General features: G+C 39.9%; 1 protein-coding gene across 2 annotated transcripts; it reads right to left on the bottom strand.

Annotated features, from left to right (window-relative positions):
* Positions 1-36,285: 36,285 nt before the first annotated feature.
* Positions 36,286-62,017, bottom strand: LOC137959560 (T-complex protein 1 subunit zeta 1-like). Of its 2 annotated transcripts, none has more exons than XM_068806926.1 (16): positions 61,918-62,017; positions 61,214-61,363; positions 61,069-61,132; positions 59,740-59,875; positions 59,398-59,549; positions 59,250-59,297; positions 58,805-58,897; positions 46,712-46,818; positions 38,463-38,577; positions 38,283-38,369; positions 37,995-38,199; positions 37,460-37,554; positions 37,273-37,341; positions 37,077-37,184; positions 36,849-36,967; positions 36,286-36,758 (listed from the first exon to the last, which is right to left on the bottom strand). In XM_068806926.1, the coding sequence occupies exons 2-16, from the start codon at positions 61,345-61,347 to the stop codon at positions 36,683-36,685; spliced, it is 1,608 nt and encodes a 535-aa protein (XP_068663027.1). In that variant the 5' UTR covers positions 61,348-61,363; positions 61,918-62,017; the 3' UTR covers positions 36,286-36,682. The 2 variants fall into 2 exon arrangements, with proteins under 2 accessions (XP_068663027.1, XP_068663032.1); XM_068806931.1 differs by lacking the exon at positions 61,918-62,017 and adding an exon at positions 61,583-61,828.
* Positions 62,018-72,089: the final 10,072 nt, after the last annotated feature.

Genomic DNA, 72,089 nt, shown 5'->3' with positions numbered 1-72,089 from the left:
CTCGTCCTTTTGAAGGTGTGGGTAACGGTATGGTCAGTTATGCACGCAAAAATATTATTATTTTAGTATTTTATTTAATTTACTTTATTTTATTTCAGTTTTAGGCTATAGGGGTATTTTTGGAAAATTTTATTTATAGGGGTATTTTTGGAATATTATATTTATAGGGGTATTTTTAGAATATTTTATTGTAAACCCTAACAGGGTGAACCCTATTTAAGGGGTAAGAGTAATGAGAAATGGAAGCATTGAAGTATTAAGAATTAGGTTAAATCTAGCGTAAAGAGGCTTAGAGTTCTCCTCAACGAGCTCTAGGGTTTTTAAGCTTCCCTGAGGCTTGATCTTCATTTTCGTCTTCCCCATGTCTTTCTACTACCCCTACGGTAATGCTTGGAATACCCGTAACCCGTGGTAGACCCCAGATCCTCCCAAAGAATCCTTGTGTCAGATCCGGGAGAGTAACAATTGGTAATCAGAGCAGGAACACGATGCCCATCGAAGACCCATATTTGGCAATGCACAGACAAATCCGTGAAATGGCTGAATATGGTGAGATGCCGGAAAGTGTACATATGTGGCGTGCTGGCTGGGTGCAATATTGGCTGACAACGGAGTACAGAGAGGCCTTCCTCGGAGAAGATATCTCCGATAGAGTAAAATTATGGCGAATGATGAGGTATAAAGAGGCATCCCGTGGAAAAACTATCTCTGAAGGAAAAAAGGGTAATGCCGAGGCTTCGGCTTCATTCCGTCTATAGACCGAGACTCTTGCGGAGGATTTGGGGGAAACCACAAATCCAGATTCACCCCAAACGCCTCAGCACCACCATCCACCCTCACCTCCACCAGCGCCGACCACCAATGTCAATTTCGCGATGACGACCTCCAAAATTGGGGACTCAACATGTCCCAAATCAGAAGGATATAAGGAAATCCCTTCGGCGACACCCACAGAACATCATTTATAGGTCCCCCCTCAAGTTCGAAATCTCGCCCTTTCGGAAGAGATTTTTGAAATCCCGGCCTTTTGGAAGAGATTTTCGAAATCCCAAAATCAAACGACGAGGACCCAGATTTTGGGAAATTGGCAGAAATTTCTGCCCCAATCCCATCGATGGGTTCGACCTCCCAAATCACCTTCTCACGGCCAGTTGTACCTCTTCCAGCACTGCAGACGGCAGTCTTCTCATCTTCCTCGGTCAAGGCGAAGCCTCCAAGGGCTGTCTTCACCGCCGGAGCAACAGGAGACTCCGTCGGCGAAATTTCCGCACTATGTGGTGCCGTGAGGATGGCATTCAACCGTCGCCTGCCTTTATCGGTGCCGTGAGGGAAGGAGTCGAGGTTCCCACAATGTCCAACGGCCGCTCTGTTCGGGATAGGTATGAGGATGAGGAAGATTTCCGCCGAATGAGGAAGATGACTCCCGATTCGAATTTTCCTAAGTTAGGAAAATTTGATCAACGTAGGAAGCTGACTCACGTGTGGGACTGGGCTTCTAGAACCAGGTCAACTCGGGCCAACTCAGGAAAAAAAAATCTTTAGCTAGCTTGAGGCCCTCCAAATACCGCGGTTGACACTTGCGCAGACACTACTTTCGAGCTTGAGGACAAGCTCGTCTTCCAGGGGGTGTAATGTTATGCACGCAATAAAATTATTATTTTAGTTGTTTTATTTAATTTATTTTATTTTATTTCAGTTTTAGATCATAAGGGTATTTTTGGAATATTTTATTTATAGGGGTATTTTTAGAATATTTTATTGTAAACCCTAACAGGGTGAACCCTATTTAAGGGGTAAGAGTAATGAGAAATGGAAGCATTGAAGTATTAAGAATTAGGTTAAATCTAGCGTAAAGAGGCTTAGAGTTTTCCTCAATGAGCTCTAGGGTTTTCAAGCTTCAGGCTTGATCTTTGTTTTCGTCTTCCCCATGTCTTCCTACTACCCCTACGGTAATGCTTGGAATACCCGTAACCTGTGGCAGACCCCAGATCCTCCCAAAGAATCCTTGTGTCAGATCCAGGACCGTAACAACTGGTATCAGAGCCGGAACACAATGGGTTATTCTATATCCCAAGAAAGATGGATTGCTATGGGTAAAGAATTGGAGAAAATACGAGCACGGTTAGATGCTTCCATTGAACGTTATGGAAGGGAGAAACTCGTTGCTGCAGTAAAACAGGACATATGACCTCAAATCTCTAACTTGGACGGGCTGAACACCCCATGGCTGGAAAAATCAAAAATTTTGTCTCGAGAGGCGGACGCAGAAAAGCAACACAAATCAGTCCTCCCCTGCTCATGGCAAGCCAATGTTATGCACGCAGCCATAGTTCATTCCGCACGGGAGGGGAAAAATTTCCCGGCCATTCTGACTGGGAACTATTTTCGAGAGTCTATCTCGGAAAAATTCCAATCGGCGAAGCTTCCAAGGGCTGCTAGTCACCACAGGAGCAGCACGAGACTCCGTCGGTGACATTTTCGTCCTATTCGACGACATTCCAATAGAAGAACCGTCGACATTCCAGTAGAAGAGCATCGACGATATTTCCATAGAAGACCGTCGGCGAAAATTTAGCAGAAGACCTGTCGGCGACATTCCAGCAGAACCGTCGGCGATATTCCGAGAGCCCTCTATCTTGGCAACTCTCCCAGCGGCGAAGCGAAGCCCCCATGGGCTGCTCTTCATCACAGGAGATGCAGGAGATTCCGTAGGAGACATTTCCGCAGAAGACTGTCAGCGACAATTAAGCAGAAGACCCATCGGCGACAATTCAGTAGCAGATCCGTCGGCGACATTCCAATAGAAGATCGTCGGTGACATTTCCATAGAAGACCGTCGAAGAAATTTCTGTAGAAGTCCGTCAGCGACATTCTAGCGAAGAAGACCCGTCGGCGCCATTCCAACAGATGACCAATCGGCGACGCTTCCGCCATTATCGGCTCCCGCCTTGTTCGGGATTTGCTGCAGGAGGAAGAAGGAGTCCGATTAAATTTTCCTAACTTAGGAAAATTTAATCTGCGCGGTCGGCTGAGTCACACGCCGATTAACAGATGACCAATCGGCGACGCTTCCGCCATTACCGGCTCCTGCCCTGTTCGGGAGTTGTTGCAGGAGGAAGAAGGAGTCTGATTAAATTTTCCTCACTTAGGAAAATTTAATCGGCGCGGTCCGCTGAGTCGCACGCCGGACCGGGGTTCCTGAACCGAGTGAACCCAGGTTAACTCGGATCGGCCCAAAAAAAAAAAGGGCAAATGTGGGGTGGTTATAGCTATCGCAGATGCTACTTCGGCATCGGTGGAGAAGTCGGCATACAGATACTACTTCCGAGCTTGAGGACGAGCTCTTCTTCCAGGGGGTGTAATGTTATGCACGCAACAACATTATTATTTTATTTTTTCTTTAATTTACTTTATTTTATTTCAGTTTTAGGTCATGGGGGTATTTTTGGAATATTTTATTAATAGGGGTATTTTTGGAATATTATATTTATAGGGGTATTTTTAGAATATTTTATTGTAAACCCTAACAGGGTGAACCCTATTTAAGGGGTAAGAGTAATGAGAAATGGAAGCATTGAAGTATTAAGAATTAGGTTAAATCTAGTGTAAAGAGGCTTAGAGTTCTCCTCAACAAGCTCTAGGATTTTCAAGCTTCCCTTAGGCTTGATCTTCATTTTCGTCTTCCCCATGTCTTCCTACTGCCCCTACGGTAATATTTGGAATACCCGTAACCCGTGGTAGACCCTAGATCCTCCCAAAGAATCCTTGTGTCAGATCCGGGACCGTAACATGGTCGCACGTCCACTACCTCAGAACCTGGTTTCAGATAGATCATGTGGTCATAGTGCCTCATGGGACGCAACCCCAAAGGCTCCTAGAAGAGTTCAGAGAACTCCTCAACCAGACCATCACTAGTACTGTCAGGTTGATCCTATGTCTACAAAATGTGCATGCGGTGGGTCCAGTCCACTTGACAGCCCTGTAAGAGGACCCGACTTCTGGCCAAATCAAAGCTCATGGTTAAAGTCGAAAAGTCCCACATAATGGGCCCCAACGTTTGTAACCATTTAATGCCTAATACCATATCAAATCCCACCTGGGGAATTACAAAAAATTCTGCATTAAATGAAGTAAATCCAATGGAAAAAGTTACCGCCTTACTAATCCCATAACTAGGGACCTTCTCGCCATTGGCCACTGAGACGGTGGTTGTTGGATGAGTGTGTATCTGGTGCAAGAGATGTTGTGTGGCTGTCAAACTCAGAAAATTGTGTGTACTCCCTGAGTCGGCTAGTCCCTCCAGTTCTCGGTCGATGACATGAGCTCGGACTTGCATTATAGTAGGCGATTTCTACCCAGTAATAGCATGCAAGGATATCTCTGGTGGTTCCTCCTCGATAATATCCTCTGGCTCCTCTGAATCCTTCACCTCGAGCCAAAACAATCGTTTACATTGGTGTCCGACCCGATACTGCTCATTGCAATTATAACATTGATTTCTGGACCGCCTTTCCGCCATCTCAGTACTCGTCAATTTTTTTATAAAGCTCGGTAGGGAATTACCAGGGCGGGGATTGGCTACCTAAGTTGTAGTCAGAGTGTGCCTGGATGGTGCTACTGTAGATGCTCCCTGAGAAGAATTATAGCGGTGCCCTTTCCACGTGGAGGAAGTGTTCCTCTCACTCGACCAAGCCGGCTTATGTTGTTGCAGTTGTTGTCGTTTTTCTATTGCTCGGGCCATATTCATGGCATGAGCTAGATCCGTGGGCATAAGAAGTTCTACCTCTAGCCGTAAATACTCATTGAGACCTATTGTGAATAAGGAGACTTGCTGGTCAACCAATACCCTCTCACCAGCACGAGCCAACTTTTCCTGGAATAGTTTTTGATATTGTTCCACCGAACCCGTTTGTCTCAATAGGACTAACTCCCCCAGGGGGTTGCTGTTGGCGGGAGGCCCAAATCTAACTGTGCATGGATTTTTAAATTCTCCCCAAGTCATTCCCGGTGTCTCTTTCTCTACTTGAGTAACGCATAACATGGCTTCATCTGTCATATGGACAGAGGCTAGTTGCACCTTATCCCATTCAGTAGTCCCTTGGTTAAAAAAAAAAAATCACTTCTATGCAACCAAATTAAGGGATCCACAAAACCATTGAAAGAGGGAAACTCTAACTTGGTGTACCTTGGGACTGTGCCTCCATGCTGAGGTCCTTGGACAGCAGTGCACCCAGGCCATTGCTTCCCTCTTCTGTGATATGGTTGAGCAACCTCTCTCACCTCTGGACTCTGATGTCTCTCTGTCCTCAACTCTTGTAGCATGTTGATGACTTGGCTCATCTCTTCTTCCAAACCACAAACCTTTCCCAACACTGGTTGTGCTATTTCAAGGCTATCTTCTATCTTTTGTATCCTGATTTGGATTTCATCATTGCTGATATTATCCCCCATGTTACCCTGCTCTGATACCAAGTTGTTACGGTCCCGGGTCATGGATCGAGTAACATGGAGTGGGAGTTGTGAATCCAGCACTGGTACTGAGTTGCTGGACTCGGTAAGGAGGGTTAAAGATCCCTTATTTGGGTACTCTTCCACCAGTGATCAATCTCCTTTTTTATGATCTCATTCTAGTGCTAAAGTTATAGCTAGAATGGAAGTAATTCAGGTGGAGAGAGAATGGAGGAATACCTGTTCTTGCTCACGTTAATCAGTGTTTCAACCCTATTTCATTCATACTTTTCTCTTAAATAGGTCACGTCAAGGAGTTTTAGGGCTAGGGTTACAATAATTCCCCATAATGCCCTTACATATAAAGTAATTAGAAATAACTCCTACTTAAAACAATATAAGAAATAAATCCTACTCAAAGAAATATAAGAATTAAATCTTATTGAGTGAGTTGTTGTCGTCTTCTTCGTTGTGTGACGCGGTGTGCTATTGAGTCCACAACACAAACATGGACATTGGCATCACTCCCAAAAGGGAAAAGATCGGTTGGTTGAAGATGGGTTTTCTCAGTGAAACACAACCCAGATGGGTCAGTTGCTCACCTTAAAGCATGTCTGGTTGCGAAACGTTATACTCAGTGCTATGAGATAGATTATGAAGAGATTTTCTCTCCGGTTTCAAAATTGAACTCTGTATGTATCATCCTCTCTATTGCTGCTAACTCATCCTGGCCAGTATATCAACTCGATGTAAAAAATACATTTTTAAATGGTAATATACCTGAAGAAATTTATATGGTCCAAACACCAGGATATGTGGTTGAGGGGGAGTCTGTATGCCGATTAAAAAAATCTTTATATGGGCTTAAACTGTCCCCTCGGGCCTGGTTTGATAAATTCATTCAAGCGCTTTTACGATTTGGCTTTCATAGGTGCTCGGTTGATCACTCAGCATATCTTAAAGATACTATCAAAGGGAAGATATAATTGGTCATGTATGTTGATGATATTATCTTGAATTGGAATGATACTCATAGTATACAAGAAGTGAAGAATATGATATGTCAAGAGTTCAAGACTAAAGATTTAGGTAAGCTCAAATATTTTCTGGGTATAGAAGTCCTTCAGTCAAACCATGGAATAGTATTGTCTCAAAGAAAATACGTCTTTGATCTTCTTGAAGAAACTGGAATGAAGGGTTGTAGACCAATTGATACACCTATGGATGCGAATGAAAAATTGTGTGCCACAATTGGAGAAGATGTTGACCCCCAAAAATATTAAAGACTTGTGGAAAAATTGATCTATCTCACGGTAACCAGGCTAGATATATCATATGCGGTGAGCATGGTAAGTCAATTCATGCACAAACCACAAATTACTCATTAGCAAGCGTTCAAGAGAATACTACGATAGTTAAAAGGTGCTCCAAGAAGAGGATTGCTATATAAACAATATGGTCACTTTAATATAGAAGGTTTCTCAGATGCAGATTGGACTGGATCACCCGATGATAGAAAATCTACATCTGGATATTGTACCCTTGTTGGGGGGAACTTGGGCACATGGAAAAGCAAAAAGAAAAATGTGGTTTCAAGATCTAATGCTGAAGCAGAATACCAAGCAATGGCCCACACTGTAAGTGAACTTTTATGGATAAAGACTTTTCTTACCGAATTGGGATTTTATAAAGGAGGCTCTATGGGCCTACATTGTGATAATCAATCAGCTATTCATATTAAGACAAATCTAGTCTTCCATGAAAGAACTAAACATATTGAAGTGGATTGTCATTTTATACGGGAAAAGTTTCAAGCAGGAATAATTTCTCTTAAGTATGTTTCATCACAAGATTAAGGGCATTGTAACCCTAAGGGCATTGTAACACTATAAATAAGAGCATTGGCTAAGAGGTAAGACATTCAAGCCTTCTCCTCTCTTTTAGAAAATGTCCAGCCACCCTCACTTCTCCCTTGTCACATTCTCTCCTTCCCTTAATCCAAACTCTCCTCTTTAACGTCCTTCTCCTTTCTCCCTCTTCTCTCTCTTCTCTCGTTCTTCTTCCACGTTAACCTAGAGTCATTCTCATGGGGTTCTAACTTCTACATAAATAAAACTTAAGCGGAAGGGTTTGGATCAGTTCATTACCCTAGTACTCCTCCTCTTTTCTCAAAATCCATCACTCTTCCTCTTCTCCTCCTTAAAGCTTCTCTCCACAACTCGTCTTAATCTTGTCACCCATTAATCCTCTTCTATTGTGATTATACATCATCGAATCCTAAGTTTCAATATGGTATCAGAGCGGACAATGATTTGAGATATAAATTGAGAAGAAGATGGAGAAAAATATGGAGAAGAAAGGGAGGAAGAAGAAGAAAAAGAAAAAGAAAAAGAAAAAGAAAAAGAAAAAAAAGAGTTTCTCATTTTTCCTCAAGTCATATTTCGTAATTTCTTTATTTCATTGGAAGTTTCACTCTCTTGACGTATTTTTCATCTAGAAAATTATACACCATTGAATATATATTTGAGACCTATTTCCAACAAAAAAATAATCGCTGAAATCATATTTTTCTAAAAAGAGAAATCAACATTTGACGCAAAAAAGGTATTACAACATAAAAGTTTCGTGCAGCAGAAGAAAGCTCTAACTTTTTAGCCATTTTATGCCATCAAGAATGAGACTTTATACGGTTATTAATAAATTAAAATAAATATATGTAAGTCTATTTCCTTATCTATTTGACCAATTCTCATTCTGAGTTTTTTAAATGGAGATATTAATCTCAAAAGAGTCAATGGTCATGTTGGCCAAAGAAGAAAGAGTAATCGGTTAAGAAAAATTACAGAGTCAGAAATCTATCAGATTATTTATCTCAAAATAAGTTTATTTTATAAGGAGAATTTATACTTGGTTGAAATTTATTTAAGTCTAGTTTCAAAAGGAGAAAATTTCATGTCAATCTGATCTAGATTTAAGGAGACATTCACATTAGAAGAATCAAAAGTCATGTTGATATACTGTTGCATGCGAAGCTCCGAATTTAAGCCAAATTTTTTTTTTTAACTTTTTGAGTTGTTATTATCGATTAAAAAAATATCAAGAAAGTATCTCATGATCTACCCTTGGAAATTTTTGGTTTGTTAACTAACAATATTTTGAAATAATCTTTAGAAGATCATCTTATTTTTCAAAAACATTTCTTGATATATTTGTCAAAGATTGCCTTGCCTAAATATTTCAAGAGAAAAAGGCAAGGAAACATGTCTTCTTTTATTCATAAGTTGGCACCAATTGAAGGAGGAAACTTCCATATTTAGAAGATTTTTCCAGCCACGAATTTTGTGATATTTTGTTGGTATTTTGAAAGATTACAAAAAATTTGATTTAGTATCCTTGCCTAAAAAATTAAGGTAAGAAAAGATTGAAATATTTGGCTTGCCTTGAGTTACTTGGTTTACAATATTTGATCTAGTGAAGTTGTTGATACTATCCTTCATTTACTTGATCATACAAGTGGTGGATTAGCACTTGAGGTTGCAAAATATTTGTTGACTTCAAGCTGGGATCATTGACATTATCTCCCAGCTTGAGGGGGAGAATAGAAGGAGAAGTATGAAGGATGGCACATTGCAGATTGTTTGATTTATTGATTATCAAACATCACTTGGTTGAACTTATCATTGGTAGTCTATTACTCGTCTTAAATCACTCACTCAATGTCAAAGCTATTATCTGCTACTGACCTGACTCTGGCTTAATTATTACCCTGGATTATTACCCTGGATTATCCTCAGCTTATTACTAGGTGCATAGCTTCCTTATTCAAGGATGGACTTATTGTAGATTATCTTATGTTTCCTTATTGTTCTTAAAGACTTTTACTAACTATTGGTTATCCATTGCTATATAACTACCTATTTGATACGTGTTATATGGGCCCAGGGCAATTTCAGCCGTTGCTATTGTGTCTCTCTGATTGATACATTACAATATAAGGAGGACATCTCGGTCACTGATTGTTGTCAATATTGGTTATTTTGATGAAGAAGAAATCATATGGCGGCCCCATAATATTATCTTCTTGTGATTACCCTTTACCTCCTTATTTGGCATTTTTATTGCTACCATTTGAGAGTGGGTGCCCTGTGGAGGGACACTGTGATGGAGGAGCGTATCACTACACTTCAGAATAATGCATATAGACCCACTACCTACAGAAGATAGGAGTGAACCCAACATCCAACATGACTCAAGTCTATTATTCACCCCAGAGATCGTTTTTTAGCTACCTTGAGAAAGTGGGTAGACTCTATGCCCCACTGTAGGACTACTTTTTCACTTGTGAAATAGATAGAAAAGTATTTTTGACTATGACCATTTGACTGGAGTATGGAACGATGTCTTACAACTAGGAATGATTTTACTCTCTCTTATATTATGCCAGTTGGGTCTCTTAGAAAAAAAACAAAAGGACCACCAACTTGAGGGGGAGTGTTGGAAGATATGATGGACTGCCTTTTTATACTGGAAGACAATATGCACCATTTGCAGTAACCTAGTCATTTATGATGATCTCTCATCCCCAACTTGAGGGGGAGTGTTGGAAGATGGGCCCAAGTCCACACAACCAAGGAAGGCCCACACGTCCAAGTGTATGGAAGATGGGCTCAAGCCCACAGATCAAGAAGATTGCCCACATGCCCACACAATGGTGGCATGACGGTAAATAAATAGTTATCTCATAAAGATGGCACTAAATGTAATTAGTTCATGACTTGTGTATCTTATTCAGTTTTACTAGGGGGAAGAGTATTCTTGTAATATTAGTATTTTTTATATCTATAAATACAACTTAAGGGGGAGAGTTCAGATAAGTCCATTACCCTTTTCTTCCTCCTCTTTTCTTCAAATTCGTCACTCTTCCTCTTTTCCTCATAAAACCTTCTCTTTACAACTCTTCTTCTTCTTCTCACCCCTTAATCCTCTTCTGTTGTGATTAGGGGTGGCACCAAACCGAGCTGATTCACAAATAGATCAATTTTGGCTTGGATCCCACTCGGTTCGACTCAATTTGAAGACCTTTCAAATCAAGTTTGAGCACTGGTTCGTGGTCGTTTAAGTTACCAAGCCAACATTGAGTAAGCCACAGTTTGGTTAGCGACCTCACGAACTAGCTCGGTTACTAAATGAAACCCATTTCAGCTTTTGCTTTTCTGGACTCGTCAGCAATAGGAGGGGGGAGCTTCATTTCAATTTCGAAGTTTTTCAAAATCGAATTGAAAAATCTTAGAAACTCTCTTCCAAAACTTTCAAGAGAAAAATTAGTGATTTGCCAGCGATGACGCCCATTTTTTTCCTTGCCAGACCTCATTCTACCACATCCCTTAGCCTCTTCATCTCTCAACCGGCTGTAACCGATTTCTGGTGTTGCTTATGGAAGAAATTTGACCTAAAAGGTAAGTTTGTCCAGTTTTTTCTTATGATTTTGAGCTCCTCTAGGTTAGGTTTTGTGAAAATTGTAGTTTTTTAATTGTATCCTCTATTTTGTTTTGTTTCCAATGCTTGTTAAAAATTGGTAAGTCAACTAGCGTTTGCTCTTTTGTGGTTATTTCTTGTCGTGTTTGCTTTTCGATTTGTTATCGATGAGCTATGTGAGCTCTTCTGTGGTTACTGTTGAACTCTTGTTTAATTTTTTATGATAATTTTGTCAGAGACGGATGAAATGTTGGTGTATAGATTTGTCAATAGTACTCTCTTTTTTATCAATTTCAGATGTTATCAAATGCTTAAACATGTTGAACAAGCAAGATCCTGCTTGGTATGTGTTCTGTATAGTGGAAGGCCAGATGGGTTATGATATTGAATGATATTTTGATTAAATTTTCTCTCTTCATGTGTGTTTTCAACTTTCAAATGCCCACTAACCATTTCATAATGAGAAGAAGTATAAAAAATTATAGCATAAAAATAAATACATTTAGAGAGGTGGGCACACCTGAGAGCAAAACAAAGTGTGAAGGTTTCAGAAGTGGAAAGGAAAAGAGCATAACAGGAGATGGTCCTCTTTTTAGGGTGTGATCTCTTGAAGAATCTCATTCGAAAATTGATGTTGGCATACTAAGAAATCATGGATTAGTACAATCATAACTAAACCATCAACCTCTTCAAAATGAGCAGCTCACAGATACAAGGACAATTGGGAAAATGGCTAGGAAAAACTAGGTCAACTAAACATACAAAAGGCCCTTGTCCCAGTTATACCTAAAGTCAAAAGCATAAGTTTAGAAAAAAAGGCATTATTTACAATTAAATTATCCTTGTCCCAATTACATGTTACGGTCCCTGGTCATGGATCGTGTAACACGATGTGGGAAGAGGGAATCCAGATCTGAGGATGAGTTCTGAGCACTGTCGTGGTGTTGTGTTGGAGCTCTGGTTAACCGTGACAAAAGAACACAAGTCCAGCTCTGTTGTAAGTTCTGAGCACTGTCATGGGGTTCTGTTGGGGCTGTAGTTAACCATGACAATTGAGCACACATCTAGCTCTATTGTACATGGGTTGGACTCAGCAAAATGAGAAAGAGAAAGGGAAGAAGATTGGAAGAAGGGGAAGAGGAATGGAAGAAGAGGGAAGTCCTTGAGGAGAACTCCCAAACCCTAGAGCTCATGAGGGGAAATCTCTACCCATAGCTCGTCAAGGAGAACTCTACACCCTTCTTTGGCTAAAATGAGACTTGCCCTTTCATATTCCATCTCCCCTCCTGTTGGAAGATAGGGCCCAAGCCCACATGACCAAGGAAGGCCTACATATCCAAGTGTATTAGAAGATGGCCCCAAGCCCATAAGACCAAGGAAGACCCATGCATCCAAGATATATAGAAGACGGGCTCAAGGCTCACATATCAAAGAGAAGGCCCATATGCCCACATACAATTATGGCAGTGTGGTAAATAAAGAGTCATCTCATAGAGATCGTATTGATGTAATTAAGTTAAATTTCTAGAGTTAAAACCCAAAACTCTAAACCCTAAGTTCAGGGATATTATTATAATACAGTAGTTTCATAAATCTATAAATAGAGCTTTAGGGGGAGGGTTAGGAAATCAAGTCCATAACCTCTTCTTCCTCTAGTTTTCCCCCAATGGGTTTCTCTCCCTTTTTTTCCATGAGCTAAATCCATGGAGTCCTAAAAATCAATGTGGTATCAGAGCTTTGATTTTCAGGACTCCAACTATGGTTTTTCAGGTTTCATTCTCCTCCATGTAGGGTTAGAAAATAATTTTTTTCTCTTCTTTTATATCTTAGTCTCGTGCATTATTTTATTTTATTTTGCTTTCTTATTTTGATTAAATCATATTGCCTTAGAGTCTTGAGTTTAGTATTCTTGCTTGTCGTTATTTTTCGTCCGTCATCTTCGTCCTCATCCAGTCCACCTCAATCATATTACTGAAAGGACGGCAAAATGACGAAAATGAAAGCACGGTTGCTGGTTTTTGCTCCGTTGCTCACAGTGCTCTCATCCTGCTCTATTACTGTTTATCTAACTATCTGATCGCTGCTGATTGCTCATCCCTGTTGATCGTCTAGCAGCTTCATTGACTTCTAAGCTAATAGTCCCTACTTTCCTTTCTGTTGCAAAGTCGACAACTCTGGTGAAAGTTGCTAAGATTAGCAGAAGCAATATTCTCACATTAGCGTCATTCTAGCAATCTCTTAGCAGCAATCAAGGATCATTTCTTGCAGTTTTTGATCTTAGCTCCTTGTTGTACATTGCCAACCAGTTCGTATCCATTTTTTAGCAGTGGATTTTCTCTGTTGGAAAGATTGCCTCCAGGAACGAATTTGGTATTCTTGCAGCTGTATATTGTCAACCAGATTGCTTTTATAGCAACAAAATTTTGTTGTTGTTTCTAGCATGAGATATTATAACATGTTTCTTTAAACTTCTTGGAAGGTCTCCTTCTGCTACTGGCTATCGTTGGAAAGATTTTCCATAAACTCCTCTCACTGTTGTTGCTGATTAATTTGTTGGATTGCTATTATTTGGAAAGTTCCCTCTTTGTTTCCGCTCTGTTTGGAAGTCGGGAAGAAGATGACACTATTCAAATATTTCATGTTTCCTAAGTTAGGGAAGATGAAATAATCAGCGTCATTTCAGCGCAGCCCGGGCCCGTTCCAGCCCAACTTGAACCGGACCGAGTTCCCAACCCACCCGAGGGTACACTATTTCTGCACCAGCCAGACTGAGTCAACTTGGACCTACTCGGTCCGGGTCAACTTGACTCAGACCACTTATTTTCTACCTTGGTATACATGCCCAAGTTTATACATATTTTGGCGCATGTTAAATGGGCGTAAACCCATTTCAGTTGTTGTTATTGTGTCTCTTTTGATGAGATATTATTATTGAAGAAAAGGTAGCCTCATACCATTATTTATTTGTCCCCATAAAAAATATAAAAAATATTTGCGATTGGGAGTCCATAAATATCAAAACTATTTGCGGTTGGGATTCCATGACGGAGGAATATAATACCCCGTCAAAAATATTTGCGGTTGGGAATTCATGACGGAGGAACTTAGTACCCAGTCAAAAATATAAAAAATATTTGCGGTTGGGAGACTATGATCGAGGAGCTTATTATTATATTTATGTTACTTCCTCCGATTAATGTCATTTATTACTCTCCCACTTGAGAGTTGTTGTCATGTGGAAGGACACAGTGGTGGAGGGGGACACTTCAGCGCAATGCCGATAGACACACTACCTATAGAAGACGAAGTGTGCCCGATATCCAGCATGAGTTAAGACTAGAGTATGTGCAATGTCTCAGCGGTTAGGAGTGATTTGTTCTCACTGATATTATGCCAGATCACTAGCATGAGGGAGAGTGTTGGAAGATGAAGGCATATTGGAAAATGTGCAATTTTATACAAAAAATATTTTATACATCATTTGCAGAAAGCTGGGAGTTCAAATTGTTCTCTCACCCCCAGTTTGAGGGGGAGTGTTGGAATATAGGGCCCAAGCCCACACGCCCAAGGAAGGCCCACATATCCAAGTATATTAGAATATGGTCCCAAACCCATAAGACCAAGGAAGACCCATGCATCCAAGAGATATTGAAGACGAGTTCAAGTCCCACAAATCAAAGAGAAGGCCCATAGGCCCACATACAATGATAAAGAGTCATCTCATAGAGATGGCATTGATATAATTAAGTTAAAGTTCCAGGGTTAAAACCCTAAACCCTAAACCTGAAGTTCAGGGTTATTATTGTAATATAGTAGTTTCATAAATCTATAAATAGAGCTTCAGAAGGAGGGTTAGGAAATCAAGTCCATAACCTCTTCTTCATTTGGTTTTCTTCCAATGGGTATCTCTCCCTTTTTCTCCATGAGCTAAATCCATGGAGTCCTAAAAATCAACACCTCCTACATAAGCCTGGCGCCAACATGAGTTCAAGCCAAAAATAACAAAAATGCCCCTATGGCATATTTACTTTTAAACTGAGATAAAAGTGCAGTAATTTAAAACTAAAAAAAACTTAATCCTTAGTGGCTCAGCTACGGTGCCTCTGGATGACTCGGCTCGCTATCGAGTTCATAACATCACTCCCCCCTAGAGAACGACCTTGTCCTCAACCTCGAAGGCAAGATAGGCCTGGTGGAATGTCTCCATGTCTTCCCATGTTGCCGTTGATGCATCTATGTCTGCCCACTGGATGAGAACCTCCCACCTGTTATGAAGTTATCGGGCCTGCAATGTTGTGGCAGAAGAGAGAATAACAACCCCCCCCCCCCCCCCTCACTAGGGGTAAGAAAGGAGGTGGAGGTAGTGTTGTACCTTGAAGGGTTTGAGGCGGGACACATGAAAGACAATGCGCAATTGAGCGTCATAGGTGGATTTGCAGCTTGTACGTGACCTGGCCAACCAATGTATTGTAAAATCAAGAAGGGCCCAAAGAATTTGGGGGACAGCTTGTGGCGGGGTCCAACAAGAGACTGTTGACGTTAGGGTTGGAGGTGAAGCCACACATACTCACCGGGTGTGTAAGTAACATCTTTGTGTCCCTTGTCATAATATTATTGCATCTTGGTTTGAGCTTGGTTGAGATGCTGGGTAGCTGCTTGAAGAACCTAATCATGGTCCAGCAGTGCCTGGTCAAGAGTGTCAATTCTGGTGGAACCGGCCATATAAGATAGCAACCTCAGTGGATCCCTGTCGTAGATGACCCAGAATGGAGTATCTTGCAATGTTGAGTGGAATGACATATTATAAAAATATTCGGCCCAAGGAAGCCACTAAATCCACCAGTGAAGGCGGTCGCCCACAAAACATCGTAAGTACATTTCTACTACGTGGTTAACAACCTCAATCTGGCCATCGGATTGCAGATGATAAGAAGATGAAAAATTCAGCTTGGTATCGCATAATCTAAAGAACTCTCTCCAAAAGTGGTTGGTAAATATTGCATCTCGATCGCTCACTTTGAACTCCGGAATGCCGTGTAAATGAACAATATTTTCTAAAAACACATGATCAACTCATGAGGCCGTATACGGATGAGCCAATGGGATAAAGTGAGCACACTTTGAAAATTTGTCGACCACCACCACCATGACAGATTTTCCGGAAGTTTTGGGAAGGCCATCAATGAAATCCATGGAAGGATCAGCCCAAACCTGTGTGGGAAGAGCCAGTGGTTGGAGGATGCCCGCTGGTGATAAATGGTCTACCTTGTTGCGTTGGTATGCCTGACACGAGGCTACGTACTTAGCAATTGCAGACTTCAATCCTTGCCAGTAAAAATCGGCCTTGATCCGATGCAACGTCTTCTAAACGTCCTCATGAGTGTTATCATGGTAGGTGGATAGAATTTCGATAATTAATGGAGAGGAGTGTTGTAGATAGATGTGATTACCATACATAATAGTGTTGTCCCGGATAGCCCACTTTGAGTCCGTTGTTCATGTCGTGATCTTCTGAGACCACTCCCAGAGTGCTAGATCAGTCCATTGGTCCTCTTTTATGGAGTCTAGTAGAAGAGGCTTTGGCTGGCTAATCGCATAGACTTGGTGTTGTTCATCCCAACGTCGGGATAAAGCATCAGCCGCCATGTTCAATCTGCTCGGCTTATGTTCCACTGTGCAATCAAACCCCATTATGCTGAGCCAGTGCTGCTATGGAGATGTTGAGATGCGTTGTTCCAAGAGAAATTTGAGGTTATAATGATCCGTGCGGAAGAGGAAGGTGTGTCCACGCAAGTAGGGCCAGCAATGTTGCACAACCTTGGCCAACCCAATCAGCTCTCGCTCATAAGCCGGTAATTTTTGGTGATGTGCTGCTAGCTGTCGGCAAAAATATGCAAGGGGATATTGTGTTTGTTGTAGCACCGCCTCAATACCTCCCCCGGAAGCGTCACATTCGACCACAAATAGGGCCTCAAAGTCTGGCAATTGCAGGACTGGGGTGGAAGCTAGAGCCTTCTTGAGCGCCTTGAAGGATTCTGCTGCTGCATCGCTCCAATGGAAGGCATTGCACTTGAGAAGACTGGTCAATGGCATGGCCAGCGGTCCGTAATTTTGTATGAACTTCCAGTAATATCCGGCTAGCCCTAAAAATCTGCATAAGGCTGAAATGTTGTGCGGTTGAGGCCAGTTGGTAACTACTGTAATTTTTTTTGGGTCCACTGTGACGCCCTCTACTAAGATTATGTGGCCAAGGTATGCGACCTGGGGCTTCCTAATTGAGCATTTGAAGCTTTTCAAGAATAAATGATGTGCTCAAAGGAGTTGGAAAACAAGTCGTAAGTCTTCTAAATGATTTTCTCTTGATGTGTTGTATATCAAAATGTCATAAAAAACTAACACAAACTTGCGGAGATAGTCACGAAATACCTCATTCATCAAGGCTTGAAATGTTGAAGGTGTGTTGGATAACCCGAACGGCATCACCACAAATTTTAAGTGTCCATGGTGCATGCAGAATGTTGTTTTCTCAATATCGGGAGGATGCATTCTTACTTGGTGATAACCCGATCGTAAATCTAGCTTGGTAAAAATTTGCGACCCATGCAATTAATCCAATAGCTCATCCACCAATGGTATAGGAAACTTGTCTTTGACGGTTTTTGCATTTAGCTCCTTGTAGTCCACACAGAACCTCCATGTGCCATCCTGTTTCTTGACTAATAGGACTGGTGAAGAAAATGGGGAATGACTGCTATGGATGAGGCCCTGTTCCAGCATGGTTTGGCACTGACATTCTATTTTCATCTTTCTGGAGGTGGGGATACCTGTGTGGTCTAACAACCACCACTTCTAATCTGGCTTTTAAACAAATTTTGTGGTCACAGTGCCTCAATGGGGGCAACCCTGAAGGCCGAAACAAGTCGGTGAACTCCTCAAATACCTTGTCCATATTGCTGCCTGGTGGTGTCTACTCATGTAGTAGGTGGACGTGGAGGGCTGCTGCAGTTTGACTGCCCCTTAACATCACTGGTCTACCTTCCGACACAAAACTCATCGTTAAGGCTGAGAAATCCCACAAAATTCGACCAAAGGTTTGCAACCATTTTGTTGGAAGATAAGATCAAGATCACAAAACCAAGGAAGGCCCACATATCTAAGATTATTATAATATGGGTCACACGACCAAGGAAGGCCCACAATATGGGTCCAAGCCCATAAGAAGTAGAACCCACAATGATTACCATGAGCTGGCATCCTTATCACATCAGTTGGAAGATCAAGAAGAACTCACAAAAGTATCTTATCTTATGGTCACGTCAAAGAAGAGTTTTAGTTTGAGTTATGTTTTTTCTTTTATCTATATTGAGTTATTTAAGTATGTTAGGACTTATCTTTAAGTGTTTGAGTTTGGGTGTAATTGGGACAAGGGTAGTTTTATTGTAATTGGACTCTACTACCTTCCTCTATTATAAATAGAAGTTCATGTACTTTGATTACAACAAGTTATTTATGTCAATGAAGTTTTTCTCTTTCCCATAAATTCAACATGGTAACAGAGCAGGTTCTGTGAATTGACTTGGTCAACTCACGGAGGTAATGTGACCCTTTTCTCTAAACCCTAAACCCAAAGTCTAGGTTCATAGTTATTTTTTTCATCCCTATACCCGTAGATTTCTTTATGTTTTTTACCTCTATAAGGAGTTTTAATATTTCAAATTATATATTGAAGGAAAGATATTTGAGTTTAATTTCCAAATAAAATTGATTTGTTCCTCTCTGAGTTATCTACAGAGAGATGTCGATGTTTGAATGAGAGAAGGTCAGATTGAAAAAAGGTTCGAGCAACAACAACAATCTTCAGATTCTGAGGTTTTTTTTGCTATCAAGAACTTGACTTAATATGGATAAATATATATCAAAATAAATATTTTTAAATCTATTTTTACCTATTCAACCAATTTTTTATCCGAGTTATCTACAAAGAGAAATCAATATTTGAAGCAGCAAAGGTTAGATTGAAAAAGAGGTTCGAGCAGCAGCAGAAAGCCTCAACTTCTGAGGTATTTTATGTTATCAAAAAAGAGACTTTATAAGGAGAATTATATATAAAAATAAATATGCGTAAGTCTATTTTCTTACATATTCAACCAATTCTCGGTATGATGTTTTTATAATGAGATATTGTTCTTGGAAGAGTCAATGGCCATTCTGGAAAAAAAGGAGAAACAGTACTTAGTTCGGCCAAATGACAGAGACAGAAATCTATTAGATTATTTATCTTCTGATAATTATATTTTATGAAGAGATGTTATACTTGGATGAAATGTATTTAAGTCTAATTTTATATTCAAAAAATTTCACGTTAATCTGATCTATATTTAAACAAATATTTGCATTGGAAGAATCAAAGGTTATGCTAGTATTCTGTTACATTGAAAATCCGAATTTAAGTTGATTTTTTGTGTCACTTTTGAGTTGATATATGAGGAAAATATCTCACTTATCCATGGTTTGAGGGCTTATTTTTACATCTCTGTTATTCGGGCCTATGGCTACATCTATGATATTTGGTTCAAGCTGGGATCACTGCCATTACCTCCCAGCTTGAGGGGCAGAAGTAGAAGAAGTACAAGAAAGAGGTATTTTATTTCATATGTTGTAAATAAGTTTATGTGACCAACATATTCAAGAAAGGAGGAACACAAAAGATGAAGTTTGTGCATCTAAGAAGAAATTTTTATATCGGATTATTTCATGGGTTCTTTTACAAAGTTTATTATTTGGTTCGTGTTATATGTGTTGGAAGATGGTCATGTTATATACAGCTACTGATATTATGTCTCTTTGGGGACATTATTATTGTAGAAGAGGTGGCCTCATATCATCATTTATTTTAGCCCCTAAAAAAATATCACGGTTGGGAAACCATGATAGGCCTTGTTAAAAAATATCACAGTTGGGAAACCATGACGAAGGAACTTATTATTACATCTATGTTATCCCCCCCCCCCCCCCCCCCCCCTATAATGGATTTTATTATTGTCATGTGGAGAGACACGGTGGTGGACACTTCAGAGCAATGCCAATAGACACACTACTGATAGAAGACGAAGTGTGCCCTACATCCAGCATTAGGAATGGAGTTTGATGCAATGACTTACCGGCTAGGAGTGATTTTTACTCTCACTTATATTATGCTAACAGGGCCTCATGGAAAGATGCAACAGCGTGAGGGAGAATGTTGGAAGATCTAGGCATATTGGAAGATGTGTCCTTTTATACAAAAATAATCTATACATCATTTGCAGCAAGTTGAGAGCTCATGTTGTTCTCACACCTCCAACTTGAGGGGGAGTGTTGGAAGATAAGTTCAAGCCCACACGACTAAGGAAGGCCCACATATCTAAGATTATTATAAGATGGACCACATGACCAAGGAAGGCCCACAAGATGGGCCCAGGCCCATAAGAAGTAGAACCCACAATGATTACCATGAGCTGGCATCCTTATCACATCAGTTGGAAGATCAAGAAGGACTCACAAAAGTATCTTATCTTATGGTCTCGTCAAAGAAAAGTTTTAGTTTTAGTTATGTTTGTCTTTTATCTATATTGAGTTATTTAATTATGTTAGGACTTATCTTTAAGTGTTAGAGTTTGGGTGTAATTGGGACAAGGGTAGTTTTATTTTAATTAAACTCTACTACCTTCCTCTATTATAAATAGAGGTTCATGTACTCTGATTACAACAAGTTATTGATGTCAATGAAGTTTTTCTCTTTCCCATAAATTCAACACATTTTATCCTAAGCAACATATCAAACCCAGTTAAGGGAATGACAAAAAAGATTGTGGTGAAGTAGGTGTTTCAAATGAAAAATTTTACCACCTTGTTGACCCTGTAGCTAGGGACTTTCTCATCATTGGCAACTGAAATCGTGGCAATTGGGTGAGGCTGGATCCCTAGGTGAAGATATTTTTCCGTTGTTATGCTTAGGAAATTGTGTGTACTCCCCGAGTCTACTAGCCCAACAAGTTCATGTTCTTGAACCCTTGCTCTTACCTACATGGTTTTGGCCCTTTTGTTTGGTAATGGCATTTAAAGAAATTTCTGGTTTCGCCTCTTCAGAGGGAGCCTCGGTTGGTTCTTCTTCCTCGTCAACTGCATCTAACTCCAACCAAAACAACTTTTTACATTGGTGACCTGCCCAGTACGGTTCATCGCAATTATAACAAAGGTTTTTTGCCCTATGGTCTGCCATTTGCACTCCGGTTAATTTTCTGATATATGGGCTTGGTGAGTTTCTAGTTGGAGTGTCTGCTGCCACCGTATTTACTGGACTCTCTTTGGATGTCTACTGCCACCGTATTCACTGGACTCTCTTTGGGTGTCTGCATTGTGGGCACGGTCACTTGAGGCGAGTAGTTCCTCCCCCCTGCCAACCTGGCAAAGTGGTCCTTCCCCTTACCAACCAGTCCTCTGAGTTCACATTTTCTGTCTAACTTCCATAGCTCAGGCCAAATTCATTGCTCGGCCCAGATCAGCAGAAGCGTGGAGCTCTACTTTTAACTTCAGCAAGTCATTGAGGCCAGCTGTGAAGAGATTGACATGCTGGTTTGGTCTGACCATGTGGTTGGATCGGGCTAATTTTTCATGGAATTTTTTTTTATAAAATTTCCACTTAATTGGTCTGCCTTAATAGAACCAAGTCCGCCAACGGGTTGTTGTATGCTGGAGGTCCAAACCTTATAGTGCAAAGCTTTATAAATTCCTCCCAATCGAGGACCAGTCTCTCCAATTCCACTTGGTGAAACCAAAGTTGTGCTTCATCCAACAAGTGGAAGGAGGCTAAACCCACTTTATCAAATTCTGTTGGCCCTTGGCTGGCAAAAAAAAAAAAAAAAATTCACATCTATGTTGCCAGATTAAGGGGTCGACAGACCCATTGAAGGAGGGAAAGTCAAGTTTTGTGTACATGGGTACTGACCCTCCACTCTGCGCTAGTAACCCAATGCGTCCAAAGTGCTGCTCTCCCCCTTTGCTGTAAGAGTTGTCTTCCATCCTTCGTGTGATATATGGGGGTCTGTTTAGTCCAGCCACAATTTTAGAAACTCTGCTCGTAATCTGCTCCATTTGTTGTTCGAACTTCTACTCCAACTCTTTCTCTCTTGCTGCCATTCGTTCCTCGTGTGCATCTCTCTAGCTATTGTTCTCAGCTCTTCACTGTTTGACACCTCCCCATGATACCCTACTCGTATACCAAGATGTTACAATCCCTAGTCATGGATCGTGTAACACAACGTGGGAAGAGGGAATCCAGATTTGAGGGTGAGTTATGAGCAATGTTGTAGTGTTGTGTTGGAGCTCTGGTTAACCATGATATTTGAACAAACGTCCAGCTCTGCTGTGAGTTCTGAGCACTACTGTGGGGTTGTGTTGGGGCTCTAGTTAACCGAGCCAACATAGCACACTTCCAGCTCTTCTGCACTCGGGTTGGACTCAGCAAAATGGGAAGAGAAAGGGAAGAAGATGGGAAGAGGAATGGAAGAAGAGGGGGCTCGTTGAGGAGAACTCCCAAACCCTAGAGCTTGTGAGGGGAACTCTCTACTCAGAGCTCGTCAAGGAGAACCCTACACCCTTCTTTGGCTAAAATGAGACTTGCCCTTTCATATTCCATCTTCCCTATGGCATATTTACTCTTAAACTAAGATAAAAGTGCAGTAATTTAAAACTAAAAGAAACTTAATCCTCAGTGGCTCAGCCATGGTGCCTCTAGATGACTCGGCTCGCTATCGAGTTCATAATATTACACCTAAAATCAAACACTTAAAAATAAGTCCTATAACTGTTGATTTTCAGGACTCCATGAATTTAGGTCATGGAGAAAAATGAAAGAGACCATTGGGAGAAACCTGGAGGAGAAGAGGTTATGGACTCGATTCCTAACCCTCCCCCCTGATGCTCTATTTATAGATTTATGAAACTATTGTACTACAATAATATACCTGAACTTAGGGTTTAGGATTTAGGATTTTAATCGTAAAACTTTAACTTAATTACATCAATGTCATCTCTATGAGATGACTCTTTATTTATCATCCTGCCATCTTGTATGTGGGCATATGGGCCTTGAGCCCATCTTCTATATCTCTTGGATGCATGGGTCTTCCTTGGTCTTATGGGCTTGGGCCCATCTTCTAATACACTTGGATATGAGAGTCTTCCTAGGTCGTGTGGGCTTGGGCCCTATCTTCCAACACTCCCCCTCAAACTAGGGGTGAGAGACCAACAAGAACTCCCAGCTTGCTACAAATGATGTTTAAAATCTTTGTATAAAATGGCACATCTTCCAATATGCTTTTATCTTCCAACACTCCCCCTAGAGTTGGGGATGAGAGAACAACATGAACTCCCAGCTTGCTGCAAATGATGTATAGAATCTTTTTGTATAAAATGGCACATCTTCCAACTCTCCCCCTCATGTTGTTGCGTCCCATGAGGCCCTCCTGGCATAATATAAGTGAGAGTAAAAATCACTCCTAGTCGGTAAGTCATTGCTCCACACTTCGGTCCTAATCCTAGATGTAGGGCACACTCCATCTTCTGTAGGTAGTGTGTCGATCGGAATTGCTCTAAAGTGTCAACCACTGTGTCCCTCCACAGGACAATGACTCTACAGTGGTAGGTGTAATAAAAGCCATTACAGGGGGGAAGTGGGTTTATTTATAATGATGTCCCAATCCAGACACCGACTCTCATGGTATCCCAACCGTGATATTTTTTAGAGTTACATTTATCATGGTGTTCCAATCCGGGCACCGACTCTCATGGTGTCCCATCTGTGATATTTTTTAGAGTCAAATAAATTATAGTATGAGAAAAGGTAATGAGGCCACCTCTCCTTCAAAAATAATATCTCATCAAAAGAGACACAATAGCAGCAGTTGTAATGGGCTTGGGCCCATAAAACACAAATCAAAAATAATCTTTGTAAAATTGACCCATGAAATAATCCAATGCAAGTATCAATTCCAAATAATATGCTAACCAAGGAATAATTTGTCAATTCTTCAAAGTAATAATCCAGCAAAAGAAAAAATTTACTGAGTCATGCCCAATCAAATAATAGATCAATATATCCGAGTCATGGCAGAAATATGTATAAGCTTTGGTCCAAACACGTATACCGAGGCAAAAAAACATAAGTGGCCATGGCTGAGTTGACTCACTGACTTGAACCAGACCGGGTTGTCTCGGTCCGAGTTGACTCGATCAGGAACAGAACTAGTAACTGCCCTCAAGTTGCTGGGTTGCTAGGTTTTCTCGCCCAGTCTGGGTTGCGTTAGGTGCTGAACTGGCACAAAATTAATTTTTTCCTAACTTAGGAAAAATGTATGAACAGTGGCTTCGTCTTTGTCTTCTCGACGCCAAACGCAGTGGTTGTTCAAAAAAAAAATCCAGATTCTATCAAACTGAATGCAGTGATCTGAAGATAAGTATGCATGTCTGGAATCATCAATAAGTTCCTGAATGATTGGAGAATTTCCTGATATCATCGGCAATGGAAAAATCGGGAAACATCTCCTTCTGTGATGGTCCCGGATTTGACACATGGATTCATAGGGAGGAAGAAGAGAAAGATGAAAATCAAGCCAAAGGGAAGCTTGAAAACCCTAGGTTCGCTAAGGAGAACGCACACCCTTAATCTCATTGAGGAGAACTCAAAACCCTGTTTAACCTAAATCAATGTTTGCCTTTCTCATTACTCTTACCCCTTAAATAGGGTTCACTCTTACAGGGTTTAAGATAAAATATTACAAAAATACCCCTATAAATAAAATATTCTAAAAATGCCCGTGTCCCCTAAAACTGAAATAAAATAAAGTAAATTAAATAAAAAATTAAAATAATAATGTTATTGTGTGCATAACATTACACCACCCCCCCCCCGGGAGAAAAAGCTTGTCCTCAAGATCGAAGGTAGGGTCTACTTGCCCGTGCCGACGTCTCCACCTGTTCTCAAGTATCAACCGTGGTATCTGTGTCAGCCCTCTGGACTACAAAACATGAGCAACCAACCAGAGAAGCAATTTTTTTTTGCCAGCATCACTTGCTATAGTGTACCCCAATACGAATAAGCAATCGAACAACAAGTTGAACTATCACCTGCACCAAACTGGTAGCTTCTACTTCGACATTAACAGCATTTGTGAGATCTACCCCAACGGTTGTCTCATTGGCAAAATGCACCATGTCCTTGGTAACCCCAATTTTTGGACCCACCCAGTCCATGTTTAGCAAATTACCCAACATGCTCAATGAAAGTACCATGGCCGTAAGCACTGAGCATGATATCAAGATATCATCATGGTCTACTACTTTGTCAAGATCCATGACGCCTCCCCTCCAGTTGCTCCATAGAGAGCAACATTACCAATGACTATATTTTCCTTTGGATCAAACTGGCTCTTTTTGGGAGGATACACTACAATCTTCCCCCTAGATAATCCCTTGCCTACATAGTCATTGTTGTCCCTTTCTAGTTCAAGAGTGATCCCTAGATAGAAGAATGCACCAAGGCTTTGTCCAGCACTTCCTCTTAGCTTCACATGGATGGTATCTTTAGGTAGCCCATTCATGTGGTATCTCTTCGTCACTTCATGACTTAGCATTGTGCCAATAGCACAATTCACATTGCGAATAGGCATATCAATGTAGACCAGCAGTCCACTTTCCAAGGCAAGTGTGCATGAAGCTATCAATTTTTTATCCAATGCCATGTCCAATCCATGGTCCTGTCTCAATACACAATATTGAGCTGCATCAGGTTGAATACTGACAACATCTTGTCGAAGTCCTTTACATACAGCATCTATCAAAATTTCATATGTAGCAACAGAGGGAAGAACATTAATTTTCTCTAATGAATCAAACAGCCTAAATGCTTGCACCAGACATCCCACATGGCACAAACCATTAAGCACTGCATTACAAGTAACTAGATAGGGATGGACACCCTTGGCTCTCATGCTCTCACAGAGAACCAAAGTCTCTTTAAGACATCCTTCTTGACAAAACCCATCAACCATAATAGAAATAAAAAGCAACCCCCACCCCCCCCCCCCCCCCCCCCCCATCATATTTTGTACCAATTCCAGAAAACCCAAACTGCTAAGCAGTAAAGTGTAGTATTCCCCTTGTCTGCCAAGCATTTCATCATACCACTGCCCGTCCTCTTCCAATTTTTTTATCACCTCTGAATTAGCTCCAACCTAACTATCTACTAGAGCCCATTTCCTCAATGTAATAGCAGCAACTAGTGGACACTTCGGTCTTTTCCATATCACCTCAACAACTTCCTGTATGACAACCTTCCCATGTTCCACAAGACTGTCCACTGTGTAGCTCCCTGGCCACAAGCATGTTGTGTCTTGCAATAATTGCAAGCACCTAAACAACCAACATTAATTGGAAGAATCTCAATAAATTTTTTCTTTCTCATCTTGGGAAAATCAAGTGCTGGCAATGTCTTCGTAGTCAAGAGTCTTACTGCTTGACCCTTGAATGTCTCCTCAATTACTTCAACAACATGGTCGATTTGTTGCACTCCAATTATACTAATCCCTTCAAGCACCTTCAAGTCTCTACTGCCTTGAGACACACACCCAGGCACAACAAGGGACTTACCATCATTTTTGCAATTAGACTTTAAAGTATCCATGGCTGATTGAGTAGGAGATTTCGCAGTACACGTATTCATGAACCAAAGGTCACAGTAAAATTTTTGGGTTGAAAAATTGTGTTGGTTGTTGAGCTCCCATGCTGTCCAGGTACTCAGATAATTATGTGCACCATACATGTCTCCCGTTTCAGCCTCTTCACGAATTGATTGTATGTTGAACAAAGCAGCAACAATGAAGGGAACCTCCACGTCTAAAGGTTTAGATTGATCAATGGTCTTATCAGCACCCACCAGCATATCCTTGTGAAAACTACAAGCAACCTCAACAGCAAGGTACCCTTCATCCTCTATATCTAATCTTACCTCTGATGTGTTAGGAACAAAACCTTCCAACTTTATCCTCTTAAGCATTTCTTCAATAGTATCATATATGTCTTTGGACAGAGAATGGTCACTATCTTCAACAAAGAACTCGTAAATCATGGAATTCCACTATACTAAATCTTGCATAACCAGTCCATACATGGGACCCAAAAATTTCAGCACAACTTTGTCAATTTGACCAAGAACAAACTCATTGTTGCTGGTCTCATCAATAGAAAAATGATTCATCCACATAATTATCTCAACCCTGCCCTGAATACCCAACAAAATTTCATCACCAACATTCACACCTGGTTGAAGAATTTTGACAAACAGTGGTCGAGCAGCATACAAATCATCCAAAAAATTAAACACAAAGTTGCCAAATTGATACGGGACTCGCACACTGCTGCTGTTCTCGTCAATAAACAAATAAAACAGCCCCCCATAAAAAAAATTTCTATCAATCCCAGCATCCCCAAAAAAAAAATTCCTTCTCGGAATTCAAACACAAGTTGGACTTCTAGCAATTGTGCATTGTTTCTCTACTTCACGGAACAAAGAACCTTCGTCCCCAATTTTTTAGCAGGGTTGGAGCTACTCAGGCCCTTGGAGCCCCATCAACCCCATGGAACAACTGATTTGACCTAAAAATCGATGGCATTTCAGAAGCTTAGCCTCAGATGCATTGAAGTTAGTGCCCAACTGGACTGCCAAGAGCAAGATTGAGACTGAGAGTGAGAATCCGGACGCCAAAGCCCCCCGGATTTGTTTCTGTTGGTGCCTCCTCATTTTCCAGTGGCAAATAGTAGCCCTTTGGGGATTCACTGCTTGTAGATTTTTTGAGACAGAGGAGGGATGGTCTTCTGTTCTGGGAGACGTGTTGCTTCCAATGAGAAGGGATTTTTTGAGGTCTAACCCAAATCAGCCATTACCGACGAGGTTTTGGCAGAATACCCTTCCGATTGCTCAACATTTGGGCCCCGCCGTCTGATTTCGGAAGTATTTAGGCCGATTTCGAATTTGATGTCTTAGACTCTGATTTCTGAAGTGCAGGGTCCCCGCTATTCGGCCTTGAATTTCCCTGCGCAGAAATTGGTAATTTTTCTGGCCCTTTGTCTTGCTTCTAGTCCGAGACAGCGCCTGTTGTCTTTCGTTCTGTGAAATTTTCGTGCTCGGTGATTTTAGGTCATATGACCTTTTTTCTGCAGCAACGAGATGCCTTTCAATTGCATATCATTCCTCCGACATTTTAATGGAAGATTGACGTATCTCATATACTAGGGTGTGCACATCTTGATACATCTTACCTGTTGTTGTGCGCAAATCCTGGAGTATAGCAAGTATTCCTCTCGGGTTGAAGAATCCATCATCGTATTCCCGCTCTGATACCAGTTGTTATGGCCCCGAATCTGACACATGGATTCATATGGAGGAAGAAGAGAGATGAAAATCAAGCCAAAGGGAAGCTTGAAAACCCTAGGTTTGTTAAGGAGAACGCACACCCCTGAGCCCGTTGAAGAGAACTCAAACCCCTGTTTAACCTAAATAAATTATTGCCTTTCTCATTACTCTTACCCCGTAAATAGGGTTCACCCTTATAGGGTTTAAGATAAAATATTACAAAAATACCCATATAAATAATATATTCCAAAAATGGCCAAGTGGCCTAAAACTGAAATAAAATTAAGTAAATTAAATAAAAAAATTAAATTAATAATTTTATAGTGTGCATAACACCTTCTCCCCCACGGCGCCAAACAGCTCAGGAGATGAACTTCATCTTCTCCCCCCTCGCCGACGCTGGAAAGGACTTGCTGGAAACAATATTTTCAACAGAGTAAATAATCCAATGAACAAAAACACGACTCGATTGTCTGACAACAGATTCATCTTCTCTGGTTCCAAATAGAGTAGAAAACCAGAGAGAGCTGAGACGTATCGTCGCGGCCACAACAATGAACCAGTGATAATTTTTTGAAGATAACGCGGCAAATCATCAGTAAATCTTCTTCCCAGCTTCTTTGGCAATGGCTTCTTCAGCAACGACAACAGTGCCTTCCTCCCAGAAGAGCGGTGGACTCTCAACAGAAACTTCTTCCCCGTGGCCGAACAGAGGAACAATAGTGACGGGTAATAACAACACATGTCTTTTCTACCAGCGAGCAAAACCAGAAACTGGAAACAAATCGACAAAGGCTCATAGTAGATTGTTTTCTCCGAAAACACCAACAAGACTGTCATTCATGGCAGAGATGACAGACCAGCTCGGGTACAGCCGACGAAAACTCTGAAACAGCTAACCAACACAGCAGCAAATTAGTTTCCCAAAAAAATAGAGATGGCGATGAAGATGAGCTAGAGGAGTTTCCCATAATGGAGGAGACTTCAGAAAATAAGATTTGTAAATTAACAACGTCCAGAGCAGAGATGGTCTTCTACTCAATCATTGGCACAAAATATTCTCCTGGATTTCGTGACTGGCATGTTTGTCTTCCTCGCGATGACGGTGCGGCCGCAAAACTAGGTGAGACAACGATCTGGCTAAGAAAGTTTTGGCTTGCAGTGGAGAACAATAAATTTAGACGGCAATCAGACAACAACGAAAATAAATTCAGAAGATAGATGGCAGAGATAACGATGAGGAAGACAATATAATTTAATCAAAGGAAGCAAAAAACAATACACGAGTACTAAGAAAAAAATTTCTAACAACTGACGAGAATGAACTTTGAAAACCCATAGTTGGAGTCCTGAAAATCAAAGCTCTAATACCATGTTGAATTGGGTCGAAGGCCCTATCCCAAAATAACTAGCCACTTAGGAAAAAAAAATTCCCATCTAATAAACTCAAGATGTTTGTATCCACTAATCCATGTGGAACTATTTCTTAACACTCCCACTCACATGTAGGCCCGCTCTCTTTTGTGGTTCTACAAGTGGATAATTTAGGTGAAGGCCCACATACTGAGTGGTTGCTCTAATACCATGTTGATTTTCAAGACTCCATGAATTTAGGTCATGGAGAAAAATGAGAGAGACACCATTGGGAGAAAACTGGAGGAGAAGAGGTTATGGATTTGATTCCTAACCCTCACCTGATGCTCTATTTATAGATTTATGAAACTATTGTATTACAATAATACCCCTGAACTTAGGGTTTAGGATTTAGGGTTTTAACCCTAGAACTTTAACTTAATTACATCAATGTCATTTCTATGAGATGACTCTTTATCTACCATCTTGCCATCCTGTATGTGGGCCTATGTGTTATGGACTCAATAACACTGAGTCATCTACTTTACTTTTATTATTTATGTTGCTTTTAATTCTGACTTTTATTGATTTGTAATAAGACTTAAAGGTAGGGGTAGAATTGGGTTTTATAACCCTAACCTATGTTGATGTTAATGACCCTATTTAAGGGGTAAGGATGGAGAAATAAAGCAAGTTCAAAATTAGCATAAACTAGGGTAATTTAGGTTCCTTCTAGGCTCCCTATTCTAGGGTTCTTTGCGTGAACTCTCTTGGGGGTTTGCTGCATCCATTGGGGAGTCTTTGAGGAGATCTTGGAAGGAAAAGGAAGAGGAATTACCTTTCTCTTTCGAGCTGCAAGAGAAGATCATCTCTTTCACGAAAATTCCAGAAAGAGAGAAGGGTTGGCGTGAGCTAACCAGGAAGGAGGACGAATTCTGGTTGTTGGATTGGTGTTGACGTCAAGAGGTATTTGCTAATCTTATTCCAAGCATTGAGATTAGATTTATGTTTCTCTTTTACGTAAGGAACCAGTGCTGCATGAAATTGGAAACCCTACCTTGACGTGAGCCATAAAAGAGGGGTTTTATATCTGAGTGCTTAAACAGTCCTTTAACTTGCTGGTTGGATCTATAATTGAAAAAATGAAAATCCTTTTCAATCCTAACGTGAAAGGAGAAGTATAAGAGAGTTATTTTCACAAAAATGTGATAAGAAACCCTCTAACAGTGTTGGATTCATATTCAACTCACCGAGTTACTAGATCCATGGCTAGGGACCATAACAACTTGGTATCAGAGCAGGGTAACCCGGCAGAGAGAAGCACCAACGAATACTTTGAATTGCTTGAAAGAAAATTTGATACAATCCTAGAGAGGTTCTCCAAAATTGATATCGATATGGAGACCTTGATGGGAAGGATGGATAGCATGGAGACTGGTCTAACTACTGGCAAGAAATTTGTTACATTGGAGGAGAAGTTCACTCTCAGTTTGGAAAGCTTGAAAGGAAGGATGGATAGCATGGAGACTGGTCTGAGCACTAGCAAGAACCCAATTATGGGGGACCATTCGCAGATCAGAGGGGGAGATGAGTTTACTAGACACATGAGTTTCTCGGGTCAGCAAGGGCCCTTCATTCCGGGGGGACACCTCAACCAGGGGGGAGCCACTGTACCTCTCATTCCAGATCAGAGAGGAGGGGACCATTCATATAATAGAGAGGGAGGTGAATTTCCTAGGCGCACGAGTTTCTCGGGACAGCATGGATCCCTCATTCAGGGGGGACACTTCTACTAGGGGGGAGGCACTGTTCCGAGGTATACTAAAATGGAATTCCCTACTTATAATGGGTTAGAAGGCCCTTTGATATAGCTATATCGATGCGAAAAAAAATTTAGCCATCAACGAGTCCCAGCCTATGACCGAGTCAACGTGGTTGTTTTCCACTTACTAGGGGAAGCACAACTTTGGTACCAGCTAGTTGAGGTTGATAGCGACGTGGTAGATTGGGATGAATTTAAGCGACTGTGCTCTCTCCGTTTTGGTATCAGAGCAGGCGCTACGTCCCACGTTCGAGTCCCCGTGTGTGCAGGAGGACCGCACACCCCTGGCGTTGGGCCCTAAGGGATTATGGAATCCTGACCCGGCTCTCGTTGCTGTGTTATTTCCGCCGTGGTCGTCGGCTCGAGTGGGCGTGGTGTATTGTTATGGTCCTAGGGTTAAGTACCTATGCCTTCCGCTCCTAACAGGCCGGTCTTTTGGGTAGTATTGGCTAGGTGTTTAACATTTGGTATTAGAGCCAGCGCTCGGTCGCGCGTTCGAATCCCGATGATGACCTATGTGGAGGGGGCAACCTAGTGGAAGGGGCGACCAATCGAAGGGGGAGACCGGGATTTAGTTCGAGTAGGCCGCCGCTTGAGTGGGCCATGGAGCAATATCAAAAATTGTTCCAGGAAAAACTAGCATGAGCCAACAGTATGGTACAAGTGGATCAGCAAGTTGCGCTATTTATAGCAGGACTGACTGAGGCGTTAAAGCTTGAGGTGGAGCTTTATGCACCTGTTAACTTATCCAGCGCTATGAATATAGCTAGTGCTTTAGAACTGTGACAGAAGACACAGCACAGACTACCTCCATGGTCAGGGGAGCGGAGCGCTCCATCCACGGGGCAAGGGGGGCGCATTCCTCCAAGAAACAACCTGAGTATTACATTGACAGGAGATCTGAGATCTAGTCATCCTACACCTCCTTATATAAAAAAATTGACAAGTGCTGAGATGGCGGAACGGCAGGCTAAGAATCTGTGATGAACCATATCGGGTTGGGCATTGGTGCAAAAGATTGTTTTTGATTGATGAGGTTGAAGATGAGGATATCGAGGTGACAGAGGATATGATAGAGGAAGAACCACTGGATATCTCCCTGCATGCCATTACAGGGCAGCAATCGACCACAACTACTCAGTATGGAAGCAGCTCGACAACTTCCACTAGGTCTACCCAGCTTCCAAGCTTGAGGACAAGCTCAATCTCCAAGGGGGGGTGGGGAGGCAGATGTTATGGACTCAATAATACTGAGTCATCTACTTTACTTTTATTATTTATGTTGCTTTTAATTTTGAATTTTATTGATTTGTAATAAGACTTAAAGGTATGGGTAGAATTGGGTTTTATAACCCTAACCTATGTTGATGTTAATGACCCTATATAAGGGATAAGGATGGGGAAATAAAGCAAGTTCGGAATTAGCATAAACTAGGGTAATTTAGGTTCCTTCTAGGCTCCCTATTCTAGGGTTCTTGGCGTGAACTCTCTTGGGGGTTTGCTGCATCCATTGGGGAGTTTTTGAGGAGATCTTGGAAGGAAAAGGAAGAGGAGTTACCTTTCTCTTCCGAGCTGCAAGAGAAGATCATCTCTTTCATAAAAATTCCAGAAAGGGAGAAGGGTTGGCGTGAGCTAACCAGGAAGGAGGAAAAATTTTGGTTGCTGGATTGGTGTTGACGTCAAGAGGTATTTTCTAATCTTATTATAAGCATTGAGATTAGATTTATGTTTCTCTTTTACGTAAGGAACCAGTGTTGTATGAAATTGGAAACCCGACCTTGACGTGAGCCATAAGAAAGGGGGTTCCACGTTGGGGCCTCAAAGAGCTTCCTTGACTAGCTGGGTTCGTTCATAATTAAGAAAAGGAAACTTCTTTTCAAGGGGAATGAATTCAGTAAAGGGAAAGGGGTTGTTCTTGAGTCATTACAGCAAGTAAAACCCTCTTGACGTGAATCATAAAAGAGGGGTTTCATATTTGAGTGTTTAAACAATAATTTAACTTGCTGGTTGCATTTATAATTGAAAAAAGGAAAATCCTTTTCAATCCTAACGTGAAAGGAGAAGTATAAGAGAGTTCTTTTCACAAAAACGTGATAAGAAACCCTCAAACAGTACTAGATTCATATTCAACTCGCCGAGTTACTAGATCCATGGCTAGGGACCATAACACTATGGCCTTCTCCTTGATCTATGGGCCTTGAGCTTATCTTCTATATCTCTTGGATGCATGGGTCTTCTTTGGTCTTATGGGTTTGCGCCCATCTTCTAATACATTTGGATATATGAGTCTTCATTGGTCGCTTCCAATGATAACAACTAAACAACTGAATATAAATAGAAGAATTCCTCCTATGAAAATCTTGTAAAACTTCGCCATATGAATTGTTGCTCTATGAGACTTCTTGTTTTGAAAGTCACGCAAGACTCTTTCAACAATTTGCACTACGAGTGTTCGTTTGATTGACTTCCACTTAAAACCCATTTGGCATCCCTTGTATGAGTATTTTATTTTTTATCATATCATAAATTCTATTTTATTAATTACTAAGGTATTTGAAGGGGCTTTTACATAGTATTAGAGTTTAGGGACAAAAATTTATTGATTATACTAAGTGAACTACATTGAACTAGTCTCATTAGACTTTAAATCATTCATTAAAGTTCATATTACTACTCATGGGTCATATTTTGAAATAATTTATTCTATTTAACTAATTTGTGTGATTTCTCCCAACTTGTAAAACAAGTCCAAGATTTACCTTGAACATAGATGTTGAAATCAATTCATTAAAGACTGTTTGAGTTGTTACACAAAGTAGGTACTTAGAATAGGTGTGAATTGGTGTACCTATATACTTGTGGTTGATCAATGAAATCTATGTATTAAAGAGGTTATTTTATATGCTAAAATGTAAGTAAGCCTTGTTAGCATTGGTCAAATCTTATATAGGTAAGATCTTCCTCATCTCAAATTGTTTGAGAAAAGTCATAGTTAAGGAGTAACGCCTAAAAAGTAGTGTTGGTTGTAGTGTGAGTTGTAAAACATTGTCTAGGCAAGCAATGTTGAAAATCCTATGCAGGTTACAATATTGTGCTAAGTAAGCTATTGCAAATCCATGCATGAGTCTAAGCTTGTGTAGCCTATATAGCTATTAGAATATCCCTTTTGTCGTATAGAATTTGTGTCTAATTTGTTGTTGTAAATATTTGTGATCATGTGCATTGTAAAATGGTTATTATGGTCAATTGAGTGGTGTAGGTCCATATTTGGGCAGCATTATAATTGGCCTTCAAGGCAATTAATGGAACCCTAACATAAAGGAACTTCGAGGTATAAAAAACTTTTGGAGTGGATTACGAAAAGGATTATGAACCATTATAAATTAGTGCATATTGTTTGACTTTATTGTTTAAACTATTAATTGTACCCGAGCTTTGATTGTAAAATTAATTTTGCATTTGATCATTTAAAAGTATAAATTCATATTAACTTAATTAATAAAAAAAACAAAAGTTACCAACAAGGTTAACAAACTTATTTACCTTCCTATCTTAGTATGGTCATCACTAGGTTGTCTTGTTTCAAGTTATGAGACAAGTTTATTTACTCGATCAACACAAAATATCTTGACTAATGTAACTTAGATATTGAAGGTAACAAGTTATGTCTAAACAGGTTGAATTTGAAAAATCCAACATTACCCTATTATCACATCGAGTTACTTTATAGAATATAAATAATGTATTAAAATATGTGTGATAAATCTTTAAAAAAGAAGTAGATATTAAAATGTGATGAATTATGCGTAATTTATAATAAATAAATGAAAAACCATATCATACATTTATAGTAAGATGAAATTTTAAACATTTATAAGTATTTATGTTATTATCTACTACTTTTTATTTAATATAAATAATTTAAAGTTTATATAAAACAAAAAATCCTATTAATAATTAAAAACTTTTAGAAAGGCAAAAACAACGTATAAAAGACAACTTGATCACCGACCCAAGATAACCAGATCCGGTCCAACCTTGCTCAAATGGTTTTAACCACCAATCAACCTGGTACTTACGTTACAATTTCATTATATATAGACATCTATTCTTACCCTCGTACGATAAAAACTTACGTGCACTAATAGGTTTATTCAAATTATATTTCATACCCATATAATATGGTTAAAATTACTTCCAATCACACGACGACGAGATGACAGTTATAACCATTCTCTTACAGAAAAGAGAAAATAAAAATTTAACCATTATTATTCTCGAAAATAATTAATAAAAATTAGATAATAATCAAATTCTCCTTTTACTACCTATTTTTTAGAATAATAATAATTAAATTCTTATTTTTTGGGATTCCAAACAAACCCCTAGGGAAAGTGATACTTACCCCAACCACTCCAAATAAAAAATACAACTCAAACCGCTACATCAACCATTGGCATTCACAAACCTCTTAGTTTCTACTCAAACAGATTGCAAAGCCGAAGCATAAGTTTAGAAGAAATAAAACCACTAACATCAGGAAAAGAACGTGTAAAATCTCTCTTCCTTCGGTGCAATGATAGTCCCATCATCCTCTGCAAAATGAACAGCTCACAGATACAAGGACAACCAGAAAAATGGCTAGGAAAAACCAGTTCAACTAAACATACAAAAGGCCCTCAATCACGTATAAGACTTGTTAGGCTTCCGCATGTTCCAACCAGCTCAAATTACTTCATCCACCAAAAAATTCTCTTTTTACTAACTATTTTTTAAAATAATAATAATCGAATTCTCATTTTTTTTCTTTTCTTTTCTATGGGGTTCCAAACAAACCCTTAGGGAAGATCTTACCCCAATCACTCCAAATAAAAAATACAACTCAGACAGCTACATCAACCACTGGCATCCACTAATTTCTACTCGAACAGATTGCAAAGCTGAAGCGTAAGTTTAGAAGAAAAAAACCACCTACATCAGGAAAAGAACGTGTAAAATCTCTCTTCCTTCGGTGCAATGATAGTCCCATCATCCTCTTCAAAATGAGCAGCTCACAGATACAAGGACAACCGGAAAAATGGCTAGGAAAAACCAGGTCAACTAAACATACAAAAGGCCCTCAAGCACGTATTGGACTAGTTAGGCTTCCGCATGTTCCGACCAGCTCGAATTACTTCATCCACCAAAAGCAACTGAGACGCAATAACCGGCCTGAGCAAAACAAATAGATGAAGCTCAATAAGTATGACTCCAAGGAAAGAAAATGGTATTAACTGACCAGTTTTGTAACTTGGTACAAACCCAGAATTGATGATTTGTCGCTTCACAGAGTAGTTATCAAAAATTCCTTCCAACTGTGGGTCAATTGGTTCTCCGGTATGCTGGTTCAACCCAACTACGTTCCCCTTTTCATGCTCAGCCTGAACAATAGAAGTCCCTCGAGACTCAGCAATTGCATATTTATAGTTTTTCACTTGCAAAAACATAGAGAGAAAAAGATATATATATAGAGAGAGAGAGAGAGTATACAGTGAGCCCAATCAAAATATCCTGCGTATCAAGGCCTGAATTATCTGCTAGAGTCTTTGGCACAACAAGTAGAGCCTCGGCAAATGCTTCCACCCCAAGCTGTGCACGCTACAGGCAGATTCATGTGGAATTGTTTAAAGTGAAGGGCCTGTCAACTTGAAAATAATTTAAAAAAAAAAAAGGAGTGAACACTTACTCCTTCAACAGTTTTCTTCACATTGTTGACCAAATGTTGCCTGGCTGCAACTTCAAAAGCCCCTGCTCCCTGAGCTCACAAATGAAGATTTTCCATGCTAGTCAGTTAAGCCATGGCGAATAGGGCATTACAGAATATGGATGTCCTTCATCCAAGCATTACAGAACATTACAATGCATATACTTACTAATACGACTGCCTGATCTTCTAATGTATTTTTAACAGCTCTCAGACCATCTCGAACAGCGTCCTTAATTTGTGCAATTGTGTGGTCGTTTGGTCCTGAAATTTTTAAAGAACACCTTTCAAACATTGTAAAGACACTCAAGGAAAATGACTCATAGAGATGTAATCATGCATTAAGGATGTCTGACAGGAAGTAATAAAAACTATTTCTGACCCAGCACAAAGGCACTCTTGCACAGTGCAGCACTGCTTAGATATTGAAATGCCAAAACATGCAGAATAAGACACAGCCCTAGAACCTTCATGTCCCACACAGTGCCATCATAATCGCTTAGCATAGTGCTTAACTCAGCCCATGTAAATGATGCAAATGTTGCTCTGTACTATGTATCAACCATTATTGCAGCTAAGGGTAGTAAAGTAGAATCCAAAAAAGAACGGAAATGATGCAAAGGTTGCAAGCATAATTTATTTAACACATAAATGCTACAAGAAAAGAAAAAGAAGGACGATGTGACAAACAAAACATCATGAACCTTTTATCAGAATGGTACAAGAGTGTGGATTCTTCACATTCTCAACAAAAGTATACTTGTCCTCTCCTAGGACATGTTCATACACAACTCCAGCCCAACCAAGACAATCAGGCGTCAAATCATCAACTGAGTTTACGGCTTCCCCTCCACAAGCCAAAACCAGTCTTTCCATATTTCTCCTCTTTGCTCTTCGAAGAGCAACTATCTATGAAACAACAAAATTAGTCAGTTACAAAGAAATGGCAAAAATAAGACAACATAATGACAAGCTGGAAAGAGATAACTTACCCCAGCTCTAGCAAGGAAGTCTAGTGATGGAAGATCAATGCCCTTTTGATTAATGACAACAAAGTTGTAATCATTTCCAGAGCAAACCTGAATCACCAGAATATTCACCTCTTCTCTTAGTTACCCTTATTACCCTTATAGTTAACTTACAAATAAAAGAACACAAGCATATTCATTTACCTTGTTTTTTAGATCAATGATTTTTTGCACTCTCTCATCGACTTGCAGCCTTTCAGCAGCCACCATCTTTTCTCTCTGCTCTGCATTTGAGTAGAAAAAACCTGCATTTATTTCACTGACAGCAAAATATATGAGATGAATAATGATCTAAAATAAACTCAAAAATCAGTCCTCTAAATTCACAAAATGATGCAGATAAACAACAAATGCATCCAAAATACATAATCATGCAGTTAGCAACTTCCTAATAGTTCCAAACCCAGCATCTTGAGTCCCATAGTAAAACCCTGTTAATGGGAATAACAGGAGTTAATATAAGGAAAGGTCATATAGTGATTAGTTGGAAAAGGTTTTTAACTTCAGCTAGCCATTTTGGACCCACAACTCCACTTTAACATGATAACAAAGCAGGGGATCTGCCTTGTTGGGCATAGTTTGTGCCCCTTTTAGTTTATACATCATTTGTGTTGTTCACATCTCTAGACTCATTGTCCATTTGAGTAGACCTGGCTGCAAGAGGGAGTGTAAATGAGAACAATCCCCCATGGGTTAATAACAAGAAAAGTCATATGATTATTAGTTGAGAAAAGTCCTGACTTCAGCTAGTCATTTTGGAATGGACCTAGATCCAACTTTAACAAACCCCAAGAAATGATAAGGTTATGATTCAAAAGTATCCTGAGCAGTCTTATTTTGTTTTTGAATGTTGCTAAAATACACATTGAGGGTACCTTGCTCTTTTTCATTATGTAAGTTTCTCCCCTTCTTAGATCTAAAAGTTTCTGTTTATGTGGAGTTACGTTCACTCAGTTTTTAGAAAGATCACATAAGCCTCTTTTATGTAATCTATATTAAGTGATTTTTTATTTTTTTTGAAGAAGATGTATTAATAAAATGGAAGAGAATTACAAAATTTGTGGGAGCACGTCCCTTACAACCAGTGATTGTAGGGTAGCTCCCTGCCTGACAAGCACATCAGCCGCCGAATTAGCGGATCTCAGAATGTGAGACCAAATACAAGGAACAATTGAAGTAATATCTAAAATTTCTTTAAAAATATCTCAATGCTTCCACAGAGGAGAAGATGTGTTCTCATACCAACCTATCACCACTTTGGAGTCACCTTCAACATGGAGAGGCCCCCTACATTTATCTCTGAAGATACGAAGACCGGAGAGGAGACCGTGCAATTCAACAGACGGAGAGTCTGATATACCAAGGGGTCCGGCATAAGTGAAGAGATGATTACCGGAATGGTTTGAAATAACTCCTCCGAAACCAGAAATACCAGGGTTGCCAAGAGACGAACTGTCAAAATTTAACTTTAGGAAACCAGGATCAGGAGGAGACCATTCTCTCATGACCGAAGGCTTTTCCCAATGTGCATCAATGCCAAGTTTCTCCAATTTTCACGAATGGAGGAACCCAGATAAGGAGAGAGTTTTCTTGGTTAATAGCCAAGTTGATATTTGTCCAACCACTTTGTCCGCAACTCGGTTTAAAGATTCACTTTTTGCATCAAAACGTCTTCTATTTCGCTCATTCAAAAGACCCCACGGGATAAAACTAGTACATGCAGAGAGCATCATCTTTCCAAGACTCGGCATAGGGGTACCCATGAGAGATTTACTGAACGAAAGCAGATCAGCCGCCATGAAGAACTGAAAACCAAACTTTCCAAGAATGTTGATACACACCTTCCAAGAAAAGCTGCAATGGAGAAGAATATGGCTAGTAGTTTCATTTTCAGAGTTGCAGAATGGACATATAGGATCCACTGAGGGGTGACCTCTTCTTCTCAATACAGTTGCCGAGAGAAGTTTACCTTGACAGATACTCCTCATGAAGAACTTTACCTTTGGAGGGGCACATAAATGTCATACAAATTTGATTTCATTCACCCTCCAAGCCGAGTTATTGCTGTTTAAAAAGCCATATGCTGATGAGACCGTGAAGGAACCATTTTTGTCTGGCCACCACATGAGCTTGTCAGCCTCCAAAGGACGAATTTTAAACGAAGCAACAAGGTCCATCAATCGACTAGCCTCCAGAGCCTCACTATCCGAGAGACCTCTTCTAGGATGTAGATTCATATCCCCCCCCCCTCCTCAAAAGCTTCTGCTACTGATATCTCTCTACGAGTCGTGAGAAGATAAAGACTCCTGAATGCAGCCTGCAGGGGCTCTTGCCCAATCCACAAATCATCCCAAAACTTGAGCGATCTACTATTGCCTGCATAGAATCTACTAGTCGAATGGAATCAAAAGGTATAATGCCCTCCATATTGGGGAGAGGGCTCTACGATTCCCACCAGACATCCACCAGTGAGGATCCCCACCCACCTTTGTGAGAACCATTTCCTTCCAAAGATTTGAGGAGTGAGTATTAAACTTCCATAGCCATTTCAGCAACAAATCTTGATTCATATCTCTAGTTTGCCGGATTCCCAGGCCACCCATATTCTTCGGCATGCATACTTCATCCCAGCCACCCAGATGGTACTTGAAAGTATCACTCGATCCCCTCCATAGGAAACGTCTTTTTAGCCTATCCATAATCTTACAAATTGCAACAGGGCAAGACATGAAAGATAGGGGCATAATTGGGAATACCTGCTATGTAGGACTTGAGAAGGATGAACCTCCCCGCTTTACTAAGAAGACGTCCCTTCCATGATGCCAGGCGCGATTCCATTTTTTCCACCACCGGATTCCAAAGCCTCTTGCATATACAACCATTGAAAAGAGGTAAACCAAGATATGTTCCAGGTAAGTGACTTATTGTGCATCCGAATATACTTGCCATCTCACTAAGAAGCTCAGGGTTAACATTGAAGCCCATTAAGGAAGTCTTTCCCCAATTTACTTTTTGACCAGAGGCTACCTCAAAAAGCCCCAACACAGCTTTAATCTTTCGTGCACAATCAATGGTGCCGACTCCGAAAATTATGGTATCATCTACATACTAGAGGATGGGAATATTATAAGCTGAACTGGAGCTAGTAGGGGGGAGCCACCCAAGATTACCTGCCGAGTAGAACATAGTAGATAGAAATTCACCAATCATATTGAATAAAAGTGGGGATAGGGGATCTCCCTGCCTAATACCTCTGGTCCCTTTGAAATAACCACATACGGAGCCATTGATGAGGAGCGAGTATGAAGCCGAGTCCACACAACTTCTTATCCAGAATCTCCATCTGTTGCCAAAACCCATCTTTTCCATGGTCTCATCAAACAGGATCCAAATTACTCTGTCAAAAGCCTTTTCAAGATCTAACTTTAGGGCAATTCTAGGATCCTTGTTGCGTTGAAAATGATCAATAAGTTCGTGAGCAGCCATAGTAGAGTCCAAAATCTCCCTTCCCTTCAAAAAAGCCCCTTGCCCTTTGTGAATAACTGATGGAAGGAGAGTTTTGAGACGGTGCGCCAAGATTCTGGCTATTATCTTATAAGCACTAGAGATGAGACTGCTAAGCCTGAAATCTTCTGGTTTCTCCACACTTTACTTCTTTGGGACCAATGCAATAAAAGAAGCACCAATACTATGAAACGTGATCCCATTGCTGAAAAATCCATTAACCATGGATATGATATCCCCCTTGAGACGAGGCCAAAAACTTTTTAAGAAATCCCCATTGAAGCCATCAGGGCCTGGTGCCCTATCACCCTCCATGCCTAAAACAGCACATTCGACCTCTCCCAATGAAAACGGCAACTCCAGAAAAAGGCAGCTGCTGGAGATAGGCGAGAGAACCTGATATTCTGAAGTTTCGGTCTATAATAACATTCCTCCAAATATAAATCTGTGAAAAACGTGAGCAACACATTAGTGATCGAAGTCCTACACGATGTTACCTCATTATTAATGCATAATGAGTTAATACGGTTGGACCTCCGCTTAGCCGAAGCTACTGCATGAAAAAAATTTGTGTTGGCATCTCCCTCCTTCAGCCATTTAAATCTGGCACATTGTTTCCAACGGACCTTCTCTTGATGGAGAAGTAAATTAAGATTTGAATTTAGAGAAATTCTGGTAGAGAAGTCCACTGGAGATAAATACCTTTGCTCCTCCGCCAAGTCAAGGTCCGCAATTTGGGAGATAATGGAAGACTTCTCAGTAGCCAGAGAAGTGCGATGCTCTGTGGCCCACTCTTTAATTTTCTTTTTTATAAACCGAAGCTTTAGAGGAAAAGCCCACTCCCGCCTGCCCATGTCTGGTCCCTCGGCCCACCATTCATCAATACGAGCTTCAAAATTTTTGGTAGATAACCATGAATTCTCAAACCGGAAAGGAGAGGGGCCCCATTTCTCAAAAGAAGTGGTCAACATGATTGGCCAATGGTCTGATCCCACCTTATTCAGAACCCGACCTGAGACATTCCCAAAGAGTTGCAACCACTCTGGACAAGCCAAAAATTGATCTAATTTGGACAAAATAGGTTGTTGTTGGTTATTCGACCAAGTATAATTTTTTCCCGAGAGGGGGATCTCATCCAACCCACACCCACCAGTGAAATCAGAGAAACCTCGCATAGAAGCAGAAATGCGATTGGCCAGCGATTTCTTCTCACTGCAGTATCGAATGGCATTGAAATCACCAGCGAAGAGCTATGGAAGTCTCCAGGACTGGAAGAGATTACTGAGTTCTTCCCAAAATAAGTCATGCTCACGATATCTGGTCGGACCGTATATACCCCCTACACACCAAATTTTGCCCGAGGAGAGGTCTCTAAACTACAAACCCAAAGAGAAACGGTATCCAAACACGTGCAAGGAAGCCAAGAGCGTCGAGTCCCAAGCGACTAGGATACCTCCCGAGTTACCCTCAGCATTGACAACCACCCACTTAATAGAAGAATTGGACCAAAGCTCTTTGACAATAGCATCGGACATCTCTTGACACTTTGTTTCTTGGAGGATCACAATGGATGGCTTGAATTGAGAAATAAAATTAGAGATCACTCCCCTCTTCCGGAAGCCCAAATTCCTCAAACATTCCAGGAAAGCACAATCATTTATTACCATACTTGATGACTCCAGATGCATTTCTGTCTCCAGGTAACGGGCCTCTAAAAATTGCTCCCATAAGATGGGCCAAAGCCATGCCAAGATTCCTCATCATATTTGTGACTTTCCACTTGGAGTGCCTTGACCACACGGCCAGGTCAACCAGGAGAGAGGGGTTTGAGGAGTAACTGGGCAGTCCTGATTGTGGAGATTAGCCGACGTTGGAATTCTGGAGACATTAGTGTCTGTTTCTTGCTGAGGGGGTAAGTGAGCAAGCTCTGTTATTCCCAATCCGGTGGAGTCCGGGATATCCGAATCCTTACCAGTGTTCGTAGAAAGGTCGTGAAAGAGAGATGTCACTTGACAATTTTCTGTTAGAGTTTCGGGAGTAGTGAATTGGCTAGCTTAGCTAGATTGTATGTTCTGGAGTGTATGCTCGAGATCAAAATTATAATTGTGTTATGAGCGGTTCTGATCTTGAGAAAGAAGATTCCAATGGCGGGTTGAGGAAGAGGATGGGGGATCGATGGGACTTTTCTGGGGGAGAGGTAGGGTTGCGCTAATTGAGGGGTGATTTCCTTGAGAATTGGAGCCGTGGGATAGGGAAGCAAAGGAGGGTAGTGTGGCTTGCAGTATTTTTGGGCTCGAGTAGATGGACGTAGGTGTACAGGGGGTAGAGGTGTGGGGGTTCGAGAAAGTTGAAATGGGGGTTCCCGAAGCAGTATTTGAATTTTCTGCTATAAAATTTGAAAACTGCCTTGAAAAAAGTGAACACCCTTCATTGAACGTTGAGCTTGTAGACGGTCTATCTGCACCATTCGAAGAAAACTCTTTTGAAATTGACTGAGTCAGACTTTCGAAAGTCGTACCTGGATGGGGCTTTGGATCGTCTTTTTGGAGACTCCCTTCTTTGCACTGTGAACCGGAAGATGTGTGAACTTCGTCCTCCCGATTTTCACCGTCATTCCTTGATTTTGATTTAGAGATGGCAGATGACGCTTCGAAGAGGGATGCTTCATTTATTTTAGGCGCCTTCTTCGGTGTCTGGAGGCTCGCGTAGGAGTCTTTGGGAAGACGCAGTCCCTCGGTTTGAGTACACCGGGAGTATTTTTTGAGATGTACCGTTGGCGGGCCCTTGGTGGAGTCATCGGGACTCGGGTCTAAGATTCCCCGGATTTGAAATGCCTTTTGTATTTCGAAAAGTGAGTTGTCATCTCGTTTCGAAATACTTCCCCAGGAATTTGAATTTGAGCCCGAGTTCGATCCAGAACTCAGTAAAGAGGTTGACTCACCTAAATCCAATGAGTTAAAGACCGTGTTGACTCGGCTTGGGGGTTAGTTGGGCTCCAAAGTAGTTCCTCCCCTTTGAGTCCGGCGAAGCTCCGGCAGTCGCAGAATCTCCATGGCTCCGAAAGACACCTCAAGCCATACGAAATTGCCGCCAAAAATTAACTCCGTGAAGAGAGATTCAGGCCAACCCATGTTTGGGGCAACGAACGCCTTGGCGATGCCCAATTTCTTTTTCTCCATCGTGTCGTCGTCCCATTGTATGATGGTTCCAAAAGCACAGAATACTCGCCGCAGGACCTCCTCCGACCACAGTTCTATTGGAAGTCCCTTGACAAATATCCATTGTCCGAGGGGAAGATTCCTGGGGGTTTCCTCCCATTCCGACACTGTTATCTCAGTTTCGGCCTCCCATAAGCTTTCGTCGAGGGCTATCTTCACCTCCTCCCACGAGTTAAGAAAGACCAGCAACTGCCGAGAGCTCAGCCAGGAGATTTTCGGGAGGTAGTCGATTTGGATTTTATCCCGAAATCAGTGCGCGAGGGTCTCATTTGTCCATTCGACGGACTTGGTCTTCACCTTGAGGGCTGATTTTAAAGCTTTACATCCGGTCGAGAAGAGGTCAAAGGGCAAATGTATGGCAATATTTTGGTTTTTGGGGGGAGGGGATTTTTGGCCTGACGGGATCAAAATGTTCAAAGGTGGGATGGATTTCTGAGATGAGAGAGGGGGGAACTGAAGGTCGTCTTTTTCGGGAGGGACGGGATGAATGGATGGGGGTCTCAAGGGCGATTTCGATGGGATGAAGCTTAGTATTTTTTCCCTCAAACCTTTCCAACTAAAGGATGTGCCAAATTTTTCGAGGAGTTACACTCGGGCCATTATCAACATACTTCTGCTTTGGACGACTTTCAATGTCCTCGTTCCTCTTTGTCGAAAACCCAAAACGGAGAGAGAGTTCTCCGACTCTAATCTCCCGAAGCCGAGGAACTTGCAACACTTCTTCATCTACGAGACAAACTGCGAAATCCAAGGCTGCGGCCAACGGGATTGAGACGAAAGATCGCTTATTTCCATTTTTCACTGTAATTCGTATCACCTTTTCGGTTCTCCCTGGTTTGAGCTCCAGCGAGATTTCTGAATTTCCGACGACCCATGCTATTTCTTCTTCCTTTCATTTTTCTTTTTTCCCGGAATTCCGGCCCCTTGCCATGTGCCATTCTCCGTCACCATCTTCTTCCGCTTGGTTGGGATCTCCATCTTCTTCCACTCGATTGGGATCTAGAGGATGTGAGAGATTGGGGATGTTTTCCGCCGTCGACAACCTTACCTTTGACTTCGCCAGCATTGTCTTTGTCGTTGTCGTCGTCTGTGGTTGGAGGACGGACGATTCCCCTCGCAGCTCCCAACATTGCCTCATGTTCTCAACATCCCTCCTGTATTTAGGTACACCAACTCCATCGCCTGAAGCTCAATCTATTTTAAGTGATTAATAAGAGTTAGCAGTCAGTTTCCCCTAACGTGATTGCTGCACTCTACTTTGCTTTCCTTCCAACATCTTCTTTTCTTCTTCCTTTCCCCTCTCTCTTCTCCTAATTACAGATTTATACATGGGGAAAAAATTACATAGTGAAAAGACCAAAGTACCCTCAATACACATTCTAACAAATGTCACGAATAACGATGAGACACTCATTCTCTAACAAGTATTCATGTTCTTATAATTGTTTCAACTTTATTTTCCCTACTAGCAAACATCTCTCTTAGGTCAACAGACAAAGAATCAAGTAACAATTTCAGGACAACAAAAAATAAAAACAGTGTGCACGCATGATTCAACAATGAGAACTGTCAGTTTATTGCCATATTTACCTCCAAAGACTCTTCTATTAAAGAGACATAGAGAGAGAGAGAAAGAAAGAGAGAGAGTTACAAGTTGGTCATTCTATTAACCTTTTCTCATATTCCAAAGATACATTGCAAGTCAAGATATAGCAGTTTTCTGCCCGTCTTTTCATGTCAGGATGTCTTGAACCATGGTCAAGGACCAGACCCTCAACCTACAAAAAATTAGATGTAACTTGTAAATGAAAATAAGTCCAGAAACATCCTAATTGGAGGGAAATAATAAAGCTTTTCCCTTATTTTCTTGTGAGACATACAAATTCAGCAAAAATAAAAAACCACTGGTTCATAAATAAACAACAGAAGATTCTGCAATAAGCCTCAAGCCAATGAACACCAAATGCAGACACGGAACAAAAGGTACAACCAATTCAAGGTTGAAGTCACAAAAAAGATACAACAGAAAAAAATCTCATTGCCCAAAAAAGTCGATGATGAATTTACTAAATTTTCTACCTTCAAAAAAATGAAAACAAACAACTGTGCTAGACGTGAGTTCAAATTCAGCTATTTTTCTACCATTACTTACAATTTGTTTTGTTGGCTTATCAGACCAAAGGGCAATTATGTTATAGTGTAAAGACAACTTCAGTCAACCTAATAAAACATTGGGTTGGTACATTAATTGGTTGATAGTTCCTCTTCTCCTGAACTCATGGTCCACTATCTTTTCCCTCTTCTTTTTCTCATTTCCCTACTTTGGTATTCAGTGCTTAACTTCTTTTCCTCTTTTCTCATGACTTAAACCTAACGACCACAGCAAGCAGTAGCATTAATTGAATTCAAAACAAACACACACAAATATTTATGAAAAGGCAGAGACCAGAAGATGTAAAACACAATTGAGTTCATCAACAAAGTCTTAAATGACTATGCAATTCTATACAAATATAAAATAAAAGCACCATCTAAGAATGAAGCGAACAATGAAATAAAATGGAAAACCTAGAAAGATGAACATCCCCCATTGCAATAAGAGTGGGCATCAGGTCAGGTTTCACAGGGAACCCCCCGACTCAAAAACCCTGGGTTTAGGTTTTGGGTTTCACCCCACGTGTCGGGGATGGGGCGGGGTAAAAAAACCATCGGGTTTCAGGTCAGGGACGGATTTCCCTGAACCCAACCCGCAGGACAAGACAGGAATGGGTCGATTTTAAGTCGGATTTACAGGGATGGGACAGGGACAGGGCAAGGAAGGGGTTATTCGGATGGTGGTCAGGTCGAGGGCAAGTTCGAGTTTCGGGTTCTTTTCAGGGTTTTTTGGGGTTCTGGAAACCCGACCACGACCAGACCCATGCCCACCCCTATGTGGCAATAACCAACACATGTTGGGTATCAAAAGAAAAATCTCTGGAAAAAAAAAAAACAACTCATGTAAGTTTAAAGTAAATTTCTTGCAATAATCAATAAAAATAATTTGTCTCAACAAAAGAAAGGTAAAGCTCGCAAATATTAACATAAAACATGCCAAGTATCTCTAACAACAAACCCAAAGAAAACCCAGAAGAAGGTCAAACCCGAGGCCTTGGCTAGACTTCTTCTTAGCAAAATTTGAACACCACGAAAGCACCTAGGATGGCAGTAGAGTGGGTTCAGGAAGGGTTTTTGGAATCCCAACCCTACCCATCCCACAAAGCCACTCATTATCCCATCCCCAACCCTACCTCATGAAAAGATTGAAATCTCAACCATGTCCATGCCACACATGAAGCCATTCCTTCTCCATTGAAGGTGTGGGGGAGACATTGTAGAGAGTTTGAAAGTAAGGCTCTCAATGGATTCAAACCAACATATTAGTAGAAAACCCAAATCAAACCCGTTAAGAAACGGCTGCCTGATGACAGTCTTATTAGGTAACAGCTTCTTAACAAGACAGTTTGGGTTTTACCCAATACGTTAATGGAATTTGTAGAAAACCGTTAAGCAAATCACACACACACACACCAAATCATGCACACATGAGCGCACACGCAATGATACAAACATGGGCCACATACAATCAAACTCACACACACTCATGGGCCCACTCAATCATACACATCTGGGTCCACTCAATCTTACATATGGGCCTACACACTCATGGGCCTACTCAATCATACACATCTGGGCCCACACAATCAAACACATTTGGGTCCACTCAATCTTACATATGAGCCCACACACTCTCAAAAACTCACATATATGGGCCATTATACAGTCACAAACACTTGTGGACCACACACACTCACACTCACACTCACACATGAATGTGGCACACACGCATATTCATACACATGTGGGCCTACATATATACATGTGTGTGACTCTATTGTGAGTCCACACACATAAACATGTGTGGTTGCACACATACATGTGATAGGACATGCGTGTAGGCTCAGACATATATACATGTGTGGCTCCACATTAGACATGCATGTACATGTGGGCCCAACACATACACAAATGTGTGAGACCACTTATATATACGTGGCCCCACACATGCACACATCTCACATATGCATGTCCCCAACCACACGTGGACCTATATCACACATGCATGCAGTTGTATACAAGGCTAGTTTTTATTATTTTACATTATATTAAAGGCATAAAACATATGCAATGATGTTTTGTTATATTATATTATATTAAATACATAGTGTATACAAAAGCATTTTTGTCATTAGAATAATGTGTTTAACTCAATTTATTTTTGCTAGCGGGTGTTAGGAATTAGACGCCCTAATTCCAAACTAAAGAGCGCAATAATAATAAACGTGGAAGAAAGGAAAAGCAACCATAGAAAAGCACAACAAGATTTATACAGATTCGCCAAGGTGAGACTGTGTCCTATCTTCCGCCGCTGCAGTAATCCACTATGAAAATAGAAATAATTTATAAGAGAAATCGCACACTTACAGGTGTTTCTCTCTAACCTCTCAAGCTGCAACTCGAGATGCTCCTCGGATTAAGATCATAAAATCCTAATAGCAGCGCCCACCAATTTAAAGAGAAAGCTAGGGCAACCGCATTACAAAAGTGAAATTCCCAAACTCAATGTAAGGCATTAAATAGGCTCCACAACTTAACAATTTCCCACTTGGAGACTAATTCATCATCAATATCTCCTCTACAGTGGTAACAACCTTCTCAATCCTGAGAGAGAAGTCCAATTGAAGTTACACACAACTTCAGTTTCTCAATCATAACATTCTTCGACAACATATCAACCGGATTCTGACTCCCTTGAATCTTCTCAAGTGGTATGACTCCATCCTCCAAAGCCGATCTGATGAAGTGATAACACACCTATATGTACTTTGTTCTGGCATGATAAACAGGATTCTTTGCTAAATGAATAGCACTTTGACTGTCACAATACAACACATTCTTCCCATGCTTGAGACCTAATTCTTCCCAAAAAGACTGCAGTCATACCATCTCTTTGTTGGTTTCGATCACAGCGACATATTCTGCCTCAGTGGTGGAAAGAGCAACTATCTTGTGCAACTTCGAGACCCAACTAAATATCATACCACCCAATGTGTATACATAACCAGTGGTACTCTTCTTGTCATCAATGTCTCCAACCATGTCAGCATCTACATAACCTTGTAATCCCAAATCTGACTTTTTGAAACATAAGGCTAGGTTTACAGTGCCTCTCAAATACCTGAGAATCCACTTCACTATTTCCCTATGTTGTTTACTCCCACTGCATGAGCTATGTCTGGTCTAGTGCATACCATGGCATACATGAGACTACCAATAGCAGAAGCATAAGGCACATTAGCCATGTTTGCTCGTTCCTGCTCTGTAGAAGGTGACTGCTCCTTAGATAGGTTAAAGTGAGTAGCCAAAGGAGTACTCACTGGTTTTGCATCATTAGTGTTGAATCTGCTAACAACCTTCACATATTCTTCTTGTGACAGTTTCATGACATCAATGTCCCTAGTAATCCTCATCCCAAGGATTTGTTTTGCAGCACCCAAATCCTTCATTGCAAACTTCTTGGACAACTCCCTTTTCAACTTTTCTATTTGCAAGCACCTACTATAAACATGTCGTCAACATATAGCAGTAGAATTGCTTATTCAAATACTGCTGAAGTGAGTGTTCTTCTATTCGGCCTTCAAATCTTCAAAGAGCATCTCCATGGCAAGCTGTTTATTAAAGGAGATTCTAAAATTGTCATCAGTTGGTGCTCAAAAGATAGCTCCCCCCGGCATCACTAGCCTATCACTGATTGTATTGTTGACATTGTGTCATCTATTCATTGTAATTGGAACCTCGTTCCTCGATTAACCAATTCTTTGGTTGATAAATTGGCAAAATTTGGAACCTCCCAACAACCTCTCATTATTTGGGAGGCTTAACCCCTTGTAATCTACTCGATAGAGTTTTCCCTTAATAAAAATCAGCATCTTTTCAAAAAAAAAAAACATATAGCAATAGAATAATATAGGAGCCATCAAGCTTCTTCACATAACAATAATGATATGTCTAGCACCTCAAGAAACCATTACTACTCATAAAGGTGTCAAACTTCTTATACCACTATCTTGAAGCTTGTTCAAGACCATACAAGTTCTTTTGAAGTTTGCGCACCATTTTCTCCTTCCCTTGAGCTTTGAAACCCTGTGGCTGCATCATGAAAATTTCTTCCTCCAAATCACCATGAAGAAAGATTGTCTTTACATCCAACTACTCTCTAAGTGCAAGTCTTCATTTGCCACTAGTCTTAGCATTGTTCTAATAGTAGTTAATTTCACTACTGGAGAAAAAATCTCAGTGTAGTCAAATGTCTTCTTTTTGTTGAAAGCCCTTTACCACCAGTCTCGCCTTGTACCACTTGTTGCCATCATGTTCGTCTTTTATTCGGTACACCCATTTATTCTGTAAGGCCTTCTTCCCTCTTGGTAACTCGGTCAACTGTCATGTTTGATTGGATAACAGTGAATCCATCTCGTCCTTCATGGCCAACTCCCACTAGGTTGATTCATCAACTTGCAAGACTTCCTCGTATCTCTTTGGTTCACCTTTATCAGTCAATAAAATATAATTCAATGCAAGGGAGTACCTCTGTGGTGGTCTGCTAGTTCTAGTAAATCTCCTAAGTTCAGTCATAGGAATGTCCTGATTTACTTCTGGGGGTATGTTTTCCTGGTCCTGAACGATATTCTCCATCTCAATAACTAGCAAATCTCTCAACCGAATCACTTCAGACTTCTTGGCTTCATCACTTGTGGTCCCAAACTCTGTTCTCAATCTGCCTTTATACATGACACCTTCATTAAACATCCTTGCTTCTGATAAGTTTACGACTTTGGTCCCCCCAGAAACAATAACCAAACTCAGTACCACCATAGCCAATAAAGAAACATATCTTAGATTTAGTATCAAGTTTACTTCTAACAGTAGAATCAATATGAATATAAGAAATACAACCAAAAACTTTCAAGAAAAAAGGGTTTACCTCTTTGCCGCTCCAGACCTCTTCTGGTATTTTGCAATCCAATGGTGTTGAGGGACCTCTGTTGATCAAATAGGCAGCGGTGCTAATAGCCTCAAACTAAAACATCTTTAGCAATCCCGCATGTAATCCCTTGCTCCTCACACGCTCATTCAAAGTTCTGTTCATCCTCTCAGTCACACCATTTTGTTGAGGTTTTCCAAGAATGGTCTTCTTCATCTTGATTCCATTATCCGCACAATACCGCTAGAAATCATCATCTATCTATTCTCCCCCATTATCTGACCACAAACACTTCACCTTCAAATTTGTCTCATTCTCAATCATTAATCTCCATCTCTTCAAGGTATCAAAGACATCAGATTTGTTTTTTCAGGAAATAAACTCATACCTTTCTGCTTGCATCATCAATAAATGTCACATAGTAGTTTGAACCACCAAGGGAAGTAACAGTTGAAGGCCCCCACACATCTGTGCGAAGCAACTCCAATTTTGCCGTCTTTTGCTGTTTTCCAGCCTTAGAAAAGCTAACCCTTTTCTGCTTACCAAAAATACAGCTTTCGTACAGACTGTTGTTTACAGTTTTCAACCCTGGTAGCTTTCCTTTGGACTAAAGCACTTTCATTCCCTTCTCACTCATGTGATTGAGCCTATAATGCGACAAGTCAGAATTAGTAATAGCATCAACAACTGCAATCGTGTCTCTGCAACTAGAAGTGATGTAAAGAGTACCAATTTTAACTCCTCGTGCAACAACCGTGGCTCCCTTAGTGACTTTCTAGGCAGTGCCATTAAAAATCACATTATGACATTCATCATCAAGCTGCCCTACTGAGATTAGATTACGGATCAATTTTGGTACATGTCTCACCTTGTGAATTTTCCACACTGACCCGTTTGATATCCTCAAACTAACATTAACAATACCGACAATATTCAAAGGTTCTCCATCAGCAAGATACACCCTCCCGTGATCTCTCCAGCAACATAGTTCTCCATGATCTCGCGATGTACGGTGGTGTGAAAACAAACTCCTGAATCTAACACCCAAGAGTCAATAGGGCTATCAACCGACTAGAGTAAAACATCTTGTACCTCTTCAATCACCATATTTACATCGTTTTTCTTTTCATCCTTCTTCGGTGCTTTGTAGTTCTTCTTTACGTGACCAGACTTGCCACAATTCTAGCATTCCACATTTCTTCCAAATTTGGACTTGTTTCTATCATTCCTTACTTTCCTTTACCATTGCCCTTGTTGAAATTCCTCTCAAAGTTCCTGCCCCTAGTATCGACACTTGGGGTAAAATTAGATGTCGACGATTCTCCAAAGTCCTTTCTACGAACTTCCTCCGCAAGAATGGTATCCCGAACATCATTAAAGATCAACTTCTCATTGCCTACAAAGTTATTGACCGCGGCCCTCATAGGCTTCCAACAATTTGCAAAGACGCCAAAAGAATTAAAGTATGAACCTCAACATCAATTTTAATTTGAACGGATGTCAATTGATTGACAATTGTGTTAAACTCATTCAAATGCGATGTCACTGACGTATTTTCTGTCATCTTTAAATTGAAAAGTTTTTTATGAGAAGTACCTTATTATTTGCAGAAGGTTTCTCATACATGTCGAACAGAATCTTCATCATCCCCGCAATGGTTTTCTCCGACACCACGTTGTGAGCAACGATCTTCAACAATGTTAACCGGATTACTCCCAACACCTGTCTATCGAGGAGATTCCACTCATCATTTTTCATACCTTCTGGTTTCATATTCAGAAGTGATACATGCAACTTTTAACTATAAAGATAATCTTCGATTTGCATCCTCCACAATGCAAAATCCATACCATCGAACTTGTTGATTCCAAGTGTCAATCCTTCTCCGCCCGCCATTGCTCTCAATCACAAATCAAAGCTCTGATACAACTTGTTAGGAATTAGACGCCCTAATTCCAAACTAACGAGAACAATAATAATAAACACGAAAAAGCACAACAAGATTTATACAAGTTCACCTCAAGATAAGACTACGTCCGGTCTTCCACCGCTACAGTAATCTACTATGAAGATGAAATAGTTTAGAAGAGAAATCGCACACTTACAGGTGTTTCTCTCTAACCTCTCGAGATGCTCCTCGGATTAAGATCATAAAACCCTAATAGTCGTGCCCCCCAATTTAAAGAGAAAGCTAGGGCAACCGCATTACAAGAGTGAAATTCCCAAACTGCCATTAATTCCCAAACTCAGCGTAAGGCGTTAATTAGGCTCACAACTTAACAGCGGGTCCTTCATGGGTTTCCATTAAGAACCCGCTACACTATTAGATATCCATTAAAAACCCAATATTCTCACTTATTAGGTTCTTAATGGCACCCATTGGGCTTTCTAATGATTTGGATTGAGTTTGGCTTTGGGTAAATCTAACCCATTGATAACCGAATTTGGAGGGTGCCTTCCCTTCACAATTCATGAACATACGAGGAAGGAAGGGCCACCTGACCTACTCTATCTTTGTGAATTGTTATAGAGAAGAAGACATATAATCTACAAAAGCTTCTCAAACAGAGCACTCTATCTGCAAAGAACATGCAACTCTCTACTAAAAAATTGGCAAGACAATGGGAGAAGAACAAAAGAGGGGGTAAAGGGTAAGGAACGGCCTCCTAACCCAATCACCCTAGCAGGGCAGGGCTGGCAAAGCCCTGCAGGGTATTTCATTGGACCCAGCCCTTCATAATTGCGAAGTTAACCCGCCCACTGCCATCTCTGAGTGCATCACATGGGAAACGCTAGAAGTATCACACTAACAAGTTTTCTGTAGCGTAAGTCCAACCAAATCAGAGACTTCATGATTGATAACAGTGCACCACTATTTGGTAATATATAATTTTGTTGGAAGATGGACCCAAGCCCACACGACCAAGGAAGGCCCACATATCCAAGTGTGTTGGAAGATGGGCCCAAACCCATAAGACCAAGGAAGGCCCACACATCGAAGAGATGTAGAAGATTGGCTCAAGGCCCATAGACCAAGGAGAAGGCCCACACATCGAAGAGATGTAGAAGATTGGCTTAAGGCCCATAGACCAAGGAGAAGGCCCACATGCCCATACAATGATGGCAGGGTGGTAAATAAAGAGTCATCTCAAAGAGACGGCACGAATGTAATTAGTTTATGTTCCAAGGTTATTATTGTAATAATTTAGTTTGATTAATCTATAAATTGAGTTTCAGGGGAAGGGTTAAGACAATAAGTCTATAACCTCTTCTTCCTCCTATTTTCTCCCAATGGATGTCTGTCTCTTTTTCTCCGTGAGCTAAATCCATGGAGTCCTGAAATCAACATGGCATCAGAGCATTGATTTTCAAGACTAGCATATATGGGTTTTCAGCATTCAAAAAATCCATCAATTTTTTTTTCTTTTTTCATACTATTGATTAGTTTTTCATCATATTATTGTTATTTTTTTTCATTATTGTTAAAATTCCAAACTTTTTTATTTTTTATTTTTTCTCTTTACCGTGCCCTTGTTTTTTTGTACTAGTAATTGCCACTATGCCAGTATGTTGAAGGCAACCACCCAGCGAGTCAGTAGATACCCCTTGCTTCCGATCGGTATCAAGACTAATTTTCATTACTGCTACTAATCTGCATTTTTTTACGATGCCCGAAGTGAAGGCATGGATGGTTGGACTTGCTTTCTTACCATTTGAGTAATTTGAAGCCCCCCATTCTACTCGGAACATTGGTTGGACATGCTTTCTTGTCGTTCGAGTAATCTGAAGCACGTCGTTGCTACTCTACCATCTCTCTGATGTTTGCTACAAAGAAGAGGAGAATGAAAATCATATGAAGATGCTGATCTATTCAAAGAATATTGCTGGATAAAGTCTGGTTCTATCACACTGCTATCTAGGCAAGCATCCAGTCTAGTTCATTTCTACTCTGTCTTTGTGATCATTCAAGAAAGATTTTTCTTGTCGTGTAATCTATTTTCGGAAAGTTTCTTTTACTGCTCAGCAATCACCAGCCTGGAAAGTTGTCATTTTCCAGAGGACGAAGACCCATCTATTTCTGGTTCCGCCGAGTTAATCTGTTGGATCATCTTTTTCCAGAAGTTGTTGATCACAACCCGCTGCTGGTTTCAGAAATTCCTCTGGTTGTCTCCTTCTCTGGTTTATTTTTTTTCCATCGCAGAAATAGGAGGGAAGCCGAGAATTTTGTTTCTATCGGGAATAGAGTTCTGCTATCTCTACTGTTTGTCGCTATCCTTGGTTGCTGATTAATCTCAAGTAACTGCTGGTTGCTCGGGAGAATAAGTTTCGCTGATGAATCAGCCAATTGTTCCCGTTGCCGTTGTCAGAGAAGACAACTCTACCGAGATTCCGTTCTGTTCGGCGCTGCGGGGAAGAAGACGCATCGTTGCCAAAATTAAATGTTTCCTTAAGTTAGGAAACTGGGTTTAATCGAGCGCCAGTTTATGACCGAGACCCAGACCGGGCCGAGTTAACCCAATAAACCGAGGATCACTTGACATTTCTGTCCTGCCGAGTTAACTCTGGCCAATTTAGCCCAAGTCGACCTGACTCAGCCCACTTGTTTCTGCCTCAGTTATACAGGTCCGGGTCCCAAGTTCAATGCTGAATCCTCCCGCAACTCGGCAATATTGGTCAAATATTTGAGTCGGCTCGACTCGGTCCTTTGTCTTCGGCTAGATTCTTATTTTGAAGTATTGGACGCATATTCCTTGGTCAGCATATTATTTGGTGCAGATACTCGCATCGGATTATTTCATGGGTCCTTTTACAAAGATTTTTATTATTTGGTACGTTTTATTGGGCCCAGGCCCATTTTAGCTAATACTATTGTCTCTTTGGATGAGACATTATTATTGAAAGAAGACTTCTCAATTGCTGATTTTTATCAACATTGACTATTCTGATGATGAAGAAAGCCAAGGTGACCCTAGAATATTATCTTCCGGGTAATTACCCATTACCCTCTTTAATTGGTATTTATTACTCCTACCATTTGAGAGTCGATGTCCTATGGAGGGACACGGTGATGGAGGAGTTTCATTACACTTCTGAACACTGCGTATAGACCCACTACAAAAGATAGGAGTGTGCCCTACATCCTGCATGAGTTATCACTAGAGTATAAAGCGATGTCATACGGCTTGGAGTGATTTTACTCTCACTTATCTTATGCCAGTTGGGCCTCATAGAAGAGACCACCAGCGTGAGGGGGAGTGTTGGAAAATATGGAGGATTGTCCTTTTATACGAGAAGATCTCATACACCATTTGCAACAAGCTGGGAGTTCATGATGTTCTCTCACCCCCAGCTTGAGGGGGAGTGTTGGAAGATGGGCCCAAGCCCACACGACCAAAGAAGGCCAACATATCTAAGTGTGTTGGAAGATGGGCCCAAGCCCACAAGACCAAGGAAGGCCCACACATCCAAGAGAAGTAGAAGATGGGCTGGAGGCCCATAGACCAAGGAGAAGGCTCACATGCTCATACAATGATGGCAGGATGGTAAATAAAGAGTCATCTCATAGAAATGGCACAAATGTAATTAGTTTAAGTTCCAAGGGTATTATTATAATATTTTAGTTTGATTAATCTATAAATTGAGCTTCAGGAGAAGGGGGTTAGGACAAAGTCCATAACCTCTTCTTCCTCCTGTTTTCTCCCAATGGGTGTCTCCCTCTTTTTATCCATGAGCTAAATCCATGGAGTCTTGAAAATCAACAAATTCAAAACAGATAAATTCAGTCTAGATCAATTAAGAATGACTAATGCATACATGTCAAATTTTTACCCCCTCAAACAGAAATGAACATATCTAAGAGATACTTCAACCTTAGCACGCAGGTGATAAGCAAAGGCAATCCAGGGCTGATTGAAGCCATGCCTTGACTGCTTAGCCCAAATCAATACCGATCAACCAATATCAAAATGGATCAATCACACAGCAAAGGATGTTCGAAAAGCACTGTAAGTTACTTTACTCGATTAAGATTTAGTTTCAGAAGTCTTATAAAAAAATTACTATTAACGAGAGAGAGAGAGAGTACCAATTGTGACGCCATTTTATGGATTGCAAAATTTTAAAGGCAGGATTGTAAGTTTACTCTTTAGAAGAATTTACAAAATTGTAGGATGGATAAAAGAAGTTTCTATACCATTTGAAGAGTAAGACCTATTTACATTGTCAAAGACACTAATTACCTCCTGGATTTAGTTCATTTTTTTAATTTCTTCCTTTCATGCTTCTTGCTATTATTCTAAATTAGAAAGTGGCACCACTTATATTGGTCAGAATAAAATTTCAAACTCTGGAGGCAAGATTCACAATCCATCACTAATCTTTTCTCATCTGCACATACCTCCAACACTTAAATTCTAAAATCTAGCAACATTTGGATTTTGCAGCACAACCAAAAAATCTTAAAGAAGCCAAAACTAAAATGGAGAATGAAGAACAGCAGAGACTCTTCAAATTATATAGACAAACAATATAAAAAGAACAAATTCACAAAGTCACATTAGCATTCAATTTTAAGCAACCACAAATATCCTCGGAATAGAAAATAATACGAACAGTATCAAATACTAAAGAAATAAAAATTCAGAATGTCCGAAATGGCAACCACGGAACAGGGTCAACAAACATACCAAACGCATGTCCACATCAAACTTGTGCCGCATATGCATTATCTCAACCATAAAAAGATCTATAGGCTCCTCAGATTTGCGAATACAAAGTACCTGTTCACAAGCAAATACAATGTTTTATACACATCATATTCATACATAGACATCCAATGTGTATGCATAGAGAAAGAGAAGAAGGGATGGTGACATAGAGAATTGTGCTTCAGAGAATGTTCCGAATATCAGCGAACCAAGTGAGAATTGAAAAAAAAAACTTTATCATGTTAAAAGGTTCACAAGAAGATTCATAAACTGTTTTGAGCTTTCCACTAATTTAAATAGCATGCTTTCAAATTCAAAAGGAATGAACTGAGCAAAATCTATACAGATGAACCTTTTTGTGTATACAAGTCTATGAAACCAAATGCAGTACAAAAAAGTAAAATAAAATAAAGAAACAACTCACCCCACTGACAATGATATCTGTCAACTGATCAGCCAGTGCTTCATACAACTAAAATGACAGAGAAGGAAACCACAGTCAGAGCACAACAAGATGTGAGAAAGAAACAGAGGGCACTGAATCAACACAGCCATAGGAAGATAGTAAATACTTTAGTCCTTAGTGTTGTTCTAGCCACCATTTTCAGAGTCTCTTTGTCAGGGTCATCACCCATGACTACAGGTGTCTTAAATTGCTCAAGAAAATCAAGGGTTGCTCTCTTTGCAATGTCAAATCCATCAACCAAAACACGCGGATGCATTCCTGAAGGGTGTTGGTCAAAATTATAACTAATAAAATGATGCTGAAGATGAATAATCACTAACCATTATATATGAATTGCAAGAAAGAATCAAGAGAAACAAAAGACTAAAGTAGTTTCCAACTAGCCAAGGGTACAAACCCTATCTTGTGCATTTCCACAACAATTTATACATGCATATGAAGCACCAACCTTCAGCAATGCAACGCTCTGACTGTTTCATGAGTTCACCAATGAAAAGCACAGTAGATGTGGTACCGTCCCCACTAATATCATCCTGGGCAACAGCAGTTCTTGCAATCATTATTGCAGTTGGGTTTTGAATTTGCTGCAAAGCAACAAAATATACGAATACCTTTTTAGAAAGGTAAACAGTGAATGGATATAAAATCCAAAATAAACAAAAGGAAAGTAGATCAAATATCAGAGAAGTGCAGAAAGGGAAAATACAAGAAAGAAAATGCAGAAAATAGAGAGTCAACTCATCGTCTTCTTTGTCTTCGAAGCCGATAAACATTGGTCACATAAAACTGCTTCCTCTACTCTACTCAATCGCTTGCTAACTCCAACATCTACTCAACTCAATCATTGGCTAACGCCATTGCCAGGTAAGCCAACTTCAAGTCACTCATCAATACTTCCATTCAAAGTATGTTCAGTTCTCATCTAATTTTCACTGCTTCATCATCAAGCACTAAGAAATCTCTTTCTAAATGATTTACTATTAGGTTCCTAGCGAATATACTGAAACCATCTTAAACAGCCTTTTGTCATTTTCTCATCATTTGGTGCAACTCTTTAGATGTTTTCTTGAACATAAGTTTTTAATTTTGGGCTCCCCTGTTATGCAACAGATACATCTCCATCTCAGCACTCTAAAATAGTGCACATGTCAAGAGATAATTTTTTTAAAAACATCAAACAGAACAATAAATAGAATGTTGTCAATGTTTGCACCAGGGAAAAAGATCAGAACAAGTTTGTTGGTTATGAAGTCAAAGTCATGAGGTCATCTTAAATAAAAAATGATTAATATCGCTATAGAGTCACTATTTGTAGAAACATATTGGCTTTAATTCCTTAAACCAGGACGTTCTCTGGATGTTAGAAAACAAGTAGTTCGAAAGAACAAAATGTAGGAGGTTACAACAAAGCAATCAACTTTTACTACTTAAAGAAGAAAGAAAAATATCTGCCAAAAGTTTGAGGGATAATACGAGATAGGAAGTTCAGGGAGTGACTGGGTGAGAGAATAATTGCATACTAGAATAACAATATGACACGAAAGACATATAATATTACATGGCACAAAGACATAAAGAAAAAAGTGAAGTAGCATAGCCAGAATAGATGCTTCAATTTAACCCAGAGTTTTCCATGACATGGTACACAAATCTCGTATTGGAGAGCATCGACAAAAAGAAAAGTCCAAAAAAACAGCTAAATCTCAACAATATACTAAGTTTGCTGAAACAAATGAAAGAAGCATGATCCGGAAAAAGTGAAATTTCGTAGACTAACCATCTCCTTTAAAAGAGTGTTGCCGTCTTTAGTGAGCTTAATGTCTCCAGCACCACCAACTAGCCTGCAGCAGAAAAACAAACGGATGACTATACAAAAATAATAACATAAATGGTCAAAGACAATATCGTATAAACCATCATACATTTTAATGGTACCCTTGGGGCCGAGATTTGTCTTGAGAACATCTTGAAGACCTTTGGCGGCATTAATGTTCATGAAGAGAGCTGCAGATTTGTTAAGAACTTCGGCATTTTGATTCAGTAAGCGTAGAGACATCTTTACTTCCTCCTTGCTGGAAAGAGATCAACCGCAACAAAGTTATAGAGGGTAATACGGAAAAATAACATGAAACTCACCCATCGCCAAATATCACAAACAATTGCTGCCTATTCACTTTGAAACTACAAAAATTGAACTTCATGACAAGAATAAGACTTAATATAAACATGAGAAAACCACGAACATATATCCTTCAGGGTAAATGCCCAATATAAGAAGAGGGGGAATATACTGAGACAAATAAGAGTTTCAAATTAGGATGATGGAAAAGACGAGCAACAGTTTCGGGGCAGTCCCTTCTCCGGCCAGCCAGAGTATAGTAGACAAATAACTGAGCTGGCTGCTCTGCACCAATGAGCATCAGAAGGCATGTCAGGGGTCAGTCTCGGAGGGTTGAACTCTATGTTCCAAAAGGGCGAACCATCTCCAGCAGAACACAGAGAGATGGAGAGAGCTTTAAAGAAAGCTTTAGAGAGAGGCGACTAGATAAAGAGAGCGAGACAGCTTCAAAGAGAGAAGGGACAAGAGAAAGAGAGGGGGGCAGCGAGAGAGCTAGAAATGGCGTACCTTTCCTAAGAACCGGAAGCTGGAAGACAGCAGGGAAGCGGAGAAAGGCGGCAAGTGTACTTACGAAATGGGCGAACTGGGAAACCATCGGCAAAACTCAGGTTTTAAGTTAGGGCTAGTGGTCCCTGAAGAAGAAATTTCGTTATGAGCCTATTAGCACACATACTATGATTACCTAAATATCTGAATTAATTAAATTAATATTAATTTGTCAATTATTTAGCAAATAAAGTAATTATGTATTTATAATTGACAAATAAAACAAACATTAGACATAATTTGTTCTTCATTACTCATTACTTCGGGTTAAAAATAATTTTCAAAAATATAAAAAATTATAAAAATATTTTAAAACATATCTGAAATTTGATGTATGTATTATTATTTAAATATACTAATTATTTTTTGGGAAGTAAGACTTGGTGTATTTTGGGAACTAAGTACCTATTTAGCAAGAGAAGAAAATCATAAATATAAATTATGTGATAATAATAAATTATAATAAATAATATTAGTATAAAAATAAATACTATTAATCAACTTATTAATTCTTATTATTAATTAAATTACTTTTATTTATGGCCTTAATATTATTATTGTTATTATTCATTATTTTTAAAGTTATTATTATTACTATTAATAAATAGTAATTGAAACTAGACCAAAAACACCATTTCAAAAATATTAGAACCTATACTACATGTACACTCTATCATTTATATTAGATTCCTATTATTATTATTTTTTAAATAATTTTTACTAATAATATATTAATAAATGAAACTACACTTAATATTATTGATTGTTATACTAATTAATCACTATTAACTATTAATAATTTATTTGCTTAATAATTTAAATATTTCCTAAGTTTAAACTTAAGAAATCAAAATTGCAAGGGAGAGAAGAAGGAAGAAGAAGATAGACCGAGGAAAAAGAGGGGAGATATGGCGACTCGTATGAGAATATGTGGCTGCATAGGCCTGCCAGCGTTAGTAGAATCCATTATAGAGCTTGAAAGTTCTGCTGCATAGAAACAATCATCCGACATTTTGCCTTTAATTTCTCTCCCAAGAAGAAGCATTGAACCAAAATACCATTTTGGCCTTCTAGTTTTTTGTTGCTCGACTCTACTCCACTGCTCCATCGTTAACGTCAATATTTCAAGTTTCACGCAATATCGGTGGCTTCTCAGTTCCAAGATGGGCATCAGGGCGCAGCGATGGGTGACCTCCCTCCAGCGATAGTGCGATTAGATGCATTTATCTCTGAGGAAACTTTCTCACATTGGTGAAGCAATTAGCCACCTCAAAGATTTGAAGTATTACTCTATTCTGGGACGTTCCTGTTTTATCAGAGGGCCTACATAATTTTGAATTATCACCCTTTGGTTATAGCAAGATACATACCGGATTTACACTTTTGTTCAGATTCTAGATCATAAACTTTGTAGATCAAGGCTTCATCAGATACGCATATTTTATCTCATCAGCTGGATTAAGTTTTATACGTCATGCTATGCTTTAATCCTGGAGGATAAGTTATCGAAAGTTTTTTTCTAGTTGGCTTCTCATATCATTCCTTATGTCGTAAGTTCTGGTACTTGTTTTGGTATCTCAAAGTTTTTTTTTAGCAGTAGAGGCAACTTCGTCTTCGTTAGTGGATGGCTTATTTATGGAAGATCTCAACTAGACTTCCTTAAAATCGGAACCAGGATTAATCTATATCTGGCAACAAATTGTAATGTCTCTTTAAGCAACAAGTTTTCTTTAACAGTAGACTTTCATTGTTGTTTTTAGCAGCCAGATCATCATTTGTTACCACCAGGTAGCTTACTGTCTAACTTCCATCCAAAGTCTGAAACTAGCATTCATCTGCTTGGATTGTATCAGCTTATATTTTTGGAGTTACCTACATAGTCGGATTGTAACAGGTGATTATACAAGTTGTTGATTTGTTGAATTATTTTTGGAAACATATCTTGATCTTACTATTGATTTTCCATAAAATCCATTAGTATCTTGCATTTAATTTGGTGGGAAGAGAGTCTTTATTTTTTCGCTTCAATTATTGTTTTTAATCCAAGTTCACTATTGTCATGGATCATCTTAATTGTTGATCCTTCATTGGCATGAGAATTTTTTTGTTGGAAGTTACCATTTATGCTCCTTGGTATCTTGCCACTTTGGGAGGACGACAAACCAGCGCCTTACTTTATTTACAAGTATGTTTTAATCTACCTTGGTGCGTATATTTACTTTATCTAGTCAACCCAGTGAACCAGGATGCTCGTCTCTCTACTATCGAGGTGCACGAGATTTTGTGGAGTTAACTCGGACCGAGTCAACTCGCTTCAGGTCAGCATGACTCAGCCCAACTCACTTGCTTCCTACCTCGGTTATACGGGTACATGTCCCGAGTTCTATTCCTATTATTTTCGTGACTCGGCTATATTAGTCTACTACTTGACTCAGCTCGACTTGGTCCCTTGGCTCTAGCGTGATATTATGTGGAATTAATTTAGAACTTATTCCTTGGTCAACGTATTATTTGGTGTACAACCTTCTGATGGACTCGAAGTGGATTATTTTATGGGTCCTTGGATTTTCATTATTTGCTACGTGTTATTGGGCCCAAGCCCATCTTAGCTGCTACTATTGTACCTCTTTGGCTGAGACATTATTATTGAAGGATTTCTCAGTTGTTGATTCTTGTCAGTATTGGTTATTCTGATGAAGAAGAAAGCACATGGTGATCCCACAATATTATCTTCAAGGAGATTATGTTAGGAATTAGATGCCCTAATTCCAAACTAACGAGAGCAATAATAATAATCTCGGAAGAAGGAAAAAAAAACAAGCACGGAAAGCACAACAAGATTTATACAGGTTCCCCTCAAGGTGAGACTACGTCTTATTTTTCGCCTCCATAGTAATCCACTATGAAGATGACATAGTTTACAATAGAGATCACACACACTTACAAGTGGTTTTTCTCTAACCTCTTGGGCTACAACTCGAGGTGCTTCTCGGTATAAGATGATAAAACCCTAATAGTGATGCCTTCTCAATTATAAAGAGAAAATTAGGGCAACCGCATTACAAGAGTGAAATTTCCAAATTATCCTTAATGAAATAATAGTTAATATATCGTGGACCGAGCGGGGGCGATAGGGAGGGCTTCCAACTCCCACGGTGACCTGACCGCGCAGGTCGATCCATGACCAACTCAGTGTAGGGCATTAATTAGGCTTCACAACTTAACAGATTACCCGTTACCTCCCTCGATTGGCATTTATTACTCCTACCATTTGAGAGTCGGTGTCTTGTGGATGGACACGGTGATGGAAAAGTTTTATTAAACGTCTGAGCACTACATATAGACCCACTACCTACAGAAGATAGGAGTGTGCCCAACATCCAGCATAAGTTATTTGACTGGAGTATGAAGCGATGTCTTACGGCTATGAGTGATTTTACTCTTACTGATATTATGTTATCTGGACCTCATGGAAGAGACCGCCAACTTGAGGGGGAGTGTTGGAAAATATGGGGGATAACCATATTATATGGGAAGATCTTATACACCATTTGCAGCAAGTTGGTCGTTCATGATGTTCTCTCACTCCCAACTTGAGGGGAAGTGTTGGAAGATGGGCCGGAACCCACACGACCAAGGAATACCCACACATCTAATCGTGTTAGAAAATGGCTCAAACCCATAAGACCAAGGAAGGCCGACACATCCAAGAGATGTGGAAGATGGGCTTAAGGCCCACAGATCAAGGAGAAAGCCCACATAGTGATGACAAGATGGTAAATAAAGAGTCATCTCATAGAGATGTATTGATGTAATTAGTTTAAGTTCTAGGGGTATTATTATAATATTATAGTTTTATCAAACTATCAATTGAGCTTCAAGGGGAGGTTTAGGAAATAAGTCCATAACCTTTTCTTCCTCTTTTTTTTCACCCAAAGAGTCCCTCTTTTTTTTTTTCTCCATGAGCTAAATCCATGGAGTCCTAAAAATCAACAAGACTTTTCTTAGACTCTCTCAAACTAGAGTTTATAACTTCAGCTTGCAACGAAAAGGATTATTGGTCTTCAATGTTCTTTTGCCAAAAAAAATTCTTCATAGATACAAAAACTTCATCTTTATGCCAAAACTTCATCTTTTGTGCTTCCCCTTTCATGAATATTTTCTTCAAATAAAAATTATCACAACATGTGAAACAAAATACCTATTTTTTGTACTTCTTCTTCTACTTCTCCCCCTCAAGTTGGGGACAAAAAGGACGTAGAAACCCATCTTGGGCAAAACACAATATGGGAGAAGAAAATCACTTCTAGCCATATAACAAAGCTCCAAACACCAGCCAAAATGATCATAGTCTAAAACACACTTCACTCAATTTTAAAGGCGAAAAAACTGCCCAAATTTAGAGCTTAACAAAGAGACTACTCATTTTTAAGGGTAGCTCAAACACAAATCACCTGTTGGGTGAAGAATAAAAGACTTGACTCAGGTTGGATGTTGGGCACACTCCTATACTCTTAGGTAGAGGATCTAGGCATTGCTCTGAAGTGATAAAAAAACACAAGATGATCAACTGAAGAAATACTAAAGGAAAACAATTTTAACTACAAGGAGGCAACTATGCAACACTCATACTTCTTGTTGAATTTAGGACCCATGGTTAGAACCTCGAGCAAAGTAAGAGAGGGAGAGAAGAAGAAACAAATAGAGATAACCCAAGAAGAAAAGGGAGAGAGCCTTTAGGCTAAGAGAGCTTAGACGAATTGAGAAAAAAGGAGAGAGACTTGATGCTCTACCCCAAAGCCTAAACCCTTAACCCTAAACCCCAAACAAAGGGCCTCTATTTTTAGTTTTTGAGAGGATGTGTTTATAAAAGCTCTTAGGAGCACAAACTTTACATAAAAAAAGACATAAGTAGACATGTTCTCCTTGATATCTTTATGGGATGACACCTTATTTACTAGCATGCCACCTGTGTGGGCATTGGGCCCATCTTCTAACACTCCCCCTCAAGTTGGGGGTGAAAAAACATCATAAATGCCCAACTTGTTGTAAATGGTGGATATGATTTTGTGAGTGACTGGCTTTGTATGGATGTCTGCAACTTGTCCTTGTGAGGATATACGTATAAGGGATAATATGCTGGTTTGGAATTTTTCTCGTATAAAGTGATAATCCACTTCTATGTGTTTTATTCTTTCATGGAAGACCAGATTTGAAGTGATATGGATCACCGCTTGATTATCCCAATGTACATCCATAGACGCTCCTTTATAGAATCCTAGTTCAGTAAAAAGGGACTTGATCCATAGAAGTTCACTAACTGTGTGTGTCATGACCCTGGACCTTGCAACTAGGGGTGGCATCGAGCCAAGCTGAGCCCGAACCTGCCTATGTTCGAGCCGAGCTTGATTTAAATATTTCAAAATCGAGCTTGAGCCCAGCCCAGCCTCGAGCCTAAAATTTTAATGGAGCTCGAGCCCAATAATTTTAATCGAGTTCGAGCTTGAGCTCGAGCCGAATTCGAGCTCCAACATACATTTAAAACTTTGCATAAAATACATGTCAAATAAATTGTAGATAAAATTATGCATACATTTTACATAAATTAGGGCATGACCACTACAAAAATTTGGGCATGACCTCTGTTGAATTTATGGAAAGAGAAATACTTCATTGACTTATTATAATCAGAGTACATGAACCTCCATTTATAATAGAGGAATGTAGTAGAGTCCAACTACAATTAAACTACATTTGTCCCAATTACACCCAAACTCTAACACTTAAAGATAAGTCCTAACATAATTAAACAACCCAATATAAATAGAAGACTAACATGACTAAAACACCTTTAAAATAAAACTCTTCTGTGAGACCTGCTTCCATAATTATGGCCCTATTAGACTTCTTATTGTGTAAAACTTCTTATGCCACCTCACATGATCATGGTGGGTCCCATATTTTATGGGTTTGGTCCCATCTTCCAACTCTCTTGGATATGTGGGCCTTCCTTGGTCTTATGGGCCTAGGCCCATCTACCAACATACTTGGATATGTGGGCCTTCCTTGGTCGTATTGGTTTGGGCCCATATTCCAACACTCCCCCTCAAGTCAGGGGTGAGAGAACATCATGAACTCCCAACTTGTTGCAAATGATGTATAGGATCTTCTTGTATAAAATGGCAATCCTCCATATATTCCAACACTCCCCCTCACGTTGGTGCTTTCTTCCATAAGGCTCAGTTGGCATAAGATAAGTGAGAGTAAAATCACCCCTAGCCGTATGACATCGCTCCATACTCCAATCATAACCCATGCTGGACGTAGGGCACACTCCTATCATTCTTAGGTAGTGGCACTCCTATCTTTCGCAGGTAGTGGGTCTATACGTAGTGCTAAGAAGTGTAGTAAAAACTCCTCCATCACCGTGTCCCTCCACAGGACAATGACTCTTAAGTGGTAAGTGTAATAAATGCCAATTAAGGGGGGTAACATATATGTAGCAATAAACTCCTCCATCATGATGTCCCAACCCCGACACCGACTCTCACAGGTAGAAATGGTTGATAAATGCCTATCATTCACAAGACAACGATAAAAGACATGATATGATAAATGTTTGTCATTCACAAGATGACGAGAAAAGACGTGGTAAGTGGGTAATGCTTGTCAGTCACAAGACAACAATAAAAGACCCATGAGTATATATATAAGTCTCAATGGACATAAAACACCCAACCATGGTGGACTTAAACTCCCAACCGAAGCAACACGCAAAAGGTTGGCCCAAAGATGTATGTGAGAGTCAAATAAAGGATGGTAGAAGTAAGGTTGTCAAATAACCAATAGGTAATGGGTAAACAGAAAGATAGGATGCTAAGGCCCCCACTTCTTCAATAATAATGTCTCATCCAAAGAGACACAATAGTTGTAGATGAAATGGGCCTGGGCCCATATAACACAAACAATAATAATAAAAATCCTTATAAAAAGGACCCATGAAATAATTCGATGCAATATGTTGACCTAGGAATATGTTACAAATACCTCAAAATAATAATCCAGCCAAAGAAATAGAATTGAGTCGGGCCGAGTCAGGTATCACCAATAATTACCACAATTATTACTACGAGTCAGGATTCTTGGGATGGGCCCATCTTCCAACAATTGTCAATTTTATTTGTTGCAAAGAATTTCTTCTTAGATGCAAAAGCTTCATCTTTTGTGCTCTCCTTTTCGTGAATATTTTGGTCACATAAAACTTACCACAACATATAGAATAAACCTCTTTCTTGTACTTCGTCTACTTCTCCCCTTCAAGCTAGGAGGTATTGGTAGTGCTCCCACCTTGAACCAAATAACATATATATAGTAACCGAAAAAGGGGTAAGTGAGATATTTTCCTGGTATAGTTGATCAAACTCAAAAAGTGACGCAAAGCAATCGGTTTAAATTGGGATTTTTCAATGCAATAGGATACCAATATGACTTTTGATTCTTCCAATGAGCATATATCCATAAATATAGATCATATTGACATAATATTTTCTCCTTCTGACATTAGACTTAAATACATTTCATCCAAGTATAAATTCTCTTCATAAAATATACTTCTATTGAGATGATATATTTCGGTCACTGCTGAACTAAGTACTATTTCCCCTCCAGCATGACCATTGACAATTCCAAGATAAATATCTCTATATAAAATCACATCGATAATTGGTTGAATAGGTAAGAAAATAGACTTATAGTTATTTCTTTTGATATATAATTCTCCATATAAAGTCTCATTCTTAATAACATAAAATAGGTCGGAAGCTGAAGTTTTCTACTGCTGCTGCAGGAAGCAATTTGACCTTTGTAGCTTCAAATATCGATTTCTCTTTATAGATAACTCCGATTGCAAAACATCATTTTTCTTGGAAAGTAGACTCGAATATCTTTCTATTATTATATAATATGCAATATGAAAATCTCATTATAGAGGTGAAAACGTAAATCCAATAACGGGTATAGGGATTGAAAAAAGAGAAATACAAACCTAAACTGCTAGAGATAATAAATCAGAAAATATCACATTACCTCTGTGGGTTGATTGAGTCAACTCATAGAACCTGCTATGATACCATGTTGAATTTATTGAAAAAAGAAATACTTCATTGACTTATTATAATCAGAGTACATGAACCTCTATTTATAATAGAGGAAAGTAGTAGAGTCCAACTACAATTAAATTACCTTTGTACCAATTACACCCAAACTCTAACACTTAAAGATAAGTCCTAGCATAATTAAATAACCCAATATAAATAGAAGACTAACATGACTAAAATACCTTTAAACTGAAACTCTTTTGTGAGACCTACTTCCATAATAATTGTAGCTCTGTCAGAGATCTTATTGTGTAAGACTTCTTATGCCACCTCACATGATCATGGTGGGTCCCATATCTTATGGGCTTGGGCCCCTCTTCCAACATTCTTAGATATGTGGGTCTTCCTTGGTCTTATGAGCATGAGCCCATCTTCCAACACACTTGGATATGTTGGTCTTCCTTGGTCGTGGGGGCTTGGGCCCATCTTCCAACGACCTCTACATAAAATTGAGCATGACCCCTACCTAAAATTGGGCATAACCTTTGATATATTAACCCTACATAAAATTTTGCGTACACTTTGCATCAAAATCTTTTGCCCTTATAAGTATTTACTCGATTTTTACATATAAATTATTAAGTCAAATAAATATGAGTAAATGTTATTTTGTATCTTATTATATGATTACTTGATATATCGATAAAGTGAAGGGAAATTTTTGTAAGTTTTAAGACATCATGTGTAAGTAGAGGATTTTTCTTTATATTCTAAAGGAGAATAACTTATTCAAATATTTACTTAAAATAATTTGGTTGTATTTTAACTCATATTATACATTTTTTATATTTTATAAGATTTTATGCAATAATTTAAGTATATAAAATGTCAAATATTTTATTTTCCATCATCATCTTCTTCATCTTCTTCCATGATATGTATGTTCTATAAAATAATTTTTTTATTAATTTAATTATTTCTGATTCACCGATTCTTATTTCATTAAGAGAACTCAAATCTTAAATTTGATTTGAAATCATTAATTATTTTGATTCTTTACTAGATATTTAAAATATTTCAATTATTCGAATTGAGAATTTGCATTTCTCAAATAGCCATATTACTAAACCCCCATCGTCCCTAGTAAGTTTACTAATTTTTCTCTCTTTGTTGGCTTCTCTGCTCCATATGCAAATTTGCTAAGAAGCCATAGCTAGAGTCTCCCGCTTCCTCTTTCCGTCCAAACTCTTCCACCCATCAACAAAATCGCCACCCAAGATGCTGGCGGAAGTTTTCTGCTTTCCGATATGAAGCTGGCCAAATCGGAGAAGTCCCTCGCGGCCTATTTGGACGACAGAGTGAAGGTGTTAGATAAGTGTAACTCAGTGTTGGCAGAGATCGAGAGGTTTCATCAGGTCTCGTAAGAGCGTCTGCTAGGTTTCGATTTCCTTTGTTTGTACTGAGGAACCTTGCTTCACCTCCTTCTGCATCTCCTGCTTCTCTTTTGAGTCACCGCTCCATGAGTTTTGCGAGGACCGTGCCTTCCATGCATAGATTGTTTGTGTCTTCAAATTCTTAATGATCAAAGAGGAAGAACTTGAAGATGAAGAAATCAGAGAGGAAGAAATTAGAGAGGAAGAAATCTGAAAGGAAGAAATAAAAAATGGGTCATTTATGCTCGCTCGTGAAGTCACTGCTGCAGAATCTGGACATCCCAATTCCGAAGAATGAAACCCGATGAAGTCACTTGGGCCATTGTTAAGTTAACAAGCCGACTCACGTGCTTTTGAACTGAACCATGGTTCGGTCAAGTCGAATTGAACTGAGCCGAAACCAAGCTGAGCTCGAGTTGCTCGCGAATTTGCTCGGTTTGATGCCACCCCTACTTGCAACAACATCCTGCTTCTTGTTACTACATGTAACCAAGTTTCCTCCAACTATTGCACAATACCCAGAGGTAGGTTTTCTATCATTTGGGGATTCCGCCTAGTTTGCATCCTGTAACCCTTCTATATTGAAGTAGCCATAGTTTTTGTA

Source organism: Aristolochia californica, unplaced genomic scaffold (genome assembly GCF_029961685.1).
Source record: "Aristolochia californica isolate CCGP_79_NKW_82.1479 unplaced genomic scaffold, dmAriCali1.0.hap1 SCAF_1, whole genome shotgun sequence".
Taxonomy (NCBI): Eukaryota; Viridiplantae; Streptophyta; class Magnoliopsida; order Piperales; family Aristolochiaceae; genus Aristolochia; species Aristolochia californica.
Note: the sequence above shows the minus strand (reverse complement) of the source record. Positions and strands in the feature narration are given on the sequence as shown.

Excerpts from the sequence above, each read along its gene's own strand:
- LOC137959560 (XM_068806926.1), bottom strand. The coding sequence starts at position 61,347 with ATGTCTCTACGCTTACTGAATCAAAATGCCGAAGTTCTTAACAAATCT. Across the intron at positions 38,578-46,711 it reads TCTTTGGAATATGAGAAAAG|TGAAATAAATGCAGGTTTTT; the intron begins GTTAATAGAATG and ends TTTTGCTGTCAG. Across the intron at positions 37,185-37,272 it reads TGAAGAAAACTGTTGAAGGA|CGTGCACAGCTTGGGGTGGA; the intron begins GTAAGTGTTCAC and ends ATCTGCCTGTAG.